The following is a 72,089-nucleotide window of genomic DNA, read 5'->3' as shown; positions in this document are numbered from 1 at the left end:
AAATCAGATGAAATATACAGTAAGAAAAACATCATTGGTTCTTTGATGGAATGATGCTTAAGAAATCTGAAATTCCATAACAATGGAATCAAGTGTTAGTTTAAGCTGCCTAGCACATGTTACTTTAAAATGATATCTTTCTTCTGCTGTAACCAAAGGATGTTATATCCTGAAGTAGTATTATGCTTGTAACAGATAGGCTTGAGGCCAAGCTGCTAAAACACACAGACCACAAAATATAGATGCTGCTTATTCTACCCCATAAGGCTCTAGAAAGGGAGGGAAGGACGAAGGGAGGTAGGGAGGGGTCTCTGTCAACATGTCTTGCAGGAACGCTCCCTGGCAGGGAAGCTCTGCTGTTCTTTCCACGTGCTTTCTGTTTTTACATCTGAAACACCACCCCAGTTGTCGGCAGACTAGCTCATCATTTCACACCAGAGATAAAGGAGAACATGGAAGGCAAGAACATTCATATTTGTAAGGCCCTAAAATGACATTGCACCCATCACTTATTTTATTTTATATTTTTATTTTTGTGGGTACGTAGTAGGTGTATATTTATGGGGAACAGGAGATGTTTTGATACAGGCATGCAATGTGAAAGTGGGTACGTAGTAGGTGTATATTTGTGGGGAACAGGAGATGTTTTGATACAGGCATGCAACGTGAAATAAGCACATCACGGAGAATGAAATACTGACAAGGATGGAGAGAAAAGGGAACCTTCACACACTGTGGGTTGGAGTGTAAATTAATATAGCTACGATGGAGAACAATTTGGAGGTTCCTGAACAAAGCTAAAAATAGAGCTACCACATGATCCAGTAATCCCACTGCTGGGTATATACCCCAAAGAAACGAAATCAGTATATGAAAGAGATATCTGCACTCCTATGTTTGTTGCAGCTCTGTTTACAGTAGCTAAGATTTGGAAGCAACCTGTGTGCACACATCACTTATTTTAGTCTATCAGTCAAAATGTAGCCACACACTGACACCTAGCAACAAAGCAGGCTTGGGGCTCTCACACTCATGGGACTCTCACATTTGTGCACATCTTGTGGGTACGGCACACTGTTCCCTATGTTTTGGATTAGTTTTTCAAGGATTTTTGTCTAACCAATAGCCTTGAAAGATGATGAGAATGTCTCCCTCCAAAGTGAGAGCTGGGCACAGGAACTCCCACCAGCCTAGCTTGCCTCTTGACTCCCTAAGTGCAGGGCTCCTGTACTGCCATGCCATCCACTCCAGATGAATGTGTCATCTGGCCGTCTCCACACCACTCTGTGGGGATTGGAGCACAGGGAATTGTCACAATGAAATGCTTATGCTATGGATACTGTTATTGCTGTAAGCAACAAAGCCCTTTTTCTCCAGAAATCTCATATCTTCTGCCAGCATCAGTGACACTAGGAAAGGCTAACTCGTCAGTTTGAAAGTAGGGTAAAACCTCAGCCCTATAAGAGTTCTTGACAACTTTGGCAATGCTGATGGGATAGTGATAAACATAGTGGAAAATAAAAGATGAGGGCATTGTCAGCTGATTAAGGGGACTTGTAGGAAGTCCGTGAGAATCAGTATGAAACACGTTGGCTAAAGTCTATCTGGTAGTGATGGTCCTTCACTTTATTGACTGATAGTGAGGAGAAATTGGGGAGAGAGCTAAAGTTTGAGCAAGCACAAAGGAGATTTAAAGGCCACTGCCCAGATGATCTTCTGGCTGTGGTTACCACTCCCCCGGTGGGAGGACTTCCTGGTTCATCCAGCAACCAGCCTCAGGTTCAGCGTGCCACGTCGCCTAGTGCTGAAATTCGTCCCGAGTGACCAGGACATTCCAATTCCTTTCAGACCAGAGTTACAGAGGTGCACACTCACTCAGCATGAAATGAGAGAAATTCATGACAGCACTTGGCTGAAACTAGGCAAATCAGTATTTTTGCTGGTTTGATTGGAGGATGACAGTCTGGGGTAAGTAACAGTTTTAAAGAAAGAAGATGCCAGGAGCGGTGGCTGACACCTGTAATCCCAGCACTTTGGGAGGCCGAGGCAGGTGGATCACGAGGTCAGGAGATCGAGACCATCCTGATCAACGTGGTGAAAGCCTGTTTCTACTAAAATACAAAAAATTAGCTGAGTATGGTGGCACGTGCCTATAGTCCCAGCTACTCCGGAGGCTGAGGCAAAGGAATCGCCGGGAGGCAGAGGTTTCAGTGAGCCGAGATCGCGCCATTGCACTCCAGCCTGGCGACAGAGCGAGACTCTGTCTCAAAAAAGAAAAAAGAAAAGAAAAAGAAAGAAGAAATAAGTTCTCATATTCTACACCACTGTAGGATGACTATAGTTCGCAACAATATGTATTTTCAAATAGTTATAAGGAGGATACTGAACTTTCCTAACACAGAGAAATAATAAATGCTTGAGATGATGGATATGCTAAGTTTCCTGAATATATGCATTATATGCATGAAAACATCACTGCTGCGAGTGCAGTGGCTCATGCCTGTAATCCCAGTGCTTTGAGAGGTCAAAGTAGGTAGGTCGCTTGAGCTCAGAAGTTTGAGACCTGCCTGGGCAACATATTGAAATCCTGTCTCTACAAAAACATAACAAAAATTAACCGAGCATGATGTCATGTGCCTGTAGTCACAGCTACTTGGGAGGCTGAGGTGAGAGAATCCCTTGAACGTGGGAGGGGGAGGTTGCAATGACAAGAGATCACTCCAGTGATCCAACCTAGGTGATAGAGAAGAATCGTGTCTAAAAACAAAAACAAAACAAAACAACAACAACAAAAACATGTATTCCATGAACATGTAAAACTATTATTTGCCAATTAAAAAGGGGAAATTTTTTTTTAAAGAAAGAACAACAACTTTGCCATTTTATGGTCTTTATGGTTCAGTAGCTCCTGTAGTCTTTCTGTCAAACTTTGATTCATTTAGGGATGGCAGTTAAAGTTCTCAGAGATTTATTTTTTTAGTGGTTCCTGACTACATTAAGGAAGCTTTGATTCTCTTGTGGAGAATCTTCCAAGAAAACCTACTTGTATCATGGAAACTCATAGATTCAGCACTGGGCAGTTTGGGGCCTCTTACTGCCCTCCATTCAACTATAATGTTGATGAAGGTGGCCTTTAGGACAATGAGGAACTGACCAGGAAACATCCTGATACACTCTTGCATCCACCCCACAGTCCTGGAAATCTCTTTTAGTCCTTATGTTAAAATTGGACAAAAGCTCAAGCCCTATGGAAATGAGCAGCAAATGGCAGCCATTGGATTGGGATGGTGATATTGTTTGGATTTGCATCCCCAGCCAAATCTCATGTTGAACTGTAATCTCCACATGTTAGGGGAGGGACCTGGTGAGAGGTGATTGGATCATGGTGGCAGTTTCCCCTATGCTGTTCTTGTGATAATGAGTGAGTTCTCATGAGGTCTGATGGTTTAAAAGGGTGTGGTAGTTTTCCCATACACTCTCCCTCCTGCCCCCATTTTTGATTGCCTTGTTTTCCCTTCATCTTCTGCAATGATTATACGTTTCCTGAGGCCTCCTCAGCTGTGCAGAACTATGAGTCAATTAAACCTCTTTTCTTTATAAATTACCCGGTCTCAGGTAGTACTTTATAGCAGTGTGAAAACAGACTAATACAGATGGGCTTCTTAGAAAATGAGTTGCATCTGAATGAGTTAGGTTTGGTTCAACCAAAGGGTGCAGATTCCAATGCCCTGGCCAGAAAGTAATGCAACTGTGGCTGCTGAATTCAAGGATCTCCAAGGCTCAAGTAGATGGTGTCAGCCATGAGGACCAGGCTGAAAAGTCTGCAAGTTCACGTGGCTGGGCCACAAGCTGCACCACAACACTCTGCTTACAGGGCCTTTCTTTCCTCCTTGTCCTGATCCTTCCATCTTGCTCTCCTGCTTTAAACAAAAAGATGACTAAAAGTTTGGCTGAGATGTCCCTCCCAGTCCCCACTGGGGACTAAAAACCATTTACATCTATCCAAGCATGCTGGGAAACTTGGGAGACATGAGAAAATTCAGATTTTATGGCTTTATTGACACAGGCGATCAAATCACCATTAATGGGGAAGGAAAGCTAATGTAACCTTTTTGGTGGGGCCCATGAGCGGGGTTGATTTGATGTTCTATTCAGTGGCCTACAACCTTGACAGTGTAGTAGGAATTGATGTGCTCTGTGTGTACACTTCCAATACTGCAAGTGCTGGTTCTCATCAGAAAGAGCCATTTGGATAGAAGTTTCAGCAGCACCCAAAGATGTCCTTGGGTTTTTGATGCCTCACCTCCGTGACACAGTCACTTGTCACATTCATTTTGAAAATCACTTTTACTTTTCTTCTCAGAAGCAAATAGCTGACCCATGGAGGTCTCGTGACTCTCTATCCTGATGTTCTGGTTGTGGGGTGGGTATAATCAGACTCAATAATTAACAAGAGTCTGATTATGTAACTTGATTTAGAACTACATCCTGGTAGAATGAGAAATGGGATCCATTTACTCTGATTTCCATATGAATGGTTTTCCCAGGATCACAAGTATTTTTAAAAGAGGCATAAATTTAAGGTAAACAAAGGTTCAGTGTAATGCAAAAAATGTGTGCAATAACTAAGCATGTTAATTAAACTATGAAAAAGATTCTATCTATCTAAAACTAATTTGATATTATACTCTTAACACTCTGGATAATGTGATAATTGCTAGCATATTAAGTCTATCCAGAGTGTTAATATTTTAATAAATAATATTATTAGTATTCATTGAACCTTAGATAAAATATTTTTGAAGGATCATATAAATGAGACATGTGCCATGAGTAAGATTATTTTATTAAAATATTCTAATTTCTTCTAACAAATAGATACAGTAAAAACTATTTTTGTTTTCTTTCTTTCTTTTTTTTTTTTTTTTTTGAGACGGAGTCTTGCTCTGTCGCCCAGGCTGGAGTGCAGTGGCGGGATCTCAGCTCACTGCAAGCTCCGCCTCCCAAGTTCCCGCCATTCTCCTGCCTCAGCCTCCCGAGTAGCTGGGACTACAGGCGCCGCCACCATGCCCGGCTAGTTTTTTTGTATTTTTTAGTAGAGACGGGGTTTCACCATGTTAGCCAGGATGGTCTCGATCTCCTGACCTCGTGATCCGCCTCCCAAAGTGCTGGGATTACAGGCTTGAGCCACCGCGCCCGGCCTATTTTTGTTTTCTTTTTAGACCACTACCACATCTAAGTGGACAAGTTCATCATTAATATTTAACATATGAGGCCTCTCTTGGATCAGCATTTCTTCACTGACCATTCACATTTGAGGTACCATTGCTCCCTTACCTCAGTCAACATCAAGAAAAATATTAAGTGCCACACAGAAGTGTGCCAAGGGTAAAAGTGTGTGAAAGTAGAAAATGTAGTTTGCTGTGAATCTGCTAATAATGGCGGTGATGTAGGGGGAGGGTGATGTGCAGTATAATGGACCCCAAAGGTGTCCATGTACTGATTTTCCAGAACTGTGGTTATGGTACTTTACATGGTAAGGAGAATTAAGGTAGGAGATGAAATTGAGATTTCTAATCAGTTGATCTTAAAATAAGGAGATGATCCTGGTTTATGCAGGCGGGGCTAATATAATACTAAGAGTCTTAAAGATGAGAGAGGACGGCTGGTGTGTCTTTGTCACAGTGCCACGACGTGAAGAAGACTCAATTAGTCACTGCCATGAGGCCAAGAGGGCAGTCAGCCTCTAGAAGCTGGAAAAAGCCAGAAAACACTTCCCCCTAGAGCCTCCAGAAATGAATGCAGCCTTGCTGATACCTCATTTTAAAGCCCAGTAAGATCTATTTTGTATTTCTGACCTTCAAAACTGTAAGGTAATAAACTTGTGTTGTTGTAAGCCAGCAAATTTTTGGTAATTCTTCACAGCTGTGTTAGTAAACTAATACAGAATACATGCAAGCTACCATGTCTGTTTTACAAACATCATGGGCATCTATCTTTCTACTGTCTCTGCTGTTGTGCAAGTTCGGTTCCTTCATGAAAATGAAACAACAATTATATATAAGGCCAGATACAGTGGCTCACGCCTATAATCCCGGCACTTTGGGAGGTCAATATGATGGGCAGATTGTTTGAAGCCAGGAGTTCAAGACCAGCCTGGGCAACATAGGGAGACCCTTTACTGAAAATACAAAAAAATTGCCAGGCATGGTGGCGCGCCTGTAGTCCTAGCTACTCAGAAGGCCAAGGTAGGCGGATAGCTTGAGCTCAAAAGGTCGAGGCTGCAGTGAGCTATGATCTGGACTCCAGACTGGATGAAAGATTGAGACCCTTTCCTAGGAAATGGCAACGACAATGACGAAAAGAATTCTACAGATGTGTTAGATAGAAACAAGCAAACATAATGATAGACGAGGTCTTGAAGAAGGAGCACTGCTACTGTTCAGGAACGTAGTCTCGCCTGCTCATCCCAACCCTCCCACTTCATCCTTTTCCCTTGTAGTTTTCTCATCTTCATCTTCCACTTACTACATGTTCACTTTTGAGGACAGCGTGGCTCTTACTCAACTGTCATATAAAAGAGGGTGTTATGATTGGAGGAAGTCTGGTCTTAAGCAATTCCTTAACCCATGCTAGCCCGTGACTTGAGCAAGTCTTTCTTTACATTTGATGCTTGAACAACCCACGTTTGACCTGCACTGGTCCACTTATACATACATTTTTTTCAATAAATCTCTCCTGTCTCCCTTTCCACCCCACCCCTACAACCTCTTTTGCCTTTGCCACCTGATATGGTTTGGATTTGTGTCCCCACCCAAATCTCATGTCGAATTGCAATCCCCGATGTTAGATGAGAGGCCTGTTGGGAATTGACTGGATCATGGGGCTGGATTTCCCTCTGGCTGTTCTCATGATAGTGAGGGAGTTCTCATGAGACTTGGTTGTTTAAAAGTGTGTAGCACCTCCCCTTTCTCACTCTTCCTCCTTCTCTGGCCGTGTAAGACATGCTTGCTTCCTCTTTGCCTTCCGCCATGATTGCAAGTTTCCTGAGGTCTCGCCAGTCATGCTTCCTGTTCAGCCTGTAGAACTGTGATCCAATTAAACCTCTTTTCTTTATAAATTGCCCAGTCTCAGGTAATTCTTTATAACAATGCAAGAACCAATATACCACCCCTTAGACAGCAAAATGAACTCCTCTTCTTCCTCCTCATCAGCCCACTCAATGTGAAGATGATGAGGATGAAGACCTTTATGATGATCCACTTCCACTTAATGAATAGTAAATATATTTTCTGTTCATCATATTTTTGAACAATATTTTATTGTGAATAATTATTACTTTATTGCAAGAATCCAGTATGTAATGCATATAGCATACAAAATACACACTTATTGACTGTTCATATTATCATTAAGGCTTCTGGTCAACAGTAGGCTATTCATAGTTACATTTTTGAGAGTCAAAAGTTTCATGTAAATTTTCGATTACATAGGTGGGAGGTGGGGGATGGTGCCCCTAACTCTCAAGTTGTTCAAGGGTCAACTGTGTATAGGGATCACATCACTTTATGTTGAAAGTCCATTTCTCACAGTGGTAAAGCTAGAGTCAATGATTGCTGTGCATTTTTCTCAACGTTTTCTATGGCAATCAGTAGCTACATTATGTATTTTTTAACGGAGACCCTAAACACAGTAGTACTTAAAAGCTGATAGCAAAGGATTCATCAGAGAACACCTGATAAGAGGTTTTAGCCTAATCTGCAATTTACAAGTCCTTTCAAATGTCTTTCTTGACCTCAGTGCCTCACTGCAAGCAAAAATGTAATCCTTTTCATCAGCTCTTTGCAACTGCCTTATTATAGTGTCTGGCTGCAATAATCTTACTATAGTGAGAACATTTTGCACAGCTCTTCATATTCATTGGAGGTTTCTTAAACCTGACAGAGGGCCCCAGCCATTTAAATGACAATTTTCTCTAGCTGTCATTTTAATATCAATAATTCGGCTATCCTCCACGTTTCTGGCTTTTATTCCTTTTTTTTTACTTCAGATGTGAAGGTATGAATTGTTTCTTTTATTGTCTTGTAAATATGCTTCTGAAATTCACCATTGCTTTCTATTTCTCAGGTGTTTCCTAACTGCATGAAATTAAAATAATCAAAAAATAGCTTGCAGATTCAACTATTTATTCATTTTAAAAATCAACAACAGACACTTACTTGAAAATCTGCATGTATTTAGAAGCATATCTGTATAATTTATGTCTTGCTTAATGCCTACTGAGCAATGACTCTAAGTTAACATTGTTCTAAGTTCTTTAAATACCACATTCATTTTAGTAATCAAAATAAAACTTTGACTGTTCTGTTGTAAATGTATGGCATTAAATATTAGACACTATATTGAATACTAGGTTATAGCAAAAAATGATTTTATTGATCATCTGCTATAGAACATTTGTTCATTTTAGACAATATAAAAAGTTGAGTAAACATGATTTCAAATAAGTTAAAGAGATTACATGCATCCGTGGTTTAAAATTATCACAAGTTAGTACTATTCACAATAGCAAAGACTTGGAACCAAGCCAAATGGCCATCAATGATAGATTGGATAAAGAAAATGTGGCATATACACCTATGTAACAAGCCTGCATGTTATGTACATGTATCCCAGAACTTAAAGCATAATATATATTTTTTATATATATAACTATTACCTTGTATTCAATATAGAGGGGCCTCACCAAAGAAGTGAACCAGCTGGCAGCTTGACCTTGGACTTCTGAACCTCTAGAAGCATAAGAAATAAATTCCTTTTCTTTACCCACCCAGTTTGCGGTAAGGTTGTGTCCACCCAGATTGAGGGTGGGTCTGCCTTTCCCTGTCCACTGACTTCACCCTCACAGACACCCAGGATCGACACTTTGCATCCTTCAATCCAATCAAGTTGACACTCTACGGTAACCATCGCAAATGTATATTCAATTCTGTGTTTGATATCTGTGCTTGAATATCTGCTCGCCGTTTAAAAACCAAATATTTTCTAAGTTGAATATCTGATGTAATCTACCCTGAATCAGTTCTCCCATCTCAGTAAATGGAAATTCCACTTGACTTAGTTGCAAAACCTTCTACATTCTGAGGTGTATTCCACCTAAAGGCCTTGATACTTGCCATTAACCTTACCTGGGATTTTCTTCTAGATATTCCATTGCTGATTTCCTCATCTCTTTCTAGTCTCCATTCAAATGTCACATTATCAGTAAGGGTCTTCCTGATTTTCCTAATTTAAATTTGCAATGATTTTTCTCCAAAGCCCATTTCAATACAAACTTTTCCAAGCTTTGTCCAAGATGTTACTTATTTATATCGCTTATGATCTGTCTAACCAAACGACAAGGCTGGAATTCTTGTCTGTTTTCTTCATTGCTGTATGTCTAACACCAAAAGCAATGTTTAGTACATCTTTGAGTCTTAAGTATTTTTGGAATAATAAATAAAAATTAGCACAGACCTATTCCATTTATTTCAGTAAACATTTTTCAAGCACCCGTTTACACTCCTTTTCTGCCTATGAAAACACTCATTCTGACTCAGGAGGAATCAGACATTTAACTAAATGGTTGGGAAAGAGAATGAAGCTGGAAGAACAATGTTACATCTGAGTTGGCAAAAGGTATTGTTTCTAGGTTCAGTAGAGAAAGTATAAAAGGGGGGAATCCATCTCTGAAGAAGGAGTCAGGTGATGGGGGTGACACTGTCTTCCTCCATCTGTGCTTTCTTTTCCAAGCTGTGTTCAAGATGATGACACTCTTTTTAATTCAAGTTACTTTTGCTGTATTTTCAAGCTGTATAAAATAAACTGAATATATTGGGGGTTCTAGTTCTATTTTTAGCTCACAGACTATTCATTCACCCATTCATTCATTACAAAAATGTTATGCAGCATCTACACTGAACCAGGCTCACAGCAGAAAATGTCACTACAGGAAAATAAGGTAAAAAAATTGGCATTGTACTTTTAGGGTATGTTCCCCATCTCCAAAGAACACATCCTACTTACAGCCTAAAGAAGGTCTTGCTTTCAAATTCAAGTCTCAGTAGGGCATAGATGAATTCATCCCACTATTAATGTGTAGCCAAATTAGAACCTGCTTATTTAATTTCTATTTTGAATAAAAATTGTCTTGGAATGATTCAGTGTATATTTACATATTGCTTGAGTAAAGTACTATATTAAGCCATCTTATTGCATCCTATTGTGTTTATCCTCACTTGTCAGAAATTGCGTGCTGCTGATTTGGAGAATACGGATGGCTTTCAGGTCTGAATGGGCAGACATTTTGTTTTTATAATGGAGCCAACCCAAACAACACATATTTCATAGTTGGAGTTAACACTGAGCTGAGCTGAATTCAAACTACTAACCTGGAAGTGAAAGGATTCATTTTTCTTTACACCAGACTCCTAAAATGTCAACTCCTTGAAACATTCAGAAAATGACTTGAGCTAAATTTGTGTTCTCTCCAAGATCATGCACACACAATCACATACTCTCATATGCATATCTCACATTGGAGTTACACAAATTCAAATATAAGGAGAACCAAAAATGTAAACAAGAGGCCAATAAGAATCAGTTTTTGGAGATGCTAACTGCTAGTGTCCTGGGTTCCCAGTGGTCCCAGACTCCAGATTAACTGGTCCACATGTAACAATATTGGTGATATCTAGAAGATCTCGCAACAAGTCACAAAGTCCACGGTGCCTTTTAACTTAGCAGGACTGATGGCAACATGAGTGTATTTTCAGGGAAGACTGAAAATCAGAACAGTTCCCTTGGTGTTCTGGCAAGAAGTGGGGAATTGATTTAAAAAATACATTCTGAGGGGGTTCCTTAGTATTTGTGTTCCTTGGGGCCTGTGTATTTAATCTTATCTCATGTACTTCAGCATTTATGTCATGAGCCTCCGAGAGGTACCACTGAGAAAATAAAAGCTGGTCAGGCAACTTAGGACCTTTTCCAATCTCTAGGATCTTCTCTGTAGTGAAAGTGAACTAACTTTTGTTGACTAGGCTGGTCTCCAGCTCTTGCTGATCAGGCACTTCACCTCTCTCTTTGATCTGTTGTCTTCCTCTGTCCCAGACAGGCCACTCTTCCGGACTCTACTATCATTTGGCACTTTAATCTAATTCTGTGATTGCATCTGACACTTCTGACTATCTTTTTTATTTTAAATATTTCAATTAAATGGGAATTTTCTACAGAATAAAATTAAAACTCCTAAGCAAGACGTTTAGCCCATTCTACCTAGTTTCACACTAGTTTTCTAACAGTATACAGCTCAATCTGACATTCTCAATTAAACTCTTCTTTGCTCTCTCCAAAATAAAATACTTTCTTACACTCCAGTGCTTCCAGCACATTGTATCCACCTATCTACCTACCTATCATATAAAGTGGGTCCTATATATCTTAGGGTGATATCTACATATGATAGGTAGGTAGATAGGTGGCTATAATGTGCTTGAAGCACTGGAATTTAATATATTACAATATATATATCCACCTATCTACCTACCTAACATATATAATGGGTCCTATGATATACATATGTACACGGATATATACATATCTAACCCTAACCCTCCTATGTTATACATACGTACATATACATACACACATATGTATACATATATATGTATGTCATAGGACCTATTATGTAAGATAGGTAAATAGGTGGATATAAAATCATTAGAACTGAATATGTTGTTAGAAATCAGAAAGTTAAGCAGTATTTCAGGAGTTATACTATCACTGAGGTGCTTTTCTTTATATAAAATAGAATGTGGATGCCTAAGATATGAAGTAATTAAATAAAGATATGAAGTAAATTAAATAAATAAATGCATATTTTTTCTGTATGAGGGACCTGGAGTCACTACATTATTTGGCCTGCATATGCTACCTCCAACTTCTAAAGGGTCCTTCAAGCAGTGTCATGTGGAATTTAAAAAAATTTTTTTGAAACATTTTGTGGGTACATAGTAGGTGTATATATTTATAAGGCACATGAAATGTTTTGATACAGGCATGCAATGTGAGATAAGCATGTGATGGAGAATGGAATACCCATTGTCTCAAACATTTATCCTTTGAGTTACAAACAATCCAATTACATTTTAAAAGTTATATTAAAAGGTACAATTATTATATTACAACGACTATGGAGAACAGTGTGGAATTATTTTGATTCCAAATAACAGAGTTTGAGAACCACTGGCCTTCTCCAACCCTGTACCTTTAAAAATGATGCAACCCCCAGCAAAATGACTTCCCAGTGGAATATCCATGGACCAAAAGGGGTCCTCACTGGGGGCTGCAGCCTCTCCTATCAGAAGTTTGGATTGGGGATACAGGGAATTGGGGAAATGTCACTCAAAGGATACGAATATTACAGTTAGGCAGAAGGAATAAGTTTAAGAGATCTATTGCAAAGCATGGTGACTATAGTTGATGATGTATTGTATTCTTAAAGAATGCTGAGAGAATGAATGTTAAAATGTTACATATGTGGGACAATGTATATTTCAATTAGCTAGATTTAACCATTCCACAATGTATATATACTTCAAGAGGTCATATTACTTACATAATTACATATTATTTTATCTGTCCATTTCAAATAAATAATGTGAAATTAAAAATGTTATTTTACAAATTAGGGATGAATTTATTATCTGTAATATATAGCACAAACTTCTTCTCCCAACTCGTAATTTGTCTTTTGAGTTTACTCATAATTTAGTGCGTGTTTAAAAATAACCATGTAATCAGTTTTGTTTTTTTAGTTCCTGATCTTATTGCACCAAGATTTTGAGTCATAGAATGAAAAATTTTCAACAGGTTATTGGTGAATCATCCATATTTTATCTTAGTAACTCTGGGGATTTCACTTTCCTTTTTACATTTAGGTATGTGATCTACTTGGAGATTATTTTTATGTGTAGTCTATCTTTCCCTGAGTGACTTGAAATGCTGATGTTTTAAAATAAGTAGTTTCATAGGTACTGTATGATTTCTTGACTTTCAATTCGATGTTACTTGTTTATCTGTCAACTCAGGTGTCACTACAACACTTTTCAATCTAGAGTAAACAACACAAAGCCTTTCTATCCTATTTTTAACTTGTCTTTTTTTCTGATTCAGTGTTTGCTTAGTTATCATAAACCTGTGTTTCCCAGGGTTTCAACAAAGTTGGTTCTGACAGCCCCTGCTTGCTTCTCCCGGAGCTTTCTTTGGAGCTGCCTACTCTGCCATTTTGCTGAAATCAACGCCCCTCTTTTCTTCCTCCCATATGTCCAAGAATCCCAAGGACATCTCTTCCATCCTTTTAATCCCATTCTCCCTATAATGTGAACTTTCCAGGACAGTCACCTTGAGTTCCCTTGCAGTAGTCAGTGATCTCATCTGTACAAATACATTCACATTTTCTGATGGGTCATTTGACCCTTTCTCTCTCTTTCTCTGTTTTATGTTTGTTTGCTTGTTTGTTTGTAATAGGATCTTCCTCTGCCTTCCAGGCTGGGGTGCTAAAGTGCACTGGCATAATCATGGCTCACTGCAGCCTTGACTTCCTGGACTTAAGAGATCCACCCACCTAAGCCTCCCAATATTCTGGGATTATAGACATGAGCCGACATGCCTGGTCTATTCTTTTTCATGCACATTTGCCAAACTCACATCTCATTCTTTGCAAAAGCTGTGAAGAAAGACTGAGAGAGAGCATTATAAAAAATTTGAAACACATTTTTGTACTCATGATTAGTTATAACTACATCGTGTTTTCTGTGCCCCAGTTATTCTGAAGACAGGGTATTTATTTCGTTCTATGTGTTACTTTTTTTTTTAACTACACGTTTTGGAGGATATATGGAGAGATTCCGATTTAGGTGGCTGGCATTACCTACTCAGAAGTTCTCCAAATAATTTTAAAAACTCATGTGTAAAAGATTCAACATTATGATAATTTGATAAACTCAGATACTAGCTATAATTTCATAGTTTTCTCTTATTTTTCAGAAGAAATACATTTAGCAGTCATACAGCAGGTAGCTGCATAGTGTGATGGCCAATACATTGTGCTGTACGTTTGCATTAAGAAAATGAAGGTTGTTCTGAAGAAGCATGAAAATAGTGACGCCAAGAGAATATTACTTTTTGTTAATATGCCAATGCTATTCTCAGAAGAACAAACAAAAAAAGGAAGGAAGAAAAAAAGAAACAGTAAGGGTTTACTCTAAAATAGCTATCCAGATAAATAAAATAGATTTGACTGTCCTATGCAGTATTAATAGATGGTTTTATTTAAGCAATGGATGCTTAGGATCAGCAAAATTTCAAACTTTTCTATCACTGAGATAGTATCACTATTTTTTTCTTTTCCCCCTTCCTTCCTTCTTTCCTTCCTTCCTTCCTTCCTTCCTTCCTTCCTTCCTTCCTTCCTTCCTTCCTTCCTTCCTTTCTCTCTCTCTCTCTCTTTCTTTCTTTCTTTCTTTCTTTCTTTCTTTCTCTCTTTCTCTCTTTCTCTCTTTCTCTCTTTCTCTCTTTCTCTCTTTCTTTCTGTCTTCTTGAGATGGAGCCCTGCTCTGTCACCAGGCTGGAATGTAGAGGCATGATCTTGGCTCACGGCAACCTCCGCCTCCCGGATTCAAGCGATTCTCCTGCCTCATCCTCCCAAGTAGTTGGGAATACAGGTGCCCGCCACCACACCCACCTAATTTTTGTATTTTTAGTAGAGACGGGGTTTCACCATGTTGGCCAGGATAGTCTCAATCTCTTGACCTCATGATCCACCCACCTCGGCCTCCCAAAATGCTGGGATTATAGGTGTGAATTATCACTATTTCTTAAGTAGACAATGACACCCCAAAATTGCTTAAATTTGCTGTTATATTCACATTTTATTCTACTTAATCAACAGACAGTTCAATGCTCTTTAAAATGTACATAAAATGTATTATATGTTGCAAAAGTATGAGGATATCTCATATTCATAATATGCCTTCTAAAAGTTTGTGATCAAGTAAAAAAATGCCTTTAGAAGAATTAAAATGTATCTAAAACAGGTGTTAATTCAATGTCAAAATCAGTAATGAAACTGGGAAACAATGCTATTTTTATGTTATTTCCTAACATTTGGGAAAATATGTAGGAAATGGTTTCAAGTATGAATGGTGGATACTAAGGGTTCTAACTGCAGGAAGAAATGAGAACGAGCTTATTGTCTTGGATTAATTAGACATCTTTTATTGCAAATAAATTTGTATAAATAGATACACTTCAAGTAAACAAATAAGAGAGTAAATAATGTATTTTTATTATAATTATGGAAGGGAGCGATGTTTTGTCAACCTAAGAACCTCAGAAATATTCTGAATTTGGAAACTGGACACCAATGTTATATCTTCAAAAATATTCAGTGACTTTGGTCATATCCCCCCTTCCCTTGCATTTCTCCTACAGTCTCTGCACATAGGATTCATGATTTTCTTTCTCTATAGATTTGCATTCCTTCATTCTTTGTTACACAATACCTGTGCCACAGCTTGAACGTCTCAGGTTAGAGTTCTAAATATATTCTCAGATTCAGACCAATCAGGCCATTATATTTGTTGACCAAAAATTAGGTTCTTGGACTTTTGAGAAATGATTTTCTTTCATGCAATGATCAAATTTGCATCATTTACTCAAAGATGAAGTTCAATCTTAATATCATAACCTCATGTGGAATATTATCTGTTAATGTACCTTTGCTCCCATGAAATGTTTCAAAGTAAATTGCCCAAGAACTATCTTTTTCTGTATTTTCTCCTCACTCTTCTATAGAGCTTTCTGAATCATTTGTCCTTGGTACAAGAAGCATCAAGATTTCAAGGTGTGTAAAAAATGAGTGTGAGAGGTCTCAGCAGCAATAAACTACATTGTTTGGGATCAAACTACTTTTGCCTCCAGTGATAAGGGTAACACTATTTTTCAAGGAGGAAAGAAAATTTCATAGCCTGTGTGTGATTGCACATGAAATTATGTACACCACTAGAAAAGTCTGAATTTGTGTTTCCAATAAATCATTCTCTTATCTTCAAAATCTGGCTGCTGACCAGAAGTGATAGGCAATATTGTGAAGGAAGAAAAGTTGTTCTGTGGAGCCCTGGTAGCATTTTGATTCTTTTCATTCCATACTATAACTTCCTTTCTTTCCACCCCAGGACTCTAGTAGAATCCCTTTTCCAATGGTGCAATCTCACGTGGGCCTGCCTGACTTACATGCTTAAATATGTTCCTTTCATTTCTCCTTTCTACTTAATAAAAATGCTTTTCCCTTACTATTCATTTGGTGTGATTATAGAATTATTTTAATACATGACTTAATAAACTATTGAAAATAACCTAAAAAGGTCTCCCAGCACTTAAAAGATTTTGTTAAAAGTCAGACTAATTTTTCCCACTTGACTCTGTACTTATAGGGTAGGCACACTCTAATGTATTTCAGAGTTATTGAAAAGATAAAGACATGTCTACAAAGCCTCTAGCACACTGCCTCTCATATAATATCAAATAAAACATTGCTAGTATCTCATGTAATGGCATGTTCTCTTTGACTAAAATATATGGAAATTTCATCTAAAAAAATTTCTAAAAGAAATTCTAGACAGTGTCATCATGTAGAGAAGATACTATGGTTCATCAGATTCTTAGGTCTGTTCTTTACCTGACCTCCTTTCACCTCCCTTTGGTCAGGGCCTCGTTCCATAAATCACCAGTTCAACCTCTTCTTCATTTAGTCCTAATTATCCTGTTCTTTGTAAAATTCTCATTTCATATTAATCTCAGAGCGTTACCATCAGAGTTCCTTACCCTCATCTTTGTGATTTCATGGCAGAGTTTAATCTCAGCACACAATCATAATGTGCAAAGAGTAGAATGTTCTTCATTTTTCCACAACTCACATTACCTTCAATGACCAGTCCAGAGTTATTGTAACTTAATAACTGTCTAATTGGAGTTTCTGTCTCTTTTCCCCTAGAAAAGGTTACTGCAGCTTTGTGAAGTATCAGGGGTTGGGTTGGGGTGTTGAATTTGTACCCTTGTCCACATAGGTTGATGGGGGCAATTGTCCTTATCTGATGCTGGCTCACAAAAGTCACCTTTGCAGCATCTTCTGTTCTCACCTACATGACCTCCCATATCTGATGGCCATTGCCAGTAATTTTCTGCCACACAAGGCTCTGTAGTTATCTCTTGAAAGAAACAGAATATGGCATTCTCCAAGACTCTCCCCCTCCCCTGTTCCACACAACACAAGGCAAAAAATACTTTTCTTCTCTAATTTTTCCCTTGATAAAATCTTCCCCTGAGACAGTGGATCTAGAATGACGTGGGCGCTAAAAATAAGAGAAATTAATGGCAAAAGGGAAAACTATCAATGAAAAAAATCATTCCACAAATCTACCAGTGCTGTCCATGTATCACATAGTATTCTCTGAAGAATGCAGTCTACCTCTCTCCATCTTGTATGCTGTTAATGTTCATTTAACACAGTGTGTGATGAGAGCAGATGTTCAAAATAAAACCAAGTTCCATCGCTAATTCTGTAGCCTTGTGTACATTTTTACTTCTTCATGTTTCAGTTTTTCATCTGCAAAATGGAGTTAATGTACTAGCTGCAGGGTTATTACTAAGATCTAAAAAGATACAAGATAAGTTATACAAAACACTTAAAATGTGCTGGGCATATATTAAATCCTCAGGAATGTCATATTTATTATAGGTGCTTGAGTCAAGCCTCCAGTTACTTAAAACCAGTTAAGACAGTTTTTAATCCATTCTCAAACTCACAGCACCCTACTGCAGGGCTCCAAATAGTGATTCAATGGCTTGCTTTTAGGATGCACATATGTGTGATACAAAACATATTTGGAATAGTTACATGTTCCTGATAAGCATCGGTAATTTAAACCAAATCTGATATTACTTCTGAATTCTCCCCAATCACCTCTCCTAGATCCAATTGTAGATTAAAACTCAACAAAACTACTCCTTATGTATCTTATATTGAATAAATAAATTGGTTGTGTGACTTTTGCTGGCAAAGCGTGACCGCCTGTGATTGTAAGTAACAGAGGCAGATAACGGTACTGATACATTATCGGGAATTTGGGGAGAAGGGTTGATGTTAATAAAGGATAAAGGTATAAGGAAGTTGAATATGCTAGAATTTGAATAGGAAAGTAAAAGCTTAAGGTTTCTGGAAAACAGGTGGAAGAGTGAAGACACCTCTCCATGTATCTCAAACTATCTACAAATCAGGCATCCACTTCAGGACAAGAGTGAGTAAGAGATACTGGATTTACTCTTGCCTACAACAAGTAAAAATCAGGACAAGATAAATGAAACAAGGTATTTGAAATCAGGCAAATCAGGATGAGAATCCATGAGAAGAGGAAACCCAAATGAGGTGAATTGTACAACTGCTCTAATTTACTGCTGTAAAAGATTCTACGCGATGGCATCACGCTTATCAAATTATATACACGAAACATGGGCGATTTGTTTTATGGCAATTATACCTCAATAAAGCTCTTAAAAACAATTAAGCTAACACATATCAAACATCTATCACGTTTCACTTGCCCTAAGCACATTCACTGTAGATTCTCAATCTCTCATAATGCAATACCCAGTTTTGCCATATAACTCATATATACAAGGTAAATGCAGATTTGATTCAGTTCCCTTGATTTTCTTTTGATACCTCTGCATATAAAATACTGATGACACTGTGCCAAAAAAAGCAATAAAATGTTATGAAATGATTCAGAGTACACCAATTCCTGAGTCAGTGGATCATTTTGTGCACATTTTGTACATACATTTAAACTTTAATATCCTGTTACCCTTACAAAAGGTGCCAATAAATATTTGTTTTAAAAGGAAGAAAGGACATTAAACTCATTATTAGATGGGGTACCTGTGGTAGTTTCTACCATTTTTGCTGTATTATTGGGCAATTTATATCTGCATTGCAACTTTTTTTGTAACTAAAATGAAAGAGTGGTATCTGAATTGTTTTGTTCAATGTAGTGGCACTAGCCCTGGGTGGCTATCTACATTTAAATTTAATAAAATTAAAAATTCAGCTTCTTAAGTATACTAGCCACATTTGTGGTGCTCAGTAGCTAAACTTGGCTAGTGATGGTACTGGGTAGTGAAGATTTCAGAATATTTTCATCATTACAGAAAGTTTCTGGATAGCTCTGAGTTCACTGGCTCACCTTCTCCTGAATATGCTATATGACAATTGCTGCTTATCACAACAATATGCACACATTTTATATACAATTTTGCATATAAAATGAAAACATTATCTTTTCAGGTCTTTCTCTAGTTATTCTAAGCAAATGCTCATTGAGATCAGCATGGAAATATGCAGTCATCTTCAGAAATGAACTGCCCCCAGGATGATAGTATAAGAAAAACTATACTTAGTTATCAGCCATTTTATCTTTCTGTGGTTTAACTGTCTAGAGGAAGAAAGAACATTATTTTTCTTCTTACTTTTAAGTAAATAAAGTCATTTTCCTTGAAAAATGTTTTGATTTCTTCTGTTTTCACATTAGTATCATATTTTCAAAGAGTGAAGAAGTGCCTTTCTATCATTTTTGGAATCAATGCAATTACAAGAGTTATAGACAATTTTATATTCGTTTGCCCTCAAATTGCATTTGATGTCAAAATGATGCTTTTTTAATACTCTTACGACATTCTCTGGCAGAAATGCAGATGGATGTATTAGCAATTCCTAGAGGATGTCTGACTTTTCCTTTTTCTTTATCACTGTTATATATTCAGAAACTTTATATAACATCATTTTATTCAACGTGTAACTATTATGGAAAAAGCAGTAATCTACTTGCAGGTTCTGATAATCTTTCTTTTGGTGAGAACAGTTGAATTCAAATATTTAAATTATCTAAAAGTACAGACTCAGGAACACAGCTAATAATAATTCTGTCAGAGTACATAAATAAATATATCATTACGTACTGGTAGAATTTAATATGTGGTCTTGCACTTTGATAACAATTTTATAAAGCTAACAACTTATTGTAAACTTGGCTTAACACATTTGAATTTTCCAGCAAAGCATGTTGAGACATTATGAAGAAGGGGCCATCATGAAGCCAATGAGTTTTATTCCAACTAAGTTTGTTCTTGGTTGGCCACTGACGGAGTGGAACAGGGTCAAAAACCTTCAAAATTAGCATATCTTAGGCGACAGTGGCAACTTGATCTGCTCTAGTTTGATAACAAATTGAAGGGGTTTATTTAATGATGGAAGCTAACATATAAAAACTCCCAGGTAATGGCAGTGACTATAAATATGCTGAATTTGGAAAAATAGTAATAACTGCCTCACAGGAATGTTCTACAGATTTAATTTATGTATACATACATGCACATATACATGCACATATATAAGCGAATATAGTAAGATATATAGCTACAGAATTTAAGTCAGTTTTAAGGTTTAGCTAAATTTATGGAATAAATTTTATGGATTCTGAAATAAAGTGAATGTAATCATAGAAGTAAACTATAAAAATATTTATTTGGAAAAATGTGTTTCAAGATTTAAAAGGCTTTAGGAATTCTGTAATTATTCAATGCAGTAATTATAAAAGAAGGAGGTAGATTGTAAACTTAATTTTCATATTCATATGGCACTTTTTTCACAGTCTCCATATCATTTTTAGTACATTGCTCTGTATTCTTTTCATAAAATTTAGGAGAAATTTAGAAATTTCCTGAACACAAATAAGGATTATATAATTATAGATGGCAGTTACTCTCAGGGAGTGGTAAACAAACTCTTCATTTTTTTTAGTCAATACTAGGAAATTTCTGTAAAAAATATTGTTAAATATACCACATTAAAATAAGTTTAAAGATTTGTAATAAACAAATAAAACATCTCAACTGATTCTTTTGATAGGTAGTATAATATTAAAGAACCAAAGAAAATAAAATATACTGAACATTATCAGATAATCTTTTCAAAATTACAGTTCTTTGTCTAGCTTGGTGATAGAGGCAATGAAATTAACTAGAAATCCTATCAAATTTTAGTTCCACTGTGGACAAGTGATATATCCAAGGGCTAGTCCAATAGATTTGCTGTCTTCAATTTCTTCAGTTGAATGTAGGAATAATATGGATAATATTACTCATTTGGATGAATATTTTGAAAATGTAATAGGTTATCGAAAGTGATGGATATTTTATGATGATTTAATTTATAAATGAAAGGATGAACCCATACTAGTTTATATAAAATAAATGTGACACTTCACCAAGAAATGATTTTGTTTCATACACAGTTATTCTCAGGGCAAACTTTGGTTCTCATCATTTATTTGTATCATTATTTTTTACATTTATTACTCCTTAAGGCTAAGTTTTTGGCTTTGCAAAGGTATTAATTAGTAATTATCCAAAAGTAAGTTATTATAATTTCTGCTTTTTATTCTCATGTTTATTTGAAGTTGTTTAAATATAATTTTAAAATAATCTTTCAATATATTGAAAAAATAAGAACAGATCCATTACTAAAATGATTTTGACTAAAAGTTAATGTAAATTTTATCTAAACTTAGTATGTTTTCAACTGAGTCACAGAGAGGATGGGGTGTAATATTTCTTTTGTTTCACATTGGAGATATGTTTCATATGGAAGATAACATATATGAAGTATTATCTATATCTGAAATGAACTAAAAATAAATGATATTTTAGCAAAACAGATTTTAGAAAACTGAATGTAACAATGGAACTTCTTGTTATTTATGCAAATTTCTGCAGCAGGCTGCAATTTCTCCTCAGAAAATTGATTTTTCTTTTCTGTGGCATCATTAAGCTACAAATTTTTCAAACTTACATGCTCTGTTTCTCCTTTAAAACTGAATTTTTTTTTAACAGCACCCAAGTCACCTGTTGAATGCTTTGCTGCTTAGAAATGTTTTCCACCAGATATCCTAAATCATATTACTCAAGTTCAAATCCCCACAAATCTCTAGGGAAGGAGCAAAATGCCATCATTCTCTTTGCTAAAATATAGCAAGAGTCATCTTTACCCTAGTTACCAACAAGTTCCTCATCTCCATGTGAGACCACCTCAACCTGGACTTCATTGTCCATATCATAATCAGCATTTTGGTCAAAACTATTCAACAATTCTCTAGGAAGTTCCAAATTTTCCCACATTTTTCTATCTTCTTCTGACACCTCCAAACTGTTCCAGCCTCTGGCTGTTACCCAGTTCCAAAGTTGCTTGCACATTTCCGGGTATCTTTACAGCAGTGCCCTACTGTACCAGTGCCAATTTACTATATTAGTCTGTTCTCATGCTGCTGATAAAGACATAGCTGAGACTGGGTCATTTATAGGGAAAAGAGGTTTAATGGACTCACAGTTCTACATGGCTAGGGAGGTCTCACAATCATGGCTGAAGGGCAAGGGACATCTCACATGTTGGCAGGCAAAGACAGAATGAGGACCAAGCGAAAGGGGTTTCACCCTACAAAGCCATCAGATCTCATGAGACTGATGCATTAACACAAGAACAGTATGGCAGAAACTATCCCCATGATTCAACTATCCCCACCAGGTCCCTCCCACAACACATGGGAATTACAGCTCAAGATGAGATTTGGGTGAGGACACAGCCAAACCGTATCAAGTAGTAACTGTTTATAAACTTGGAGCTCCGGTGTTAGATGCATATATATTTAGGAATGTGGTATTTTCCTGTTGGACTATTCCTTTTATTATTATAAAATGACCATCTTTGTCTTTTTTAACTTGTTTTAAAGTTTGTTTTGGCTGATGTAAGAGTAACTACTCCTGCTCACTTTTGGTGTCCATTTGCACAGAGTATCTTTTTTCAGCCCTTTACCTTTAGTTTATGTGAGTCCTTATGTGTTAGGTAAGTCTTTGAAAACAGCAGATACTTGGCTGGTGAATCCTTATCTGTTCCACCATTCTGTATCTTTTAAATGGAGCATTTAGGCCATTTACATTCAACATTAGTATTGAGAGGTGAGGTACTATTCTATTCATTGTGCTATTTGCTGCCTAAATACCATTTTTCTTTGTGTTATTATTACACAGGTCATGTGAGATTTATGCTTAAAGAGGTTCTGTTTTGCTGTACTTTGAGGAATGGATTCAAGATTTAGAGCTCCTTTTAGCAGGTCTTGTAGTGCTGGCTTGGTAGTGGTGAATTCTCTTAGCATTTGTCTAGAAAAGACTGTATCTTTCTTTCATTTATGAAGCTTAGTTTTGCTGGATACAAAATTCTTGGCTGATAATTGTTTTATTTCATGAGACTAAAGATAGGACCCCTATCCCTTCTGGCTTGTAGGATACCTGCTGAGAAATCTGCTGTTACTCTGACAGATTTTCCTTTGCAGGTTATCTGATCCTTTTGCCTCACAGCTCTTAAGATTCTTTCTAGTGTCTTGACTTTAGATGACCTGACGACCATGTGCCTAGCCAATGATCTTTCTGCAATTAATTTCCCAGGTGTTTTTTGAGCTTCTTGTATTGAGATGTCTAGATCTCTAGGAAGGCCTGGGAAATTTTTTTCAATTCTTGCCTCAAATATGTTTTCCAAACTTTTAGATTTATTTTGTTCTTTAGGAACACCAATTATTCTTGGGTTTGGATGCTTAACATAGTACAAAACTTCTTGGAGGCTTCGTTAATTTTTTAAATTCTTTTTTCTTGTTTTTGATGGATTGGGTTATTCGAAAGCCTTGTCTTCAAGCTCTGAAGTTCTTTATTCTGCTTGTTCAAGTCTATTGCTAAGAATTTCCAGTGCATTTAGCATTTCTCTAAGTGTGCCCCTGATTTCCAAAAGTCATGATTGCTTTTTATTTATACTATGTATTTCACTGAAGATTTTCCCTTTCATATCCTGTATCGTATTTTTTATTTCTTTAAGTTAGACTCCCCCTTTCTCTGGTGCCTCCTTGATTAACTTAATAATTGACCTTATCAACTATTTTTTTCTGGCAATTCAGAGATTTTTGTCTTGGATTGGATCCATTGCTGGTGAGCTGGTATAATCTTTGGGTGGATGAGTTAAAAAAAAAAACCTTGTTTTTTCATAATACCAGAATTTTTGGGGGGTTCATTCTCTTTTGGGCACACCATGTCAGAGGGAAGATCTGGGACTCCAGAGATGCTGTTTCGATTCATTTGTCTCACGGGATCCTCCCTTGATGTGGTGTTCTCTCCCTCTGCCTGGGGACGAGACTTCCTGAGAGCTGAAATGCCGTGATTGTTTTTGTTCTTCTGGGTCTAGCCACCCAACAAAGCTACCAGGTTCCAGGCTGGTACTCCAGGGGAATGTCTGCAAAGAGTCCTGTGATGTGATCCATTTTCAAGTTTTTCAGCCATGCATACCAGCACCTGCTCTGGTGGAGGTAGCAGGTGAGTGAAGTGGACTCTGCGAGGATCCTTTGTTGTATTTTTGTTTAGTGCACTGGTTTGTGTTGGTTGGCCTCCAGCAAGGAGGTGGCATTTTCCAGAGTGTGTCAGCTGCAGTACTATAAGGAGGATGCCAGCTTGCCCTAGGGTTGCTTGGTTAAGTATTCAGGTTTCTCAGGCAGTAGGCAGGGCCATAGAACTCATACACCCTTCATCTTCAGCAACCAGGGTGGGTGGAGAAAGGCCACCAGGTAGGGGCAGGGATAGGTGTGTCCGAGCTCAGACTCTTCTTGGACAGCGCTTGCTATGGCTGTTGTGTGGGATGGAGGTGTGGTTCCCAGGCCAATGGAGTTATGTTCCCAGGGGGATTGTGGCTGCCTCTGCTGTGTCATGCAGGTCACCAGCGATGTTGAGGAAGGCTGGCAGCCACAGACCTCACTCTGCTCCCATGCAGCCCACAGTTGTAAAGGCTGATCTCACGCCCACTGTGCCTCTTCAACAGCACCGAATCTATTTCCAGGCAGCAAAGGACCAGGGCATAGAAATTGCCCCAGATCCCCATCCTCCACGATGAGAAAGCAAGCAGACTCACAGATTTTTGGTGTCTCAGGGAGCCTACAGTGGTGATCCAGTTCCTTTAAAAGGTCTGTGGATTCTCTCAGGTTTACTGGTATGTTTCTGTGGTAGTTCTTGGAGCAAAAGTTTACGATGTGAGTCTCCACATGCTGCTGTGTCTGAGTAGGAGCTACAAGCTAGTCCTGCCTCCTACCCGCCATCTTAGCTCAGAAATAACTAGATGTTTTGAAATTTAAGTTGTGTTTACATTTTGTTTTCTTCCTTTAAAGAGGCAGAAGTTAGCTTTGGAACTTAGCATCCCCTTTCTATGTCAGAATCTTTATCAGTTACTTTTCCTGAAATAATCCCATTTGTTGTTTTGCATGCACAGGAAAATTTACCCTATGCTTAATGGCTCCTCACTTGTACTGACGTACCCTTAGGTCTTGTAAAAGGTCCTAAGCATCTTTTCAAATGGTATGCTTCTGTAAAATTTGCCGAAGAAGTATTTGTGACTAGTACTTTAGAAACAATATTTCCCAACGCTGTCTTTTTTCAATCTGACTTCCTTCTGGTAAACTCATGCTACCATCAGTAATTTCTACAGTAGACAAGTACATATTTCAAATTCTGGCTAATGGAGACAGCTCAATTAGTGATACATTTGGATTCAGGATTTAGTGGAATATATCAATGCTATTTGCTGTCACTATTCTCCATCAGATTATAGTACATCTAGGGATTGATTTCAGCCATGCTATTACTATTCATTGTATTGACTTACCTATAGCATCATAACATGAAAGTACAAGGCCAGGTGTTACATTAAAGGACATAATGCAATGAATTTGATATCAGAAATATGTGGGTGGTATGAAAACAGGTCTGAAATATATGGGTCCAGAAGCTAGACTGTGGAAATTTGTTCTTTATGTGAGATGGGTAAATTGAAGAGAAGTATCCAATCCTTATTAGCCTAGTCATAACGGAAGTTATATTTTCTCTGAAATTCACTTGTGATGTAACATACACAATTTCAGAAACATTTTTATAGAAATTATGAAAATTAGGACTTATTGGAATTTTATATAACATAGTTCTGAAAACAGTATAGCTGCATGAAAAGATAGATTTTGTAACTTCAAAGCATCATTAACAAAAGGGAAATTAATGATATTTTTTCTATTGAGAGAAAATAACATTATAAATTGCTTGTCATTTGCAGAGGCAGTAAAAGAGTAAAATGCCAAAAATTTAAGAAATTTTGGAAAAATGTAGAAAAAAAAGAGCATGCCAGATAGTTTTTAGATTAAAAAAATATGAGGTTCTTGATCCATTTTTACTATTTTTAAATTTGTGCTTTTTCTAATTCTAAAAACATTTAATTTTAAACTTGATTTTGTGTTTGTACTTATAACTACTTTTTTCTTTAATGAGGATATTCGAAATTATGTAAGCTCCTTCATAAAGGCTTCTATTATTTTGTTTAAAAAATTTTCAAACTGGGAATGGTGGCTCACGCCTGTAATCCCAACACTATGGGAGGCCGAGACGGGTGGATCATGAGGTCAGGAGTTCGAGACCAGCCTGGCCAATATGGTGCAACCCCGTCTCTACTAAAAATACAAAAAATAGACAGGTGTGGTGGCGCACACCTGTAATCCCAGATACTCAGAAGGCTGAGGTAGGAGAATTGCTTGGACTTGGGAGGCAGAGGTTGCAGTGAGCCGAGAGTATGCCACTGCACTCCAGCCTGGGTGACAGAATGAGACTCGTCTCAAAAAAAAAAAATTCTAAGTAAACTTTAACCTATATAGCATGAAATATATACATATATATGTATATATAACATGAGATTACCTGTTTTATTTATGTATATATACACACACACAAAATGAAATATTACATAGAAATAAACTTAGACACTTTGTGATAATTTAAAAAATCCCAGTTGGACACAAAGTTCTCATCTCACAAGACATCACATATGCTTGATATAGGAAACATTGGCTCAGAACTGCTTTTGCTTGGAGTACAAGCAGTGCACTTTTTGTTAAATAAATCCACATAAGCATGCTATTCTCTAGTGTTAGCTGGAGAACAGAAATGTCTTACTTGAAACTATGACTCAATGTCTTTAAATTACCTTCTAAATTACTGCATGTTTATCAATGGCCAATGTAGAGGAACTCAGTGGGAGTTTAAGCCACTCAGCCCAAACAAACTTGTGAAGAGGAGTGAGATATATTCTACTCATCACCAGAACCGTCCACAGCACGTGCTTTTCTCCTGGTTCTCATACGAGTGTCAAGGCTAGCCCATTGCCCCTGACTGCCTGGCACATAGGCTGTGAAATCATTTCCCACCTAACAATCACTTCAATCAACCCCCAGGCTCCAATCTGGAATCATACCTGCATGTATAATAACACATGCTTGTCAAGAAACAACCTGAAAAGTCAGAGGTGATCATATTGCAAGCGTTTTTAACAACTTTAATTTTTTGTTTCTTAAAATACCATTATCGAACAGCATTCACCATGATTATCCGATTATCTCTGTTGACAGAAAGTGCAGATTCCTATGGTGCATCTCAGTTAGATAAGGAAAAACTTACAGAGATAAAGCCTGAAAGCCTAGATACTTCCAGATGACTTTTAGATACATTAAAATAGGAGATTTTGATCTAATTTATTTGGATAAAAAATGGCTGTGTCTGAAAGTAGACTTCAGGTTGCTCTGTGTATATGACCTTCTGTTTGCAAACTGCAGGTCAGTGAGGGAGGCCTATGTGTATTTTGTGCCTATAGATTTGTGTTATTGGGGGACAGGGACTGTTCATTATTTAAATGATATTTTGTTTTCTCTTAAGAATATGAGCTACAGGACAGTAGGTACCAATCTTGCTTGCTTTCTTCTTCCCAGATTACTTCTTTATCAGAATTAAAGCAACACACACACACTATTTTTGGGGTTCCTGAGTTCTAAATAAGTATACAAGTTGCTTAGCAAAAGTGTATGGGTTTATCCTGGCAAAGTGGAGCTGAAGACCCTATTGGCTTAGCCAACTTCCTCTTTGGCCTGTATAAGACCTGAAAGCAAGTGAGTAAAGACCCATACTGTAAGAGACCTAGCATATTAAAATACATGGTTAGTAATTCTGTCAGGTCATATCAGTAATATTAAGTCAGATGTTTACTGATGAACTTAAAATGTTAAGAAGTCTCCCTCTCTTCCTCTGGCTTGACCTACCTTTCCTTTCCTTAATGGCGGTATCATATAATGCTATTTTTTAAAAATTCCCAAATGAAATTTTGAAGGTCACTTCTAAAAAGTTCCCAACTCCTCCTAGTATATTTTCATTCATTTGAAACATCTACTGACTACTGATTATATATGACAAATCCTTATCGTCGTAAATAATCCCTTTTTAAAATACTAGATACTGTATTATATGAGTGAGGAGCACTATTTTAATAGTTCAAATAGGAAGCTATTTAAAATAGGTTTGAATAATTCAAAAATATATGACATATATGGCCTGAAAAATGAGGAACTCAAAATTTAAATGACTGATAAAATATATAAATACTTAAAATTCTTTATTTGTACTTTTTTACTTCTTTTGTACTTAGTTGTTAACATGATCAAAGTCATCCAAAAGTTTCTGAAGTATTTCTGTGAGTTCATTCCTTACTAATCCCAACAATGAGAAGTAAGTGAAAAATGATACCATTTCTGAAATTCAGAAAAAAATACAGTCTTCATGAATCATTGGAAATTTCCAGTGGCAGTAGAAATTCTGAACTGAAGGCACATAACTTAGAAGATCTGTCACTGAGTAATGACTGTAGAACAACTATGCAGCATCACCCATGATCAGCTGTGCATAAGCTTAGCCAAGGTGGAGTTGTGTAATGACCTTCACCGCACAGGAGTTAACAGAGTGAAGCTGACCTGCTGGCACTGGGCTTAGATGAAGCCAAACTGTGTGAATCACAGTATGGTTACAGTTTTCACAGTGACTCTTAGTCAGGAGCAGAGTGAGAGTGACACAGCCTTCTGAATGCGTGCAGATGGCTTGATAGCACCAGGTGCGAGAAGATACCAGAGCTGTTCTTCCAAGTTGTTTTGTTCAGATGAAAGAATACACTTATACAATGTAAAGGTCCCTGAAAGTACAGTTGAAAAGAAGAATAACTTTACAATCATCTGACCTATGCTTACATTAAATATCTGCATCTTGCTGACAAGTTACTTAGTCTTTCTGAGCCTCAGTTTACACTGCTGCCAATTAGTTATGGAAGAATAGACATTATAATTACTTATGTAAAGTATCCCTTGGGTCCTCAATAGCTGGGTATATTGGGGGAAGAGCAAACTAGAGGTGGGATTTGGGATTATTCTTCATCAATTTCTCTGTTCATCTGACAGTATCTTGTTGATAATTGCTGTTTGAACACCCCTGGTCCTCTGCATATTTTGAATACAACCCTCTTGCTTTTAGAATATATTGCCTGAATCTTAGGATGTTTTCATGCTCATTTGTGAAGATGCACAAAACCTTCTCTGCAGGAGGCATGCCACATCTTCACAAAGACTCATAGAAAGCTTTCTCTATCTAGTCATTTAAATTTTGTATATAGTATAACCAACCACTTTGGCAAAGGGCCTTTCAAATAATGTGGCATCTACTTTATTGATGTATTAGAACTCACTTGGTATCCATTAAGTAATTTTGCTAACATCTATGTATTATTTAAAATAATGCAAGGCACTATATTGACTCAGTATTTCAACTCTGAACTTAAAAGTCTATGAGCCAGCGATAAGTGAGAACAGCAGAGTGGGTATCTTCAAAGGCACATCCCCTCAAAAAACATCAAATAATTTAGGGAAAATTGTCAGAATCAACTTTGTCCAAACTCTGGAAAATAGTCAAAGGTTTACAGAAATTAAGCAAATACTGGATTAAGAAAAAGCACCTTGAAAAAGGTGAAAACTCTTCAGAGCATTTTAACTGGCTCTTTACCCAAAACTCCCTGGTGTTGTGGCTGTGTGTTGTGGAACATATTCCCAGTGTGGGACCCTGGTTCCTTATTGCAGAGGAAGCAGTACAGACCTTGTTCCCAAAGAATTGCATGCGCTCGAATTTGTCTGGGGGCTACCTGTAGAACTCATGCAGGGCACTTGTCTTTATTTCCCCTAATTAGAAATTTACTCAGGATAAAAGAAGACAGTGAACATTCCTTGAAAATATTGTAAGATGAATGAATAACCCACAGATTTATGGGGCAAAATATTTTGGTTGAGATAAGCAATAGATGCACTGAAAATCTGGGAGGAAAATCTGGGGAGAGAGTCTTTTTGAGAAATTACAATATTTAGAAGTACCCATGTATACAGAGGAGTTTAGAAAGGGAAACATGCTGAGATAAGAACTAAGAAGACCCTAAATTTTAACCTCTGGCCTATATCTAGGCTTCTTGCAAGCAAAATATGAAGATGAAGACAAAATTGTAAATGGCCTCAGCATTAGCAGAGTGACCCAAAACAAACTGTTAAAATTTAAAAACAAATTTGCAAAGGCTGGGAAGTTTTTCTTGTCCTTTATGACTTTTTTCTTTTCTCCTCTTTTTCCTCCTTGTCTTTCTTCTCCTTCTTCTCTTTCTTTTTTCCTCCTCCTTTTTTCCATTTAAGGAAATTTATGTCAAAACGCTAACTGAACATTAGCAGAAGATACAGAGACTACAGAGATTACAAATAATAAATAATACAGACGTTATAAAAATTGTTTCTAAAAGTTACTGAACAAATAGTTACAGCCCACAGTAAGGAACAAACAATAACAACAACAACAAACCTTCAGAAAGAAAAAAAATCTGAATTTCAATTTCCGCATTATAGTGTTCAAAATGTCCAATTTCCTATCAAAAATTAGCATACAAAGAAATGAGAATAAAGCCTATTTATAGGAAAAATTAACAGATTGTTTCTTAGGGGACACAGATATTGGGCTTACTAGGCAAAAACTTTAAGTTAACTGTCTAATATACAGTCAAAGAGGTAACGAACACTATGGACAAACAGCTAATGAAACCTTATTTTTTAGAGAAAAAATGAATAATCAAATAGAGAATACCAATAGAGACAGAAATTTTAAGAAGCAACCAAGTAGAAATTCTGGATCTGAGAAGTATAATAACTGAAATAAAAAACTCAAAAAAACTCACTAGAGATTTTCAACTGCAAATTTGAGCAGGCAAAAGAAAGAGTCACTTGAAGATTAGTTAATTGAAGTTATTTAGTCAGAGGAGCAGAAAGAAAAACATAAAAGATAAAGAAAAATTAACACAGCCTAAGAAGGCCGTGGAACACCATCAAGTGTACTAACATATACATAAATAATAGGAGTCCCAGCAGGAGAAGAAAGAAAGAAAGGAACAGAAGGAATATTTGAAAACAATAATGGCTGAAAACTCGCCAAATTTCATAAAGACATGAATCTACACATTCGAAAATGTCAATCAAATTCAAGAGGGATAAAAACAGAGACCTACACTGAGACACATTATAATCAAATTGTTTAAATTCAGATAATGAGAAAATCTTGAAAGCAGTAAGAAAGAAATACTCATCATATACAAATGACCTTCAATAATATCAAGGACCAATTGCCCATCAGAAAGTATGGAGGCTATAATGAAATAGGATGAGTTGTTCAAAGTGGTGAAAGAAAAAAAAAAGAAAACTATCAACAGAGAATAAGATGTTCATCAGAATTATTATTGAAAATGAAAGAAAAATGTAGACAATACCATAGAGTAGAATTGATTCTAGACAGTAACTCAAAGCCATATTAAAAATTAAGAACTCTAATAAGATAACTGCAAAGGTAAATACAAAACCAGCATTTTTTTTTGCTTTTAACTATTCTTCTTGTTTCTTATATGATGTATAAGACAAATGCATAAAAAAATTATAAATCCATGTTAATGGGCACGAAATGTATGAAGGTGTAATTTGTGAGAGTAACAACATAGTGGTGGACTGGGTCTCTCTAGGAGTAGACTTTTTGCATGCTATTGAGTCTCCACTGGTATCAATTCAAATTAGATTGTTATACATCTAAGATATTAATAGTACAATGTTTAGGAGCTTCCATGGTAGTTCCTAAGGAAATATCTAATAAATATACAGAATAGAAAACCAAAAGGAAATCAAAATGGTATACTAAAAATCAATTAAAGATGAAGGAATGAAAGACATGTGGGACACTAGGTGTAAAGCATACAGAAAACAAATAGTAAAACTGCAGACATTATTTATTAGAAGTTATTTTAGATGTAAGTGGATTTGACTATTCAATTAAAAGATGTAAATTGGCATCATAGAACAAAAATATATATTCCAAGTATATGCTATCTGTAAAAGACTCATTTTAGATTCAAAGACACAAATAGTTTGAAAGTGAAATTTTGGAAAAATATATTGCATGCACATACTAACAAAAGGGAACTTGAATAGCAACACTAATATCAGACAAAATAGACTGTCAGAGAAAAAGTTATAAGATACAAAGAAAGTCATTGCTATTGGTAAATAAAATTGGGAACATTACTACCAGCCTTACAGAAGTAAAAAGGATTATAATAGAATACTACAAACAATTGTATGCCAACAAATTACATTTCCAGAAACACACAAATTACCTACATTGACTCAAAAATGAGTAGAGAATCTCAACAGACCTGTTATAACAAGTAAAAAGACTGAATAAATAATCAAAAACCTCCCCAAAATAACAACAAAATTCCAGGATGAGATGGTTCCTCGTTAATTTTACCAAACATTTAAAAAAAATTAACACCAATTTTCCCCAAACTCTTCCCAAAAAAACCAGAAAATATAATAGGAGGGAATACTCCCTGACTCTTTCTATTAGGCTGGCATTACCATGATATCAAAGCCAGATAAAGACAGCAAAGAAAAAAGTTACAGACTAATATCCTTTGTAAATCTTATGAACATAGACACAAAAATCCTCAATAAAATCTTAGCAAAACAAACCAGATAGCATACTAAAATTATTTTGCACCCTGGCCAAGTAGGCTTTCTCTCAAGGATGTAGAGTTGGTTCAAAATAAGAAAATAAATTAATGTAGTGTATATTTCCTGATCCCCTAAGGCAAGAAAAAGACAAAGATACCTGTTTTCATCACTGCTATTCAAAATTATGGTAGAAGCTCCACTCAGAGTAATTATTCAAGAAAAGAAATAAATGACATTAAGTTGGAAATGACGTGAAATTGTTATTACTTGCAGGTGATATAATTCTATATTTAGAAAATCCCAAGGAATTCACAAAAGAAAACTCTACTAGAGCTTATAAGTAAGTTCAGCAAATTGAAGGGTACAGGATAAACACACACAAAAAAATCAGTTGTGTTTCTATGCACCAGAAATCCAAAATAAAAATTAAGAAAACAATTCAATTTGCAATAAAATCAAAAACTAAATTACACAAGAGTTAATTTAACCAAGAAGATGAACATTAGTTTACTAATTGAAAAGAATTAAAGGTTAAAGGTCTGAATAAACAGAAAGACTACCATGTTCACAAATTGGAAGACCTAATTGTTAAGTTGTCAATACTACCCAAAGGGATGTATAAAGTCAATGCTATGCATACGGAAATTCCAGTAGTCATTTTACAGAAATGGAAAAGCCATCCTAAAATTCGCATTGAAATGTGGCCTTCAAGTAGCCAAAATAACACTGAAAAAAGGAGAACCACATTGAAAGATTCACACTTTCTGATTTCTGGACCCAGCAATACCATGCCTAGGCATAAACCCCAAATAATTGAAAAGTGTAATCAAACAAATATTTGCACACAGCTGTTCATAGCAACACTATTCCCAAGATCTAAAATGTGAAAAGATCCCAAATGCTCATCAAGCAAATGAATAAACAAAATAGGGTATATGTGTATGATAGAATACTAGTCAGATATAAAAATGATTAACATACAGATACTCTCTACATTGTGGATAAAACTTTTAAGTTGGTACGCTAAGTGAAAGAAGCCAGATACAAAAGATCACATCTTATATGGTTTCTTCTGTATGAAATCTCCAGCATAGGTAACTTAAGAAAGCAGAAAGGAGATAGGGAGCTGCCAAGGCCAAGGAGAGGGGAAATGGGATTAAATGCTTAATCCATAAGTGCTTTTCTTTTGGGGTGGTAAAAATATTTTGGAAATAGAGTGGTGATGGCAAACTTTGTGCATGTAATAAATGCCACTGGATTATTAAGAAATAAGTCATATGCGTAATAATTATCACACTTGTCACCTGGTCCATGGAAATTTCACAAGGCTAAACATCCATTCTCATTTGAGCCAGCCTTTTCTCATGCAGTATCTTGTGTTCCTTACGCTAAATCTTCAAGCTGTGTTTCAGTTACTTGGAGCCGTCTGAGCAGCGATTGGTTAATCTTGCCTGATTTATAAATACTATGAATCCTGATTTTGTTGACCCTGTGAGCTGGTGGTTTCTGTTTACTATCTAAAGAGAAGATATTATATACCGCTTCTACAATTTCTGTAACATATCATGGGCCTTTTAAGGGGCAGTAAAACATGTCAAATTTAGGTTCAGACAAAATGAAACAAAACAAAACAAAACACTGTAGAGACTTTATTGTTTAGTAATGTTACGCTAATATTGTCATTATACATAACAATCTACTTATAAAACTAACTTGAGGTGGCTTTCAACACAAATATAAATAACATATGTTTGTCATTGTGATTTAAATGAAATTGGCATTCTTCACTGCTCTAATGCAGCTTACTCTAGCGTATATTTTATGATATGGCTTTGATCTAATTACCTGTAGTTCCCTTTCTTCCATTTCTGTACACAAGTTTCGTTTTTCTTATCAATTTATACTTGGTTCAATAACATAATGTTTAACTCTCTCTTTCATCCTATTTCCATGTATTTGCCAGTGCTTTTGCTTTGGAACTGTTCATGTAACTTCCTGGATACCTACCATCTCCCTCAAGCCTGAATTCACTACTCCTGTCATATCAAGAGAGGGTTGGGTATGAGTGTGACTTCATTTCTTCATTTCTGATCACATGCTTTCACTCGGGTTACAAACAAGGTCACAGAGTGATTTGTTGTCCAGGTTGAGGTAACTGTGAGTTTTGCCTAATGAATTAAATACATCTACACATTCGGGGGCGGTACAGGCTTGCCATTGTGATGGATGGAAAACACCCCGATCTTACGTCTCCGGTGATTGTCTGTCCACACTGACCAGGGAGAAGGCAGAAGGGAAGTCGGTGCTGGTTTCAGAATCCTGTGTTCCAGGCAATAACATCCGTAAAGTTACATGTCACCACAAAGTCAGTAGAGATAAAGACCAGAAGGTAGAAATGAAACTGATATTATTTAATTATATGATAGTCCATATGGAAAAATTGAAAAACCCAAAATAAATTACTGAATACTACAATATTAGAACAGTAAGATAATTTAGAATGTTTGGTGAATAAAAGATAAACACATAGCTAATATTTCTAACCAAAGCAATAACCAGATAGGTAAGTGTAACAGTGTTACACTTCCAGATAAGGAAGGTGTAACACTTGTATTCATAATAGAAATGAAAATAATAAATTTCCTATGAATAAATTAGTAAAAACATGTGCAAGTCATTTATGGAGAAATAACTAAAAGATATAATAAAATCTAAGCAAAGGAAAGGATATGTTTATGATGAAAGGAGTCAGTATGGGAAAGATGGAAAATCTCCACGAATCAATACTTTAATTAAGTGTTAATTTAATAAAAATCACAGCAGTAGTTTTCAAGGAACCTTAAAAATTAAAAAAAAAAAAGAATCTGCAATTTATAGGACAGCAATTAATAAAAAATATTTGAAAAAACAAATAGCAACAAGAAAGAGTATATTCCCTAGAAGATAACAGGAACTATTATTTAAATACACAAAATAATAATTAATTCAAAATAAAAACTTTGCTGGGATTTTCAACAGCTTCAAATTCATATATACTTACCTTTCCACTGAAATCTTGATCTCATCCATACTCCCAGCCTCCAGCTGACCCAAACGTGATTTATAACAATGGTATGAGCCTGATTTATTGGTCTTCCCAGAAATTTGGGACTTATCCTGGTTTTATTTCTTCCTCACAACGTGTGCATTTAATCTGTGAACAAATACTATCATTTATGCCACTAAGATTTTTCTCTGATGTGTTTCAGTCTTTTCAGTTCTTCCGCTCTCATTAGAAATGACTGCCGGGCACAGTGACTCATGCCTGTAATCCCAACACTTTGGGAGTCTGAGGCAGAAGGATACTTTGTACTCACAAGGTTGAGGCTGCAATGAGTCATGATCATGACAGTGCCGTTGCATTTTAGCCTGGGCAACAAAGCAAGACCCTGTCTCTGAGAAAACAAAATAAAACAAAACACCTAAACTCAATGCTATTCCAACTGTACAGAACCATATTTACAAAGAACCTCATTAGTAATGTGATTGTGATCTTTACCCATGTTCCATTCTAACCTATTCTTCATGCAGCAACCAGAATAAACATCTACCTCTACGGCTTCTCAGACAGGCCTAAGTGGCCTTTACCTTCATCTTACAAATCAATACATAAGCAACCATAACTACTTCCCAAATTCACTCAATAACACTGAAGTTTTGTAATTTGCTTGCTTTTATAAATCCTGGTCATGTTTATTTCTCTGAAAAATCTACTTGAAAATAAGATTGACTCTCCCAAACAGTGACCTCTGCCTCTACACCCCAAAACCGTATTTGAGATGTAGGTGTCTTCGTCTGTTTGGGCTACTATAACAAAATAGACTGGATGATTTATAAAAATGTAAATTTTAAGGGAACACAAACATTCAGACCATAGCAACTGGTTTCATGCTATCCATCTTTGAAGTGCCTGGGGTTTGTTTGATTGCTTGTTCTCTAATTCCCTTTCTGACAGACTTATTAACCCCATGCGGGGATCCCTGTTGAGGCGCCCTAGCTAGACTTTGTTTCTACCCCATTGAAATGAAAGCTTTAAGCCACAGAAGGTCATGAGAAGTATATTAAACAGATGTAAGCTTTAGTGCAGGTATGCATCTCTGGAGTCATGATTTAGAAATTTTTTTTATGGGCAAGTGTTCTTAGGATTTTCTTACTTTTTTTCCCAGACAAGTATAGATGTATAGATATGTGTGTGTGTGCGTGCGCGCACGTGCACACATACACACATTTTAGTATTTTAGGTGTTTCTTACTAGAAAGAATTTTCAGGCTATCTTGTCTACCATAATGCTGGACATAAAATTCCTGACAAATAATAATTTCACTTACAGATTTTTAAACATAGTTTAAAGCATGCAAATTAACTTTAAACAACTGAATGAAAATAATTTTATCTTGAAAATGTGTAATATTGGTTATCAGTGAAAAATATGTAAATCTGTTATTCTTTATAAATTTCTACCTTTGTAAAGAATTGAAGATACTGTTTTATTCAAGAGTATTTAAGGAGTCTATACAATGATAGTCCTTGTACTGCATACTCAGAATTCTCTGGGGAACAGAATAAAGACTGCTACTTGCTACGCAGAGCTTATTGTGCAGAATAAATACACATAAACGATGTTTTTGATATAACACAATGAGGGGATATGGTAGAGATAGAAGGTGCTATGGGTGAATAAGAGGATGCTTTCTTCAGCTTTGGGTATCAAGGATGACTTTCTGGGTTATGGTAAAACTGAACTTTGTCTTTAATAATGGGTAATAATTTTCTGTATTGAATCCAATGATGTAAGAAATGCAACAGAAACAGTTCTCACCATATATGCAATAGAGAATCATTGAAAGGTTTTATTAGGATGAGTAAAAGTTTATAGGGAATTTTCTCTCTGTAGTAATATTTCCCTTCCCATCCTCTCAGTGAAACAAAGGGAAATGATCCAAGTTTTGTAAGAAGGCAATATGAAGTGAAATTTTATTGAGCATGCAATGTACAAGTGCTTCATATATGTCAATTATTTTACCCACAATGAAGACCAATGGTGTAATTATTTTTCTTCAGAATACTAGATGAACAGACCAAGACTCAATTAACTAAGTCATCTGCCATGGTCATACTCAACCAACTGGTGGAGGCAGAATGAGAACAAGGTTTTTCTGACTCTAAAGACCATGAATTCTTTATTGTATTCAGGTGGCTCCTGTAGAAAATACCTTTCAGAAGGTCACTTGTGTTTCGTGCATTTAATTTGTTTACTCTAAGTCTAGACGGATCTATATTATTTTGACAATTAACCTTTGGACATTCCAATTTTACCTAGTCTCTGTTGCTTGTCATTTTAAGCTCAATTAGATATACTGATACTGGAACTAATCACTTTATTAGACTAAGTGAAATACTGAGCATTCTTTGATAATACATACTCAATTGTTTGAATTTTTTGTGATTCCAGAAAAATCATGACTCATTCCTGCTTAGGTTTTCAACTGGAGTCCAAATTTTTACATCGGACAGAAAGCCCTTGAAGATCTGCTCTTGTCTTGTGCTTTGCTCCATTGTTGAACTTAATCTCACCCTTTGACTCACTAGCAACTTCTCAACTGTATCATATTCATTTTTAATCTCTGTGGCTCTGCCTGTGTTAGCTGTCTATGATAAGACTTGGTTTTGCTATGAACTATTTTGAAATATTTTATGAGCCATTCCTGCATTTCTAAATATAATTGATCCTTATATCTGCACCTTTATTTGCATACTCAAAACATATTGCACATTATTTCATTTATTTACATATGTATCTTTCTTAATAGATGATGGATTTAAAGAAGGTACCATAAATTTCATGCCTGTTATCAAATTGCCTAATAAATAGCAGGTTAGGTGCTGGAGAATGTTTGCAAATTAATAAATTAATAAACACATCAATACATAAATACTTAATTTTATTTTTATTTTTAATTTTTTTAGATGGAGTCTTGCTCTGTCCCCCAGGCTGGAGTGCAGTGGTGCAATCTCAGCTCATTGCAACCTCTGCCTCCCGGGTTCAAGATTCTCCTGTTTCAGTCTCCCAAATAGCTGGGATTTCAGTCATGCACCACCACGCCTGGCTAATTTTTGTATTTTTAGTAGAGATGGGGTTTCACCATGTTGACCAGGCTGGTCTCAAACTCCTGACCTCAAGTGATTTGCCCGCCTTGACCTCCCAAAGTACTGGGATTACAGGCATGAGCCAATGTGCCCCGCCACAGATACTTATAATAAATACAGATGTGTGATTGCACACATCCATAGTGAAAATATTTCTTGGGTTTTGGATAAAATTGTGGAAAAATTTAAGAAGTCTTGTTGCACTTGTACCTCAGGTGTCTGTAAGGAAAAAAAATAAAGAGCGAATAGAATGAGAAATGTGAAAAATGGAACTTTCAGTACTACTTTGGCAAGTTCAGTGTTGCTGGCATTTTTCCAATTTAAGATACAGTATGAGGATTACATAATACATTGCCGGCAAAATAAAAAATCTGTAGATCTTTAAAATGAGATGTAAGATTTCTTCAAAGACACACCAAAGCAGTTGGAAAAGGTCTTCAAAGATAGTGTCCTTCAAGGAAGCAACAATAAATCTTGAAAAGGAAAGCTTTGCTTAGGAATTAAGGTAGGTTGAAAAAAAGGCTTTTTGCTTAGGAAGGAATTTTATAAGGCTCTGAAACATAAAAGGAGACAAAGCCAAGTGACTAAAGAATATGGTTAAAGAGAAAATTATTGCAGGACTAGAATTAGAAAAGGCAGATCAATAAATCCTATGCTAGGTTCTAAAGTCTTAGGGTGATAGAAATATTTTTGATAAGTACAGGAGGCAGTGCAGGATTTCAGGCTAATCATGGAAATGTCACTTAGAATATTTGCTTCTAAATCCTCCTTTAACACCTGGTCTCTAAAAATATAGACAATAGCTCAAGTTTTTTGTTCTTTTAGTTCATAATAGACATAATGGGATTAGAGATGCTTGTCATATCCTAATGGAAATAACTATTATAAAGATTAATAAAATATTTTACAGATGATTTTAGACTAGTGACTAGTAAATTAGGTTTAGTAACTCAAATAATGCTATCTGAAATAAGTTTACTTTTACACATTGTTTTAATAGGATATTCAAATCATAGATTTGAAACCACTGCAGTGGGCGATTGTCAGGCTAGAGTAAGGCATGTGTCAAACAGTGATGACTATAAAGAAGCAGGGCCATTTATTAACCTGAACATCACAGTGATTAAGGATATACATTATGGAGACTTGTAGCCTGGGATTAAATCCCAACTTGCATAATTATTAGCTATGTAGATAATCTGTAGACAACTGTAGACAGTTAAATATCATATGTTTCATTTTTCTTATCAGTAATATGGAGATAATATCACTACTTATAACATATAATTATTATGAGCATTAAATAACATAAAGTAATTAGAATTCTGATAGACACATAAGTGTTGTCATTACGTTGTAAATACCAATATGAATACAAAATTAGTGCCAGATTGGGAAAACATAGACATTAAATATTAGAAATGTTCTTATCATATGTCTATATACAATACAGACTTCCGGTTCTGACATGGTGACATGAAAAGCTGGCTTCACTGTCCCCTACCCCAGAAAACCAAGGCCAAATATACGGCACGGAGGTCCTCACCAATAATATCCCATAACTCAAATATAAGTTAATTCCCAAGGTCACAGAGAAATAAAATCACCAGGCAAACAGTAAGATATCCAGTTTTTATACCCTGACACATCTCACCCCAATCTGCCTGGCACCAAGCATGCAGAAAATTTCCTGCAACTCATGGTTTCTATGCTGCAAAAAGGGAGATACAGTGACAACCAGCATCCTCAGCATCTTGGGTTCTTTGGTTGGGAGACCTGGTGGTGTCTCCACCCATGGCAATATCCTGAGTGCCTGAGAGGAGACATATCTAGAGACAAAGAGGGAAGTGCAACCATCATCCACAGTTCTGGAAACTCTGCTCTGTCACTCAGCCAAAGGAGATACCAAATCAGAGTGGTTGTTCAGCATCAACACTCTGCAGGAGGTATGTGCCATGGTCCTCTGGGCACAAACCCCTTGCAAGGCCTTCCACGCCACTGGGATATCCCCTTAGGGACCTCCCCCATTCTGGTCCTGCAGTGCTCTCTGATCACTTGCTAGAGCTGAGGCAAACTTGGGCTTTAAGCATCATCTAGTGCTGAAACAAAGGCACTGGTGAAAAAATATAAGAAGTTCAGTAGGTAAATTATGAAGATTCTCTAAGTAAACATAGCCAATAAGACCCCAAACAATCCACAGACTACAGCAAATAATCCTACGATGAAAAGATACAGGCATGTATCCATAAGAAACAACAGCAAACAGGGAACACGACCTCCCCAAATGGACAGGGCAAGGAACCAGTGACCACCATAAAGAGACAGTGACACATGAGTTCTCTCATGTATCATGTATCATGTAATTCAAAAGAGTAATTTTAAAGAAATGCAGTGATCTCCAAGATAATACAAAAAAGTGATTCAGAAATTTATCAGAGATATTTAATGAAGAGATTGAAATAATTAAAAAATCAAATGGAAATTCTCAAACCGAGAAATATATTTCTAAACTGAAAACATAGTTAAAAGTTTTCCAAACAAAAGTTATAATAATTCACCACCACCCGACCAATCGTATAAGAAATACTAAAGAAAATGCTTCACTCTGAAAGAAAAAGACACTAACATGAAAAAAGAAAACATTCAAAGGTATGAAACTCATAAGTAAAATGAAGACAACCGCAGAATAGTTCAACACTGCAATTGTGATGTGCAATGCACTTATAACTAGTATGAAACCTAGAAGACAAAACTATCAAAAACAATAATAGCTACAGCCATGTGTTAAGGGGTAGGCAACAGAAAATTATATTAATTGAGACAACCAAAAGTCAAAATCTGGGGCAATTGAGTTAAAGCCTCTGTCATTCTCTTTCTAGATTTGTATTTTTTGACCACCAGGCTACAATTATACCAGTCCAAAGGGAATGCAATTTCCATATTTAAAGCATAATTTTACTCTTTATATTTAATTTCTCCATTAACCACACTGTCACACGATAGTATTTATTCATTTGATAAATTGACTTAATAATGTTGTTTACACATCTAGGAGTTAAACGAATGGAAATTTTATTCCATCTGCCAGGTGAAACTCCTCTTCGAATTATCTCAGAATGCATCATAGCAGTACACTTTATGATAATTATTCATTAAGTTGAATATTCAACATGGCTCATTGGGTCTTTAAAAAATAACATGTTTGGGGAATTGAAAATTGGTTTTGAATGATTTCTTCCCCTTAGAGAATTATTATATTTTCTGTTAATCACAAATTTAAGAGCCATTGCATAGTTCTTAGGGCTATAAATATTATGCTTCGTTTCTTAATTCAGCCTGACTCAGATGTCTCTCCAAAGAACCAGGCATTTAGATGTAAAGTTTTCAGTAGGGATTTCTTAATTAGCTTTTAATAATATAAAAATATTAGCATTTGCTGTTTCACTCTTTTTATTCAGATAAAGTGTAGAATGTCCAATATTAAACAACATGATTATTTTCTTTTTGAGTTCTAAAACACGCTCCATTAAATTGATAATGCAGGACACAGGAATTTAGTTGTAAAATATATAATTACTACTCCCAATTTATATAGTTTGTGTGCTTTGAAATAACAGTTCATGGGACATTTATGAAACCTATTTTGATACCTTCATACTTCATTGTATGGGAAAAAATAAATTATTAATGGACAGCAACAACAGAATATATGTGTTTCAATGTTATTGAAAGTTGGTGGCCTTCACTAAATTTAACTTCAATACAAAGAAGCATGTTCACATTTCACTGGGTTATTTAACTTGTTGGGCCCATCATGTGTATTCAACGGCATCGGATAGAGAAGGTATAATAAAACGTGAGCCATGTAACCTTCCCAAATAATTTACCATGTAGTTCATGTATTACTCAAATTTCTATATATAAATGATTGATATTTTTGCTACTTTCAGCAATGTAGTTCAAATACTTCTTTCCTATTATCCTCCATCTCTCTACCCACCATAAAGATCATAATAAGCTTTACATTATATTTAGAAGGTCTCACATCCAAACCCCCTCATTCTTTGTGATCCGCTGACTTCATGTCTAGTGTTCTTTAAAATAAATATGAGTTATTGCATGGTAAAAATACATATGCAATAGTACGGTAACATTAAAAGCAGTAAGGGAATGCAAAATTCCACAGAGGAAGGGAAGAGAGAGAGGCTGAAACAGATAATCTTATCAGGAATTACATGTAAAATGGCTCCTGCCTTGTCTCACTTGATTTATTCTTGGTTTATTGGCAGCTGCCACAAATGCAAAAACATGACTTTCCCATCGATCTCTTTGTCTGTTAAAGGAAATTTTTATCATTTCTATGAAAGAGACTTATTTGCCCTTTCTGGCTGCATTCTGAAAGAGTTCTCATTAGAATATAAAGGTTAATCAAAACGCAAGTTGTATTTTGATGAAAAAATAAAAAGAAACTTTTTTTTGGCCATCTGTTAACTCTCAATAAAATTTGAGAACATCTTATTACATTTTACTTCAAAGGGGACAATAATGTAAACTGCAAAATGAATAAATGAAATGAAAAACTAAGAGCATGTCTCATCCCACAACATATACATATATCGGAACCATAATGTACATCATAATTATTAACATTCAAGTTTGAAAATATGATTCTCTTAGGATTATTTAGTCTTTCTGTAAAAGTTGTTAGTATATACTACATTTCATTTGCATTTCCTAACAAGAGAACTCTAATGAACACGAATTATAAAAGGTGATATCTCATCAATAGTATTTAATGTTTTGAAGAAATAGACCGGTGTACAAAGGGGCAGGGAATTCATTTCTTTTAATGTATTTATTATTTCTTACTAGGAGAAGAAATGTAACTATTCTCTTCAAAACCGTTAAAAATCAAGCACTGAGGGCAGTCACCCCATTGTTTGCTCCCTATGTTCTGATATCGTTAAGATGAGCTCGAAGACAAATTAACTCTTGATTCAGGGTAAAGGTTTCTGCCAATCCAGTTCTTTTATCATAACCATGAAAAAAAAATCATTGAAAATTACTTTATACAAGTTATGCAGTTCAGAATTGTTTTTCTTGGTACTTGATCATTTTGATATATGACTAAGTTTCTGCTACAGCCTCTAAACCAATCTCTTGACTTCATTTTCTCTTTCATTCTGCAACCAAACCTGATTAATCTTCTCAAAGTACGACTCCAGTCATATTGCTTCCCAGGTTAAAAGGCATCATTAATGCCTCAATATGAAGGGAAGTCTTCTCTACCCAGAATCTACCCAGAAATCAAAGTCCCTTGTAATTTAGAACCACCTTTGAGAGGATGGTATTTTATAATTGAAGCAAAATACAATGCATTTTTTTCTCTTTCTCCAAATAGATCTGTACTTTTGCTGCTCCATAACTCTGTTCACTACAAGTGTCTGCCCATGGAAACCCTAGCTGCACTTAAACAGCACTTGATCTCAATTGCACATTTCTTGTTGAAAATACTGTTGATTGGGAGTTAACAGGAAATTCAAACTCTTTCAGGCACATGAGGAGCCCAGCTCACCGATCTGCCAAAAATGAAACAACGACGTTAAAGATGAAATTAGACATTTGAAATTGACCTATATGAATGTTTATGTTCATTGAGGTGGTCATAATTAAGCATATGGTAAACATTAATACAGTCTAATTACTTCTGTGATTTGGTTACTTCTACTAGTTCTTCCTAGGGGAAGTTTGCTTAGTGGTGGTTTTCCTCCCCTTTCTTCTACACTCTAGATCACTCAGCTTCGTTGGTATTTACTTCCCGTGCATCCTCTGGGCTTGCTGGTGGTGTTCAGGATCATGGCAAAGCCAGAGGTGACTGTGTATGAACTGATGGCAAGATGTGGTCTTTGCACCAGGAAGCAGGTAAACGAGGTACTATTGAGTTCTAAAGCAGTGCTCCAAGTACTGTGATTCTCTCAGGGTAACCTCAGCCTTCTAACAGTGGCAACTTGAAAGTACTAGACATTTTATCAGCTTTGTGCCCTCTGACAACAGAGTCTCTAGTTTCCCCAGAAACTTTTCTCTTACCTTTCTTCATATTTCATTGATGTCAATTATTTCATTATTATTTTGCTAATAGGCTGTGGATTTTTAAATGAAAACATTAAGTAAGTGACAACAACAACAACAGTTACTACAAAAGAGATCCAGAAATAACTAAATTGTGAAGAACGATCACATAATCCTACCACTCAGACAAAAATACACATTACCGATATCGTATATATTCCTAGACTTAAATTTTTTACATATATACAAGAAAATATATATATTTATATATATATATAACATATATATTTTTTACTTTGAAACAAGAAAAAGAAAAAATACGTATATGTATATTCTATGGTACACGTTTTTACTTAGCATTTTCTTTTTCGCACAGAATGTATACAGTAGATATTTTATGTGTCAGTGTATTTAGATCTAAATTGTCATATAATGGCCATAATGCATTTGAGTAGCTCACTGAACAATATGCATTTAATTAATCACCTTTAGTTTGACACTGAGGTAATTTCCACATTTTTCCTTATTTCCAACCACATTGTGATAAACAGTTTGGTTACTTTTGTGATTATTGTGCCTCAGGTTTTGACTATAAATTAGAAATGATACTGTGTTATGTTCAAAATATTACTTCTCTATTTAATATATCAAATTGTTGCCTCAAAAATCTTAATTTTAAGTGTGGCCGGTGCGAATTTTTTTAAACAGATTATTTGTCACCACCCATGGGGAATCAAATCTAGTAGCTGTAGGGTAAGGCCCAGCTATGCAGCTCATGGCATGTACCTTTCTTTTCCCTTCCTTCCTTCTTTCCTTCCTTCTTTCCTTCCTTCCTTCCCTCCTTCCTTCCTTCCTTTCCTTCTCTTTCTTTCTCTTAACCTTAACCTTCCTTCCTTCCTTCCTTCCTTCCTTCCTTCTTTTATCCTCCCTCCCTCCCACTCCCTCTCTCTCTCCCTTTCTTTCTTTCTTTCTTTCTTTCTTTCTTTCTTTCTTTCTTTCTTTCTTTCTTGTAACCTTTCTTTCTTTTTCTTTCTTTCTCTTTCCTTCCCTTCCTTCCTTCCTTCCTTCCTTCCTTCCTTCCTTCCTTCCTTCCTTCCTTCCTTCCTTCCTTCCTTCCCTTCTCTTTCTTTCTTTCTTTTCTTTTCTTTTTTTTTTTTTTTTTTGGACAGAGTCTCACTCTGTCACCCAGGCTAGAGTGCAGTGGCACAATCTCCACTGACTATAACCTCCATCTCCTAGATTCAAGCGATTTTCAGGCTTCAGCCTCTCAAACACAGGCATTACAGGTGCGAGCCACTGCCCCCAGACCACATTTCTAAAAGCTATAAGGATGATCCCGATATGCAACCAAAGAACTGGTATTAACATGTTACCCGCATATTTTTTTTGTCGTTGCAGAAAAGACAAGGCTCTAACTATTATGAATGCAGAATCTTATATGAGTAAGTAAAATTTTACCTACTGAAGTGCATAACCTTAAACTGTGTCTATTACATATAAAATGAAGTGTGGCACTCAAGTAAAAAGATCACACTTTTTAGTCAAAAATACCTTTACTACTCTTAAGCTAAATAGTCCAATGAAACACCCACATTACCCAAGCAAATCTTAATATCTAACTCATTTTTAATGTATAAAATGATTAACATTTATCTATTAACGTTTTATATATTGTTTTTCCAGATTCAAAGGTACTATAAAAATAAAATGACATTAAAAATCACTTTATTGTGGAAAGGGAACACTGACAATTTTCAAATAGTTTTTTAATGTCTGGTCATATTTCCTGATCATGTTGTTTACATTTGAGGCACAAAGTATTCAGTGCTTGAATCTGTTTTGCCAGGAATCACAGAGTTTATGTATGCTTTTATGTTACAAAAGAAGGAGTATAAATTAAGGTTGTAGACAAATACTTAAGGTTTAGGCTAAGCAGTTGCACTTACTCTGTAAGTAATAGACATCAATGAAGGTGGATAAACTGAGAAGAATCACAATGATTTGAATCCACATAATAGACAGTTTGGAGTTAATAAAAATAAGACACATGAAAGAATTGAAAAGCAGAATGTTGATCTTATTTTGACCAAAATGAGCTAGGAATATTCATAAGGCAACTAGAAATGTCATTTTTTGTGTGTTTGAATTGCTTTTTCTAAAAATTGAACATTTAAATTTATACATTTTAGAAAAGAAATAATATGCTCAAGAGAAAGAATAGAACATAGCAGAAGGCCTGATGGCCAATTTTGAGAGACAGTCTAACTGTGCCATGAGATGACATCACAGTTTGTGTTTCCTGCTCATTTCATGTTGCACAGAATCAAAGATGATTAGAGAGATTCTCACTGTGGATTTGGGAAGGGAAATTTGCACGATGAGCCTAGGACTACCTGGAAGCCATCAGAAACTACTGTGGTGTGTAAAAAAAATAGCAGGTTACCCAAATAAACTGCAAATTTATGTACGCATAAAAATGGGTACACAGATATTTATAGCTGCATTTTTTTTCACATTGACCCGAACTTGGAAGCAACCAAAATATCCATCAGTATGTAAATAGATAAACAAACTGGGTTCTATCCAGACAATGGAATATCATTCAGCATTAGAAACAAATGAGCTATCATGCTGTGATGGTTAATTTTCGGTGTCAACTTGACTGGATAAAGTTAATCTAGACAGCTGGTAAAGCACTATTTCTGGGTGTGTCTGTGAGGATGTTTCCGGAGAAAATTGGATAAATTTTCTCCATGTGAGTCCTTGAACAGAGTGGGAAAGAGCCTCCCTCAAGTGGGTGGGCACCGTCCACTTTACTGGGGGCCCAGATAGGATAAAATGATAGAGGGAAGGCAATTTCGCTCTTTCATTTTTAGAGCCGGAGCACCCTTCTTTTCCTGGCCCTGACCCCAGAACTCCAGCCTTCTCTGGTCTTTAGACTCCAAGACTTGTACCAGCAGCCCCCAGGTTCTCAGGCCCTCTGCCTCAGACTGAGAGTCACACCCTCATCTTCCCTGGTTTGGAGGCTTTTAGACTTGGACTGAACCACACTGTTGACATTCCTGGTTGTCCAACTTGCAGATGGCTTATCGTGGCACTTCTCAGCCTCCATAATCACATGAGTCAACTCTCCAAATAAATCCCCCTTATCTATCTATTCATTTATCCATCCATCTAGCTGTCAACTTTCTGCCTGTCTATCTATCTATCTGTCTGTCTATCTATCTATCTATCTATCTATCTATCTATCTATCTATCTATCTATCATCTATGTATCCTGTTGGTTCTCTCTCTAGAGATCCCTCACTAATACACATGCCATGAAAATACAGAGAGGAAACTTCAATGTATATTACTGAGTGAAAGAAGCCAATCTGAAAAGTCTACACACTGCATGATTCCAACTATGTGACATTCTAGAAAAGACAAAACTATGCAGACAGTGAAAAGATTTGTGGAGGACAGAGGTTAGAGGGGAGAAAGATGAATAGGCAGAGCACAGTGGATTTTTAGGACAGTGAAACCACTCTGTATACTATAATGTGATCTATGTCATTACACATTTGTCCAAACCCACAGAATGTAAAACACCAAGAGTGAAGCCTCATGTGAACTATGTATTTTGGATGACAATGATGTGTCCATGTAGATTTATCGATTATAACAAATGCACCACTGCTGTGTGGAATGTTGACAGCAGGGGAGGCTGTGCATGGGTGGGGACAGAGGGCTATGGGAACTCTGTACTTTCTGCTCAAATTTGCCACAAACCTAAACAAAGAATTGTTTATTAATTTTTAGAAAATGTATAGCAGAAAAGTTGAATATGTTCACTCTGACTCAAGGGAGAGAATTCAAGCACGAACAAAAAAGATTGAAAGCATTAAATATATCTAAAATCCTTGCATTGATAAAGTTTTTTTTTTTTTTTTTTTTTTTAAAGAAACAGCTCCTTTTTTCAACCCGAGTTTGCTAAGGTGCCCATGCATGATTCGGAAAATTGGCAAAATTTGCGTTAATCCTGCCATACATCTCTGACTTTTCTTTTAGGTTAACTTCCTACTTTCTGGAAAAGACTCCAGAAGGGATGATAAAATTAGGAAAATGCTGTATTGCAATCTGTAATGTAATAATGAATTTAGACCACATTCGATGTATCAGTCAATGATGTAAGCATTAGGTGAAGAGTTGATGGGGAATGTTATGAGAAAGGTTCAGACTGCACATTACTCAGTGATATCAGCATCATCAAAAGAGGCCACGTAGGTATAAGTGCCTCAAAATGTGATGAAATGGGGAGTGTGAGGCATGGTCTCTAAAATTCATCACGTACAGACGTAATTGAACTGTTAGCTAATTAACTTTCAAGGTCTAATTGTACTTTTGCAACACCTGGAAGAAATAGAGGAGCAAGTTAGCTCATATTAGGAAGAGGCAATAAACTAAATGCAGAAAGTTTGATATTCTTTAGGGCTGGTTTTGATGATTAAAGAAGAAAAAAAATGGAGACTAAAATAGATACAGAAGACATAACAACCAAAATTAGTGCTTGTGTTTATTTAAATACTGAATTAAACAAATATGCTATAAGAAAAATATTTAGATTCAATTGGAAACATTCAGATATGAACCAGATATTAAATACTATTCAAATAATACTAAGTGATTGAGGTCAAAATTGTTAGGTTAATTCCATATTGTTACGTAAAATTGTAATATCATTTTCATTTAGGACAACATACCAGCTTCAGTGGAGAAGTAGTATATCTGAAATTTGCTTTAAAATCTTGCACCAAAAATTAATTAAAATACATAAATAAGTAAACACAATAAAAACAAGTGGGGTGATTAGTAAACAAGATTGAAAGCATGTTCACAATTATTAAAGCTGGTTTCTAGATATGTGGGTGTTCACGATAATATTCTCTTTACTTTCTTTCTTTCAAAATTTCCATAATAAACAATTAGAAAAGAAGTATTCACTTATCTATTTGTTACCTACATCAATAATTTTCTCTTCCTGATGAGTTTACTCCTTTTAGCTTATAAACAATCTGCCAGCTCCCCCACATAATGAAACAACAGCACTTATCTGCTTCTGTAAAAGCAAACCAAAAACATGCTTTAAAACAGGTAGGTGTCTATATTTGCTTTCTCCTATTTTCTATTCCTCATTCTCTCTCAAACCCACTGCAGTCAGGACCCTTTTCCACCACTTCTCTGAAGCCATGTTTGTCATCATGTTATCAGTTACTGATAACTTTCATATGCGACATTTTCCACTTCACTCAACAATTCTTAATATATTACACCAATGAACAGCAGTATTTGACCCAGCAGAATGTCGTTTCTTCCTCAATATACTTTCATCTCTAGGATTCCTTTCTATTGTGCTGCTTTGGTTTCCCTCATACCTCACTGATCGCTTTTGTCTTTGTTGCTGAGCTCTCCTCTGGATGCTGACCTTGGGGAGCCTAGCAATGGCTTTAAATGTCATGTTCATGCTGATGACTGCCAAGTACATCTCATCAGCCCACCACTCTCACGAACGTCTGAAAAGGTTATCTGTACACCTGACGTTCCTAACTTCATTCTCATAGATAGACATTTCATTCTTTACCTCTCCAGAATTGAGTTTCTGGTCTTTCCTCATAAATCTGCTTCACTGGCCAGGCGTGGTGGCTTACGCCTGTAATCCTAACACTTTGGGAGGCCAAGGCGGGTGGATCACGAGGTCAGGAGCTCAAGACCAGCCTGGCCAAGATGGTGAAACCTCATCTCTATTAAAACTACAATAATTAGCCTGGCACGGTGGCAGGCGCCTGTAATTTCAGCTACTCAGGGGGCTGAGGCAGGAGAATCTCTTGAACCCGGGTGGCAGTGCTTGCAGTGAGCTGAGATCTCTCCACTGCACTCCAGCCAGGGCAACAGAGTGAGATTCCGTCACAAAAAAAAAAAAAAAAAAAAAAAAAAAGCTTCACCTGCAGCCTTTCCTGATTAAATTGATGAAAATTATATCCTTTTAATTAGAGTGTCAAATAATTAGAGTTGTTCTTGATTTATCTCTTTTTCAGACAGTTCACGTCCAATCCATCAGAAAACCCTGATGTCTTTCAAAATATATTTAAATATGATGTCTTTACCTCACTTTTCCTATTCCCATTGTCCTGTGAGCTAAAGATTTTTGGGAAATAACTTTTAAAGAATCTCCATGGCTCTGCCCTTTCCCTCCTCCCTCCCTCTAGCATACTCAGAATGAAAAAGTTAGCGAAATCTGTTTTTAATATAATCCGATTACTATCAAGTCTTCATTCAAAAACCTATGGATTCGTTTCATTGAGAGGCAAAGCCCAAACCCTAGATTGAGATCTGGGTCCTTCTATCTGTGGGCTTCCCTCCTGTCAATACTGAACCGTGTAAAAGTACGTGGTTCCAGCTTAGGGGTTTTACATTGACCTTGTAAAAGAAAATCCTTAGCCAAATTAAATTTAACAGAGATTAACTGAGCAAAGAACACTTCACCAATCCGGCAGCCTCTGGAACCAGAGTATGCTCAGAGAGACGCCAGTACAGCCATGTGGTGGAAGAAGATTCATGGACAGGAAAAGCGAAAAGTCACATAGAATAATTGGTGACAGCTCAGCTTTTCCATTGTTGGAACACAGCTTGAATGGGTGGTCCCTTTTGATTGGTCGAAGTTCAGTGATTGGCACAACCTCAGTTATGGTCTGCTTACACCTCCATTTAGGTTACGGTTCACTGTGTACACTGTGTACACTGTGTACGGTTCACTAAGTCACTTTGGGGTGGACTTAAAATATATAAGGTGGCGGTTTTAGGAGACATTTAATTCAACATCCTATAGTGCAAAATTTTTGATGTGAATTATATACGACACTATCTTTAATGTTGACCAATCCAATAACTTTTTTTTTAATTTTTAATACTAAGTTTTACATGAGATAATCACAAAGTTCAGAGAGATTGAATACTTTTCCAAAGTGAATATACAACTGAGTCAAAACTTCAATCCAGGTCTTTCTCTGACTCTGGGGTGCATATTCTTACCATTGAATTACACTGCTTCTAATGCTATGATGGAGAAACTGGATGCCCCAGTGTTCACAGATATTTGTAAATATGTAAAAAGGTCTCCACTAGTTTCATTTTTACTAAAATTGCACAGTTTTATTCACTATGACTAGTAGAAATTATTTCCCAGTACTAACCTCTTGTCCTAATCACATTTTAGATTTTACAAACTAATACTGAACATGGTTTTGTCTGAATTCTAATTCTCTGTGCTGAGCATTGCTTGGCTTTTGAAAAAAGGTTTCAAATCACCGTAATTAAATAAATTTGAAGCTGTTGCTTATTTTATTTTCCATTTCATTTTCTTTCCAATCTAAATATATATATAGTTCTGGAAATTAGTTTATTATTTTCTTCTTACAAATCTTTAATCAAAGGTTTGTGTGTTTAGGGGATCCACTAGCATGCCACAGGATCATACATTTAGTTCTAGGGTAGTGTTCTAAGGTCTGTTCAGCTATCTTCATCAGCGTGGTAGTTTACTTTTTTCACTGGATGTAAATGCAGTTTATATAACCCATTCGTGTCACGGACAGTGGCCAAATACTTCAAATTGTGCCATACATTTTACAGTCTCAAAACTTTGTGAGCGTAACATGAAGTGAACATTTGCTTCTGAAGGTGCCCTTATCTGTGTGATAATCCGTGGGTGGCCAACAATACCATGCTAACATATTTCTAACAGTGTGCAGCATATACAACATTTCTTAATAACTCAAGATTGCTACTACCTTATTAAAATGTAATGTAGGATTTTATTCCTGTTACAGTTAGCTTGAAATCATGCTTATAATCATGGGTAATTTCATTGGCAAATGCATTTAAAATAAGAATTTAAATGCCTCATAATTCAAAAATCTATCGAATTTGGAAAATTCTGTGTGTGAATTTCTTATATCAACATAACAGGCTAAGATAAGAGTAACTTTTCTGTCCTCTGACATTAATGAAGAAGTTCAGACTTGCTGTTTGAGGCACTTGATTAAGGAACCTTTCCATATCCTCCAGTGCAATACTCAAGCAGTGTCTCATGCACAAAGCAAACTCCCAATACTCTCGTTTCTGCCCTTAACTTTCCTTTGTTCTGTAAAGTTGAATGGTTTGACTTTCATCTTAGCAAATGCAAATATTCTAAGCCAAGGTTCATGTCTCTACGATTCATTGGAACACCAAAATGAAAAAAACATATCTGAGTGACAACACATACAACCACTTAAAATTTGGTGTCTGACCCAAAAATCAATTCCGGATTAATAAAGGACAAGAGTCAGATCAAACTCTGTTCCTTATTTGCTTAGGCTTAATATGATTTTCCCAAGCTCAGTTCACGTAATGATAAATTATTGACTAACTCCGAGGGCCCTGCTAATAGAAGTTGTATTGCTACGAAACCTACTTCACATGGTTCGCACGGGGCACTTTTCTGGGAGTATACACACTAATGGAATTGATTTTTCTCCCGGCCTCAAGGATGAGTCGTTATTGTAGTACTTGGTGCTCTTAAAAATTTTGCAGTCCTTATTTCTGGCCAGGATCTTGATGAAACATTTTGCTTCTTAGCTTCAGTTCGTATAGTTCACCACTTATTCTACCACAGAGTCTACTTCAGTCCTTCCACACTGCATGTTCATTCACTGTGGACCTGAAGGGAACACAGCTGCTCTTTTATTAGTGCATGCAAACATAATGACATATTTTTTTAAAAAAGCAATAAAATACCCTTGGACAAGTTTACCAAGAAATTTTCAAGCACTCCACTAAGCAAAGAGACTTTGAGAATAAATCTACCTATTGGCTTTACATCTGATGTTATTTTCTAGATTGCTACACACAGGTGGATTAAGGATTATCTAACAGTGATTTATAAATTGAATCTAACACATCATTCTTAAAATTCAACTAATGTCATCCCTAAGAAGTTGCAATAAAATGTCCTTTGCATTAGATATTATTTTGATACTTGATTTCAGTACTCCAGAAGTACTAGTATGGCACAAATTCTGTTCTGGTATGATATTATAGCATGAATTCTACTTTAATCTATTTTTTGATATTTATTATTGTAAAATATTTAACTGTTAAGTAATAGTAAAAATTATGATTATTTTTAATCTTATTCATAAGAAATCACTATTATTAATGAGCAGGTGGGTAGTGTCCTGGATTTTTATATCCATTTGCAGACACATATTTTGTTGTAAAATATAAGAATATGCTCTCTGAATTATCCCAAAGTTTTTTAAAAAAGTGCATTGCATATACATTTTCCCATCTGTATATGGAAATCTACTTTATTCTTTAAATAACTGCAGACTATGACCTGTTACATGCAGGTATTCATTTATAAATGTATACAAATTACTTAACTTTATGTGACAAGATTGACAAGATTGTTTCCAACTTAAAAATATTATTGTAAATAATGCTGTAAAGAACATTCTCCTGCTTAATTTTCAGCTATTTCTACATGATAATTTCCTAGAAGTAAAATTTCCAGGTCAGAGGATATAAAAAAAGTGTATATATTATTATTAGTGATCTATTGTATGCTAAAACTGTTGAGCCCATTTATAATCTCAGCTGTAATATATTAACCATATTTTAGCTAATGTTTGCATAGTATTTCTTATTCCAGTCATAACTTTCATCCTTTTTGTACTCCAATTATTAAAATGTATACAATTCAATACAACAGGTTTTAAAATTCAATCTGACAATCTGCTTTTTAATTAAAGTATTTAATCAATTTATTGTTAATGTAATGACAAATATAGTGTTTAAATCTATGATCTAATATTCATTTTCAATGCTCTTTAAGTTCCACTTTCATTCTTTTTTTTCTTTCAGACATTTTATTTTGAATAAAGAAAGAAAAAGTCGGCCGGGCGCGGCGGCTCACGCCTGTAATCCCAGCGCTTTGGGAGGCCGAGGCGGGCGGATCACGAGGCCAGGAGATCGAGACCATCCTGGCTAACACGGTGAAACCCCGTCTCTACTAAAAATACAAAAAATTAGCCGGGCGAGGTGGCGCCTGTAGTCCCAGCTACTCGGGAGGCTGAGGCAGGAGAATGGCGTAAACCCGGGAGGTGGAGTTTGCAGTGAGCCGAGATCGCGCCACCGCACTCCAGCCTGGGCGACAACGCGAAACTCCGTCTCAAAAAAAAAAAAAAAGAGAAGAAAAAGTGAATTTCTTTTACTTTTTTATTATCCTTTAGTTATATATTTATATATTTATAAGACAGTGGTTAGTAGTTTTGTTTTTTTTTTAATGAAGGTTTGGTATCTTCATTTCTTTGTTCCTGTTTTTTGTTGTTGTTGTTATTGCTTGTAGACATAAGGATCTCTTTATGTTGCTCAGGCTGATCTTGAATTCGTGACCTCAAGTGATCCTCCCACCTCAGCCTTCCATGGCACTGGAAGTATAGATGTGAGCTACCACACCCAGCCTGGATGCTTTGAATATCTCTTTCTCTTTGTTCTTTTGCAGCATCTCACTCAATATTTCTAGATATGGTTTTCTTCATATTTATTATTTTTTTTTTTTTTAGTTTATCAAGGCACAATTTGCATACAGTAAACACACTGACTTTAATGTACAACTCAATGATTTTTAGTAAACTTAGGGAGTTGTGCAGCTCATACTAGAATTCAGGTTTAGAATATTGCTATTACCTCAAAGAAATCCCTCATTTGCGGTCAATTCCCATTTCTAGCTCCATTCCTAGGCACCCACCATCGGTATTGCCGTAGAGCTGTTGACCTTGCTTTAGTTTGTGGCCCTTTGTGACTCTGGGACTTGATATTGTTCAGATGTTTTAGAAACTTATTGATCATGATCAGGTAGTGTTTCTCATCTATTCTCTCATGGTTGCTTTTCTTGGATTCCAAATTTACGCTATGTTCCATCTATCTCTTCTGTTTTCTTTTATATTTTCCTTCTAATCTACTTTTCATAATTTACTCATTTCTGGGCACTGAACTTTCTTTTTTTTCCTCCCATGCATTTGAGCCCAATGAAAATTCTAATTAGCTTCTTAGACTCAGCTGCTGCTTTCTGTTAGGCTTCTCAGCCTCTAGGCTCTGAGAAATTTGCAGATACACTGAGGGAAACGTGGCATCAAATATTGGGCTTCCATGGCTATACTTGCCAACTTTGTCATCTTCACTCTCAAGGTTGTCTGCCCTGGGAGCCAAGAGTTGTAATTTTTGTCTCTGCAGTGCTGTGCAACTCCCAATGCCCCTCATCAGCTTTTATCCTGGTAGCTGCTACCTTTTTCTCTTGCCTATTTCTCAACCAAATAAAGAAAATTAATGTAAGAATTCTGAGTCATAGCTCCTTGTATCACATCAACAGTGATTACAATTTTTAGCTCGTGAAGAAAATTACCATGATTGCTCTCCTAAAAATAATTCATTATTCACTTATTTTTCAGGACACTTGCAGGAGATCTGTATTTGGCTAAAATGTTGCTAATTTTTCTACTTTATAAAAAAGATTGTCAGCTTGAGAAATAGCAGTTCTTGAAATATCTTCAAAATTTGTCAAGTTCAATTGATTTTTTTTGAAGTGTTTCATTTATCCTGGAATCTTATATTATTTCAGGTACAATAGATTATACTTTATGGTTGAAAACTTATTTTTTTATTTTGTATTACTCTGTATACTGTTTTGCCTGCCATAGAACAGTTATTCCTTCATAACTGATTTCTTTAGAGCCATCACCATATTCTTACATTAACGTACTGGTAAGGGAAATTTTTCCATTTCTCAAAAAGATGTTAATCAGTTCTTATTTTCAGTTAAAAATAAACGTAACTTTTGTAAAGATTAAGAAAATAGCATAAATTACTGGCACGTAGAGAAACTTTCATATAACTATAAATATTAAAAGAGGCCATATATCGAATCTTGTGCTTGTTCAGTCACATTCTAAGTAACAGTATTCACTTAAGAAGACAGATTCCATATTTTCTGGGCCACTTTTGCTCAGTTTGTGCCTCAAAGTTTGCCTGCATGGAAATGCCAGCTAATTTTCTCACTGCAGAGTTTTCATAATCTGCTATTTGGATGAAAACTAACAGCATATATCACTTAATTTTAAAATACAAAATGTTGCACTGATAAAACATCCTGTTCTAGTTTCGATTGCCACTCAACAGGTCATCCTGAATTTAGGAGTTTAAAACTATGGTGAATGTATTCTTATGATCTTGTGGGTTAGAAATTGAGGAGGGTCTTGTCAATTTCCTTGCTCTGTCTGGTGTTCAATGGTGTTCTGCTGATAGCTGGGGGCAGGGCCACGTTGTTCAAGATGATTCCACTGACAGGCTTGCTACCTTGGTGGGAAAGGTAGCCCTGACTGCTATCTCTCTCCCTCCATGTAGCTTCTGAGCTGCTTCATGAGGGTTCTCTAATAGAGCAGTCTATTCTCTACATGACATCTCTAGGCTTGAGACCAGCATGGGAACTGCCACTCTTCAAAAAGGCTATTTCCGGAAATGGTGTACCACTCTTTCCATTTTACCTTAGTATCAGAGAAGTCATAGGCAAGACCAAATTCAAGGAGAACAGAAATATATCCCACTTTTTAATGGGAGGATTGTTAAATACATTATATTTATTTGTTTAATACAATCTGTATAAATCAGCATTATTACTAATACTATTAATGCTAGCAAATATACTCCACTGCATTTTCTCATAATTTTAAAACCTTTTCTCTAAATGCATACCAATTCAGGAAGGCTATTGAATTATTACTATGTTCAGCCCAAAGCCTTTTTTTTCTGGAAATTATAATAATTTCTTCCTGATTGTTATGAGCATTTTTACATTATCAGTAATTCAAATGTGACCCACCTGTTTTTTCTAAGTGTTCCTATGGTTTGATTATTTGAGATATTATAATTAGTTTCCTGAATTTATTTGTCATATTTTGCACAAAGAAGACATTCCATAGACATTTTAACAAATAGCATTTCTCTCATCATTCTTCTTTAGATTTTGTGTCTTGTTTGGTTTGGTTCTATAGATTTATAGAAAATATGATAATATTGGATTATGTGATATTTGTGTAATACTATTAAATCAAAGAACTGATAAGCCAGTGACCAGAATGAGTTAAATTGTTGCCTAATAAACTTCACATACATGAGGGAGTAGTTAATAAAGGGAATAATTCCGAAGGCCTATAAAATCAGTTGGGAGAACTAGATACATATGTAGGTTGGACTAAGGCTGAATTTATAATCAGTGTTCCCTGGAAAAGCAGATACACATTGGAGTTAGGTATATATTTAGAAATGAAAACATTCCTGTGGTAGTTTTATGTGATTAAAAAATACAGAACTTCAATCTGAAATCTTCTATTTTATAATAATTTGCCAGACTATAGAAAACAGCTATCAGAAGTAAAACATGTATAATATCTACAGGGATAATTAATTTCTTAAGAGTGTATTTCAAAGTCACATCACTGTAATACTGATGCAAAGTAGAATTCTTGGGGAAAAAACCATCAAATATTTGCATCTTTATCACATCATCACTTTGATCACTGAATCATTGTCAGCTGATATATCTAGCTAATGATAGAACTTCTGTAGAGGTCCTCCAATTTAGAGATTTTTCTGAGAAAAGGGAATAGGAGATTCTAAATTCTTAATAAGGTTAATCCAATTATTAACATGAAAAAGAATCACTGTTCGACCTAATCAGGAAGCATATTCTAGTATTATAAAAGTTTCTTAGAGCTATATCTGTATCTATATCTATATATATCTAGAGTATATATATATACACACACAAAAATATGTAGCCCCATTAGTAAGCTTCCAATAAAAGAGTGAAATAATAGTAGTGCTAATTTAATGGGGAAAACCAAATGAAGTATGTACGATCATGTACCCTTAACAGCTGTCCTAATTAAATATCATTAAGGAGACTATTAGGTGAATTAAAATTGAGTCTTTCATTTACTACCAAAAATATATCCATTAATTTAAAATGGAGCTGTTATATAGGCTGAAATATCCACCTGTGAAATAGGAAAGTAGGTCTGAATTGTCTGGAATCAGTCTGTCATGCTCATTACAGCTCTAGGTCACTAAGGGGACATTGGATATCTAATACTGATATCTGAAATTTTTAAATGGAGAATAAGGCAAACTAGTTTTCACAAAGTTTCATGAAGATTTATAAATAGTTCACAATGTCTTTGAGGATGTTTTAAAATTTGTTCTTTGATACAAAATAAAGTATTAAACTATACAGATTTTTTTTTCATTTTTAATGATAACTTCCTGTGGAAACACATTTTAAAAGAATAATAATTTAGTTTTATAGGTCAGCATTTTTCAAACTAGGAAGCAAACCATAAACCTGTTAAGTCCTCTGGGATATTGGAGGCATGTATTTTTCTTTTTTAACAGGGATTTTTATAATATCAAGCTTGACATACAAAGCAGCGATTAATGCATTTTTCCCAGTGCTGCTTAGTTAATACTATACAGAGAAACACATGACGACCATCAGAGCAGTATTAGTGTTCCTAATATTTACCTATATTTACCAACAAATTTCTTGTAATTAGATACAAGAATGACAAGATATAGTAGCAAAACTTGAAACCTTAGCCAGGCACAGAGGCACATTCCTGCAGTCGCGGTTATTTGAGACCTGAGGTGGGAAGACTGCTTGAGCCCATAGATGCGCTGCTGTGTTACTCAAGCAGGCCAGGCTGTGCAACATAGCAATACATCTCTTAAGACAAAAAGATACTTCTTAATCTTGTAAATGTGTTTGTAGAATTCCCTTTTGTGTTCAGTCCACCTGTACTTGTCCGTTTAGCTAATGTCCAATTTCCAATTGATTTTTGTTGAATTCTCTGAGGGAAGGCGCCCCATTTAACCAATCAGAATAGGTGAGGCCCAAGCATCCTTCCATTCCATACCTCCAACCTGGTGCATAACCTAGGATCCAATGATGCTTCTGGGGGATTACACAAAAGGAGTCAAATTGGGGAAGATTTTAGGATACAGCTGCATTGCTATAAAGCAGTAATAGAGGCGAGCAGATCACGAGGTCAGGAGTTCGAGACCATCCTGATCAACATGGTGAAACCCCATCTCTACTAAAAATACAAAAATTAGCCGGGCGTGGTGGCGCACACCTGTAATCCTAGCCACTCAGGAGGCTGAGGCAGGAGAATTGCGTGAACTTGGGAGGCGGAGGTTGCAGCGAGCCGAGATTGTGCCACTGCACTCCAGTCTGGGTGACAGAGCCAGACTCCATCTCCAAAAAAAAAAAAAAAAAAAAAGCAGTAATAAACTCTACAAGTGTGAGAACATAAAAAGCAGAGAGATCTTCAAAAGAATGAATCTCCTTAAGCCTGAAGGTATAAATATTTTAATTATATAATCCCTAAATCTCCTAATACATCACATTCAATATGTGTTTTTAGAGTAGATTCTTGTGCTGATTAGCAAACATACCTACGGTTAACTAATGAGCCATTGAACATAGAGGTCTGCTTTACATCATTTGTGATTATGATACCCCTCCTTCTAACTTACAGAAAGTTCGTTCTCTGGGAATCAGCTTGTCAATATATGTAACCAATTATTAAATGGAGCAAGACTCCAAGCACTAGCAGGGCACCTCTCTTTATTTTTCTATAATTACATTTTTCAAACTTGCTCTTTCCAAGTGTCCTTCACTACCATTTAACAGCATCTGGGCATAACTAAACCTTTCTTTTCAATTTCAGGACTCAGTATCTTTCAGAACCACTGTCTTACTTCCCTTTCACAAACTGTCTCCCTTTCTCCCAGCTCAGGCCTGGTTCTGTCTGGACTGCTGGCTCTCACTTCCCTTCTCGTTCTTCAGTTTCTCCTTCTTTTTTTTTTTTTTTTTTAAATTTATTTATTATTATTATACTGTAAGTTGTAGGGTACATGTGCATAACGTGCAGGTTTGTTACATATGTATACTTGTGCCTTGTTGGTGTGCTGCACCCATCAACTCGTCATTTACATCAGGTATAACTCCCAATGCAATCCCTCCCCCCTCCCCCCTCCCCATGATAGGCCCCGGTGTGTGATGTTCCCCTTCCCGAGTCCAAGTGATCTCATTGTTCAGTTCCCACCTATGAGTGAGAACATGCGGTGTTTGGTTTTCTGTTCTTGTGATAGTTTGCTAAGAATGATGGATTCCAGCTCCATCCATGTCCCTACAAAGGACACAAACTCATCCTTTTTGATGGCTGCATAGTATTCCATGGTGTATATGTGCCACATTTTCTTAATCCAATCTGTCACTGATGGACATTTGGGTTGATTCCAAGTCTTTGCTATTGTGAATAGTGCTGCAATAAACATACGGTCTTCAAGGTCTCTAGGGAAGAAGGAACAGACTTCGCATAAAAGACAAAATAAGTTTTTATTTGATAGGTGTAAAATATATTTTTCTTAGTTAACAACCACAATGAATAGTTCAGAAGTCAATATTTCTGGGTCCCTCAGGAGCCAAAGCACTTGATTTTAATGCAGTTGAATTTATGTAATGTCCTTTCATACAGACTACATTTATTATTTTTTCATTGAAGAAATCCTATCTAAAGTTATAACAATGTGTTACCACACTGCCTTTGAAAATGTGCTTTTTGCAATGGATTTTTAATACACATTAATAGGCATTAATTTTGGCACTAGTTTGATTTTTTTTCCCATGTGGATTCTGAATTGACTCAATAACATTCATTTTATAGGCTGTATTTGTCTACTCTCTTGAAATCCAAGTTGAGAATGTAATGGAGTGTATTTGTCATTAATCAAGATTTAATCTGTGCTTTGTTCCTTTTGGACTCTTTATTTTCCATCCATTTGACTATTCCTGTTCTAATACCCCATTACCTTAATTCTTAAACAATGACACATTAATTCTTGATATAGATTAAGAAAAATCACCTCATCTTGATTTCTTCTTAGTCGTTTGCATTTCTACATATATTTTAAAATATTCTTGTCAATTTGTATACAATCACATACACTTGTGTATGTGTACTTTCACAAGATTTTTTATAGGAATTGCATTGGATCTATAGATCAATTTGATTAGAAGTCATATTTTTAGAGAAAGGGAAAGAGGTGTGTGTATTATATATAATACATATATAATAGATAATATATATTATATATTATATATAGTACATATATAATAGATAATACATATATTATATATAATAGATAGTACACATAATAGATAATACATGTATAATATATATAATACATATATAATAGATAATACATATATAATATATATAATGCATATATATAATAGATAATACATATATTATATATATAATACACATACACACACAGATTATTTAAGTAGTTGGCTCACTGAATTTTGGAGACTGATAAATTCAAAATCTGCAGGCCAGGCCAGCAGGCTGGATGCCTACACAAGGAAGAGCAGATGTCACTGCTGGAGTCCTAAGGTCCTCTTCCTAGGGGAGGTCTGTCTCTTTCTTAAGCCTTCAGCTGATAGCATGAATCTCACCCACGTTATGGAGGGTACTATATTTTGCTCATATTCTATCTATGTGTCAGTTGCATCTAAAATACCTGCACAGCAACATGTAGACCTGTTTCACCAAATATCTGTGTACTGTGGGCTGAACAAGTTTACACATAAATTAAGAATCCTGTATAATATGGTTTGGCTGTGGGTCTCCACCTAAATCTCACCTTGAATTGTAATAATTTCCATGTGTCATGGGAGGGACCCAGTGGGAGGTAACTGAATCGTGGGGGCGGGTCTTTCCTGTGTTGTTCTCTGTTAGTGAACAAGTCTCACGAGATCTGATGATTTTCTAAATCATCAGATTTATAAAAGCTGTCTCTTGCCTGCCACCATGCAAGATGGGACTTCGCTCCTCCTTTGCCTTCTACCATGATTGTCAGGCTTCCCCAGCCATGTGGAACTGTGAGTCTATTAAATCTCTTTCCTTTATAAATTGAATTACCCAGTCTCAGGTATGTCTTTATTAGCAGTGTGAGAACAGACTAATACACAGTGTATGGTTATACATAGTTTTATATGGATATAGTTGTATAACTATTTAACCTTATAATTACATACAGCTGTATAATTGTATTTCACACACACTTATCTGTAAAACTATATACATTTTTTAAAACAAGATTTTTATTTTGCTTTACCATCTTCATTAGTTCTAATAACCTATCAGTCAACTTGTTTTTTATATGAACAACCATGTTATCTATAAAAATAAGTTTGATTTATTACTTTTTAATCTTTTCATTACACAGTTATAAGAGATACAATTGGCTTATTCCTGACCTCTAACAAATAAGATTTCAATTTGACCACTAATTCATGACATTTGTGGTAGATTTTTTGTGATAACCTATTTTAGTTTAAGGGATTTTTCTTCCATAGTTTATATGTTATTTTAAATAATTTATTCCAAGTTATGTTAAATGCTTTTCAGCACCTACTGACGTAATCTCTATTATAATTTGAATTAGTGAATTCGTTCTAATAATATACAATCTTGCATTCTTAATAGGAAACTAATTAGTTTTAATATATTACCAATTTATTACACGTTGCTGGATTCATCTTACTAACTTAGGTTTAAGATATTTACATTTATATTCATGAGTAGATGGAGCCTACATTTGAAATCTCATACTGTTTTTTAAGTTTTTCCATTAAGCATTTAAGTAAAATAAAAATTATTGAGAAGCATTTTCTCTTTTTCTATTCTCTTGAAGTATATGGATTTGGAAGCACAATTGACCCTTAAACAATGTGAAGTTTAGGGGAGTTCTGGCCTCTTCTACAGTTGAAAAACCCTGTGTAGGCTCTTAATTCCTAAACACTTAATGACTAATAGCCAACTGTTGACTGGAAGCCTTACCAATAACATAAACAGTTAACACGTATGTTGTATGTTATGTGTATTATATACTGTATTCTGTCAATAAAGGAAGCTAGAGAAAAGAAAATGTCATTAAGAAAACATAAGCGAAATAAAATATACATGTTTCCTATTTATTAAGTAGAAGTAGATTCTTTTGAAGGTCTTCATCCTCATTGTCCTCATGTTGAGTAGACTGAGGAAGAGGAAGAGGAAGGATTGGTCTTTCTGTCTCGGGGTGCCAAAGGCAGAAGAAAATCTGCGCATAAGTGGACTTACACAGTTCAGACCTGTGTTCTTCAAGGGTCAGATGTATTTGCTTACAGAAAATCGGGAAGAATTTGCCTATCTACCTTGTGCGTGTTGTTTTGCATGTGTGAGGTTTGGAGAAGTAGAATAAATTTAATTTGTGGCTATAGGAGTATTCAGGCTTTTCATTTCTGTTTTTCCCTAACTTCTTGTATTGAACAATTTAGAACCTACGTGTGAGTTGGATAAGCAGTAAAATGTATACTTGCCTTCACCTCGATTCTTCAATTGTAGACATTTAAAAATATATTTCCATTGTGTATGTGCTTTCTGAACCATTTGAAAATAAATTGTAGGCCTTGTGACATTACGTTCCTAAAACTTCAGCAAGTATCAACTAAAAATGACATTTTCCTATATAACCACAATAACATTATCAACCTTGATTTAGCAATACCGTTACACAGCTCATATTTTTTCAAAATTGAAAATATCTTTAAAAGTTATATTTTTCAATCACGGATCATACATGACATTTTGTTATCAAGTTTCTTCAATTTTTGTTCTGGAACACAAACCTACATTTAAAAAAATGTTTCATGACATTGATATTTTTGAGATGTCTAGACTAGTATAGACTGCTGCACAATTTGGATCTTTTATAACTGTTTTCTCATGAAAAAAATGTTAAAGATATTATTTTTGTGAAAATATTCTTCATATGTAGTATTGAGAGCCTCTCAATTCATAGCATCTGGAGGGTGTTAATGTCAGTTTGTCCCAGTAAAATGATGGTATGTTGATCACTGTGCTAATGTGTTGTCCATCAGACATTTACATTGCAAAGTTCCTTTGTAATTATCAGGCTGGTACTTTGTAATTACAAGATGATACTTTGAGATCCTGTTCCCTAACACACCTTCAACTGATGGTTTTAACACTTATTAACAATCCCTTTCTTTATCAATTACTCCATTAATAGTTGTAAAAGGGTTGGTACAATACTCCTATTCTGTTTTTTTCTTTTTTACATGGAGTTAGTTGAAATTTTTCTATGTAACACATTCTTTCCTACCTCTTCCTCTCTCGACTTTTTATGAGTCAGTGTGAACTCAGGCATTTAGAAAGAAATAAATCATTGTTATCAATATTCTTTCTGATATTCCAATATACTCAAATTTGGCCACTGTGAGACTCTCCAAGCTAGTTCCTGTTTTCTTTTGAAACTACACCATCTGTATATTTGTACTTTAATTCTTTCTGCCAAAACAAGATGTTGAGACTCACAAATTTTCACTGCCCCCTATGTAGATGCAGACATTTTAACAAGAAGCCATGTGTCCTTTTAATGAGGAATAGTATTTAAAAAATCAAGATCTGGACACTATCTGGGATCTTTGAGCCCAGATTTTTCCGTGCACCAAGATTAGAAACATGTTTTATTTTAAGATATTATAAGTTCATATTGACATCTCAAATTCAAACCTAATGCCACAGTGCTCTCTTTTTCTTTTTAAAATTTCATATTGATATCTTTCTACTCCCATAGTTACAACCTTAATTCCCATCAACATCAACATATTTTTCTCATTTACTCTGTCCTACATTAGTTTCAGAGATTCAAAAAATAATTGTAGAATTTCCACAAAATACTTAAAAAAAAAACCCATTAGATGAAGTTAAATACTTGTTGCAGTCCTTTATATCTTATAATACATCATGAAAATATGTGTCCCAAATATATTTAACTTCGTTAATTTTTTAGTGAAGGTAAATTATCAATTTTTTATCTCTACTGATCTACTTTTATTCAATTTTAGATTTTCTTTAAAAATATTTTTGTTCTTTCTTTATTGATTATATAAAGCATTCATACAATCCAGAATCAACTATACATACACATAGTTTGGCATATTTATATAATAGATTATATATTATATTTATGTGCTAAGATAATGAATCAGTCTAAATGTCCATCAGTGTATGAATGAATAAAGAAAAAGTGGTATATATTTAGAATGGAATACTATTTAGCCTTAGAGAAGAAGGAAAACATTTCTTTTGCAACAATATGGATGAACCTGTAAGACATGATATTAACAGAAATAATCCAGGCACAGAAAAACAAATACCCCATGATTTCACTTCTGTGTGGAATCCAAAAACTTGAACTCATAGAGTAGAAAGTAGAGTGGTGGTTACTAAGAGCTGAGAGATGGAGAGAGGAGTGGGGAGATATTGGTCAAAGGATACCCAATTTCAATTACACAGGAGGAGTAAGTTCAAGAGATCTAGTGTATAATATACCATGGCCACTATAGTTAATAACAATGTATTGTATTCTTGAAATTTGCTTTAAAAAGTAGATAGTATAATCAGTATTATCGCCACAATTTTTTATAAATATGTGAGGTAATGCAGATGTTAATTAATTCAATTTAACCATTTCATAATGTGTACATATTTCAAAGCATCATATTGTACAGGCTATATGTAGTTGATATTTGTCAACTCAAATAGCATAATTAATCCATGCACATTAATTTAAAAAGAAAAATACACTGTAAACATAAATCGCTTGATCAATCCTGAAGAGCATTGTTGAGTTCATCATATTCTATTCATAACGTATAATATGCCACAGGTCCATTAAAGTCACCCCTTGTATTCTGTTTTATTTTATTCAGCTTATTTTGGTTTTTGTCTCTTTTTTCTCTGAATTCCACTAGCATTCAATTTCTCCATGAATACCCACACCCACGTATTTATCACATATACTTGTATATAAATGTATTCTATAACATATGTAGCGTTAAGTTGAAGAAGAAATATGGTTTTGCATTTACATAAATGTTAATGTTTTACAGGAAAACCTTGTTTTTTATTTTAATTTATGGAAGTGTAACTTAAGGATAAATTTCAAGGAATGAAAATGATATTCATTCCATTTCTTTATATGATCTCAATTAATTTGATCATTTTCTTACTTTTTACCAATTTTAACTATATTTTTTATTCTTTAAGTTTTATATATGGTGTTCTATTTCTTTAAAATCTAGTAAGTTTCTTTACTATAATCTGTGTTACTTTAAAAAGTGTTTGTTATTATTCATTTTATTATGAATTATTTTAATTCTTTATATTCTGTGCTTGCAACTCATTTTTTTTTCTCAAAGTAGTTGACTTGTGGCATTTCACATTTTTTATCACTGATCTTAAAACTCATTTATTTCATCAACTATGTTTTTCTTTGTATATAAGCTTTTATTTTCAATTACTGAATTTAGTTTTAATAAATAGATACTGAATTTAGTTTTAATACATTCAGTATTTTTATTTAACTATTTAATTTTATACTTCATATCATTCTTTATTTTGTCATCACTTTTTTATTTAGTTGGTTTTCATCCCTTAAGTTTTGAATTATCTTACATTTATTGTTTTCTTTTAGTTCACTTCTTTTCATAATACCAGAAAGAAGGGATTTTCTGCAGAATGAAAAAAGAAAGATATAGACATTTATCTTCTGGCCGAACATTTTCTCTTATTTTTTCACCAACCGATTACTGAAACTACATAGGAGTGAATTTTTCAGAATTTTGCCTCAGAGGGTTTTCTGATTCAAGGGTTAATTCTTCCCACAGCAATTAGCAAGAATTATCTTTGATGTTAGAAGAGTGTTACTTGTTGAGGATGATTTAAGTGTTTCAAAATGTCTGTCAGTTGTTTATTGGGAAAGAAATATGAACGATATTTCATGGTACTGAAGAAGATGGCACAGAGGGACCCACCTAGGGAATGCTCCTGACATAAAACTTGTTGGAATCAACCAACATTAACCTCTTAATACAAACTCAGGAGGAGTGGCATGGATTAATTTTTCAAAGCAGATTTCTGGCTCTTTTATTAATCAGTTATCCATCCCTCTTCCTGTAGTGACTCAGTAGAAGTAACATCTTAGAATTCTTTTTTCTGACCTTAACTTCTTTATTATTATTATTATTATTATTTTACTTTAAGTTCTAGGGTACATGTGCACAACATGCAGGTTCGTTACATATGTATACATGTGCCATGTTGGAGTGAGGCACCCATTAACTCATCATTTACATTAGGTAAATCTCCTAATGTTATCCCTCCCCTCTACCCCCTCCCCACAATAGGACCCAGTGTGTGATGTTCCCCTTGCTGTGTCCAAGTGATCTCATTGTTCAGTTCCCACCTATGAGTGAGAACATGCGGTATTTGGTTTTCTGTTCTTGCGATAGTTTGCTGAGAATGATGGTTTCCAGCTACATCCATGTCCCTAGAAAGGACACGAACTCATCCTTTCTTATGGCTGCATAGTATTCCATGGTGTATATGTGCCACATTTTCTTAATCCAGTCTGTCACTGATGGACATTTGGGTTGATTCCAAGTCTTTGCTCTTGTGAATAGTGCCGCAATAAACATATGTGTACATGTGTCTTTATAGCAGCATGACTTATAATCCTTTGGGTATATCCCCAGTAATGGGATGGCTGGGTCAAATGGTATTTCTAGTTCTAGATCCTTGAGGAATTGCCACACTGTTTCCCACAATGGTTGAACTAGTTTACAGTCCCACCAACAGTGTAAAAGTGCTCCTATTTCTCCACATCCTCTCCAGCACCTGTTGTTTCCTGATTTTTTTAATGATCGCCATTCTAACTGGTGTAAGATAGTATCTCATTGTGGTTTTGATTTGCATTTCTCGGATGGCAAGTGATGATGAGCATTTTTTCATGTGTCTGTTGGCTGTATGAATGTCTTCTTTTGAGAACTGTCTGTTCATATCCTTTACCCACTTTTTGATGGGGTTGTTTGTTTTTTTCTTGTAAATTTGATTGAGTTCTTTATAGGTTCTGGATATTAGCCCTTTGTCAGATGAGTAGATTGCAAAAATTTTCTCCCATTCTGTAGGTTGCCTGTTCACTCTGATGGTAGTTTCTTTTGCTATGCAGAAGCTCTTTAGTTTAATTACATCCCATTTGTCAATTTTGGCTTTTGTTGCCATTGCTTTTGGTGTTTTAGACGTGAAGTCCTTGCCCATGCCTATGTCCTGAATGGTATTACCTAGGTTTTCTTCTAGGGTTTTTACGGTTTAAGGTCTAACATTTAAGTCTCTAATCCATCTTGAATTAATTTTCGTATAAGGAGTAAGGAAAGGATCCAGTTTCAGCTTTCTACTTATGGCTAGCCAATTTTCCCAGCACCATTTATTAAATAGGGAATCCTTTCCCCATTTCTTGTTTTTGTCAGGTTTATCAAAGATCAGATGGCTGTAGATGTGTGGTATTATTTCTCAGGGCTCTGTTCTGTTCCATTGGTCTATATCTCTGTTTTGGTACCAGTACCATGCTGTTTTGGTTACTGTAGCCTTGTAGTATAGTTAGAAGTCAGGTAGCATGATGCCTCCAGCTTTGTTCGTTAGGTTTAGGATTGTCTTGGCAATGCAGGGTCTTTTTTGGTTCCATATGAACTTTAAAGCAGTTTTTTCCACTTCTGTGAGGAAAGTCATTGGTAGCTTAATGGGGATGGCACTGAATCTATAAATTACCTTGGGCAGTATGGCCATTTTCACGATATTGATTCTTCCTATCCATGAGCATGGTATGTTCTTCCATTTGTTTGTGTCCTCTTTTATTTCACTGAGCAGTGGTTTGTAGTTCTCCTTGAAGAGGTCCTTTACATCCCTTGTAAGTTGGATTCCTAGGTATTTTATTCTCTTTGAAGCTATTGTGAATGGGAGTTCATTCATAGACGGATTCATAGCCAAATTCTACCAGAGGTACAAGGAGTTGGTACCATTCCTTCTGAAACTATTCCGATCAATAGAAAAAGAGGGAATCCTCCCTAACTCATTTTACGAGGCCAACATCATCCTGATACCAAAGCCTGACAGAGATACAATAAAAAAAGAGAATTTTAGTCCAGTATCCCTGATGAACATCGATGCAAAACTCCTCAATAAAATACTGGCAAACCGAATCCAGCAGCACATCAAAAAGCTTATCCACCATGATCAAGTGGGCTTCATCCCTGGGATGCAAGGCTGGTTCAACATACGCAAATCAATAAACGTAATCTAGAATATAAACAGAACCAAAGACAAAAACCACGTGATTATCTCAATAGATGCAGAAAAGGCCTTTGTCAAAATTCAACAGCCCTTCATGCTAAAAACTCTCAATAAATTCGGTATTGATGGAACATATCTCAAAATCATAAGAGCTATTTATGACAAACCCACAGCCAATATCATACTGAATGGGCAAAAACTGGAAGCATTCCCTTTGAAAACTGGCACAAGACAGGGATGCCATCTCTCACCACTCCTATTCAACATAGTGTTGGGAGTTCTGGCTAGGGCAATCAGGCAAGAAAAAGAAATAAAGGGTACTCAATTAGGAAAAGAGGAAGTCAAATTGTCCCTGTTTGCAGATGACATGATTGTATATTTAGAAAACCCCATTGTCTCAGCCCAAAATCTCCTTAAGCTGATAAGCAACTTCAGCAAAGTCTCAGGATACAAAATCAATGTGCAAAAATCTGACCTGAACTTCTTAAAGGTTGAGGAGATACTGACAAGAATAAAAATTAGGCAAAACAGGATGGTTGTTTTAATTTATCCATTTCTCTATTGCAAATCAAATTGTCCTAGGAGGATAGATCTAACAGTGTAGAATAGGACTTCTTTATTTTGGATTATGAGCCATAATCTGTTCATTTTCCCATCATCCTAGTCTTTACTCCAAAGTTTTCGTGACATCGCTAAGGTAGACTGTTACAATCATTCACTGAAACCTACAGTTTAAAAGTTTGACACCAAATTGGACAGAATGCAACTTCTGTGAAACTAGGATTCAGATATCCACCAGATTGCACATTTTCCTGATTACATTCCAATTTGGATTCCCAACCCCTATATGTTCTGAAATTTTTATGTAGTCCCAAAATAATTTTATTTCTTTTTTCCTGTCAGGGGACATGCGCAGTGATTTAAAGACATTTTTGCTTTAACCATTCATGTAGCTTCAGAAGGAGATCTCTGCCCAATGTTATCCTTTGAGGTATTGGCAAAAAATTGCCCTCTCTTCATCCGTTTCTTTACTTTCAAATGACTAACTTGTTACAGGTTTTGAGAATTGTCCATTCATTATCTTAGAGTTATTTTATCTTCAATGTGAGTGTCCAGGCTTATAAAGTCCACACTCACCAATAACTAGGGATAATTAAGTACCCTCTTGTTGATATTTTTCTAGACGGACTTGACCTAACGTGTAAGATCAATCCATTCTATGGAAGGTAGGTGCTGTTGTGGGTGCCAAACTGACCAATCAGGCAGTGGGATAAAAAGAGGG

This window comes from Papio anubis, chromosome 19 (assembly GCF_008728515.1).
Source record: "Papio anubis isolate 15944 chromosome 19, Panubis1.0, whole genome shotgun sequence".
Taxonomy (NCBI): Eukaryota; Metazoa; Chordata; class Mammalia; order Primates; family Cercopithecidae; genus Papio; species Papio anubis.
This window is presented reverse-complemented; position numbering follows the sequence as displayed.